The following is a 72,089-nucleotide window of genomic DNA, read 5'->3' on the forward strand; positions in this document are numbered from 1 at the left end:
AACAAACAAGACTCTTTTGAAAAAAAAAAAATTTATCCAACAAACAGAGACATCATCAAATTGCAGCCCTAACCTGGATACCACACAAAGAGACACGGCCGGGGAAGCTTTGATTCTAGAATGCCGACTACATGATAGCAATAGCAACAGATATACCAAAAGAGCAAAAAGTTACTGCTGCGACATTAGCTCGTGATAACGAGCAGTCACATTCATTTCTGATTTACATGACTTCATGCAGATAAAGCAGGCAGCTGAGTAGGTGATCTTGGATTAGTTCCTTTACGTTTCAGTATACCAAGTTTGATCAACCATGTCAATGACAACAGAGCCAAAAGACAGAAGACTCTAAACAACCAACCTGTATCCAAGGAAATCACCATGACAAACAAAATGACACCATTAACGCTGTGTTTGATTGGAGAATTTGGGAAGAAATTTAGAAAAGAAAAGGGAAAATGTAGGTAAAATATATCTATATTTCACCTAATTTCACACAATTTTCCTTTTCTCTTTCCAAATCCTTTAATTAAAAGTGAACCAGACCAAAAGCAAAACTACTCAACTAGGCACACAACTTTGAAGTGCAAAGAAAGAGAGAGAGAGAGAGAGAGAGCAGGATTTTCAAGCTTATGCACCTCTGGAATTAGTCCCCATTATAGTTTAAAGTTTGAAACAGAGCCAAATACAAAAAATTCCCTCTGTGGTTGTACCCAACAGCAAGAAAGCCTCTTGTGAGTGTGAGTGCGTGTGTGTGTATGCGAGTGTGTTCATAGGAGTGGGATTCTCTACACTAATCCTTCTTACAATAATCTAGCAATACTAGTTTAAGTAGGTAATTTAAACCCAAAACACAATCAATTATCATTTAAGTAGATGATTTAAGTGTCACGACCCAAACCCGGCCCTATGGGTTTAGCACCGTAACCGGCCAGTAATCCGAGATTACCGAAGGCCTGCTTAACAGTAATACAGTAAAACAGAGTACAGGGCCTGGCAGAAGCCAATACAGTAATTAAACAATGTCCAATGAGCTGTGACAGTCTGTATGCCAAAAAGATTTTTCATGCATTCATACATACATAAACAGTACAGTCTATACAGAATTTACAGTCACACAGTACAGGGACCTAATCCCTTGATGACAGTACAGTTAGCAACTGACGGTCTATACAGTAATCCAAACAGTATGGAGACAGACGGGGGAAACAAACAAAACACCCCAAAGCCATAGCATGGCAACTCGGAACCTCACAGTGAGGCACAAAGGCTGGCTTGACAAAACTGGAGTTACCCTGACGCTCCTAGCTCCGATCTGGTGCCTGTACACCTACATATATATATGAGCAGTGAGCTAAAGCCCAGTGAATAACATAAAGCGTAAAGGGGTTTAGAATGAATGTCCTTACAGTAATGAAAACAGTTCAATTCAATCAGTATTTCAGTTGTTCAGTACAGTAAACAGTCATATGTGGTACATCCATTAGCATAACAGTAACAGTAGGTCTTAACAGACCGAACAGTAATGATGGCCATCAGTCAGTAAACAGTAGTGGTTCCACGAGGGAACCGACAGAGATCTCTGTAACAGTAACAGTAAACAGTAGGTACTAAGGATGCCACAGTACAGTTCAGAAATAAAGGACATACATTCATTCAGTAATACCAGTTCAGTAAACAGTTCAGTTCAGTATTCAAAAGATATCAGTTGAACATATCTTTACACAATTGTTACTCACAGAGTTCTGGGCTACAGTATGCTAGAGCGTGTCTCCCCAGTTGCCAACCCTACACAGTTCACAGGTTGAACACACTAAGCTACACAGTTGGGAAATATCATAACTTAATCCCTAATTTGTCTTGGTGTGTTCTACAACGATATCCTCATCTAAATGTCTTAAACTAGGCCTAAGAATGCCTAGGATGGGATGAGGATGCAACAATACACTTAGAAAACATTCGCAAAGTTTGTTGAAACTAGGAGCCTCGCTCGAGCGAGACTTTCTCCGCTCGAGCGTAAGTCCAAAATCAAAGGCTTCGCTCGAGCGAGGAATCCTTCGCTCGAGCGGTCTGCAAAACAGTAAAACTACTGGATGCTGAGATTTTGCGCGCGATGGTCGCTCGATGGTCGCTCGAGCGGAGCCCTGGACAAAGGTGCTCGCTCGAGCGGCGAACCCTTCGCTCGAGCGAGGAAGCCAAATCTGGAATTTCCAGATCTGCCTCCCAAGCTCAAACCAAGCATTCTACCACTCCAAACTCGACCTCTTGGGCCCAAATTCTGGAAAACATAACTAAATTCAATGTATAACAAGTTTCAAAGCTCAATTTATGAATTCAAGCCCCAAAGGTGAGTCATTTAAAAACCATATTCAAACCCATTTTCAAGAATATGAAGAACATGCAAACATGCATGGATTCAAACCAAATTCAACCTTCAAAGCTTGTTCAAATGGACTCATTTCTTCAAGAACATGATGAATTCATGGAGTATGACCAAAAGATGGACATGCATGTGAGGAAACATGGACTTAGAACCTCAAAACTTCAATATATGTACATGCATGTAACAATTAAGCTTCAATTCAACAACAATGAACCAATACATGATTTAGTTCTACAATGAAGCATGAATCATGCAAGAACTAGCTCAATGGCAACAATAAGAAGGTGAGTTTCCTACCTTAGTCTTGTAGTTCAAGAAGGGAGCTCAAATATGCAATCTCCTTAACAATTTCTTCAATTAGCAAGCAAACCCAAGGTGGAAGACAAGTTCTCTCACTCTCTCCCTCTCATGGTCGGCTAAGCTCAAGAGGAATGGCTGATGGAAATGTTTTGAGTCAAGTATGCAAGGCTCTAGCATCACTAGGTAGTGTGCCACTAAGGGTGGCAATATGGTAAATAAACCAAACTCTTTAATTAGCTTATTTTAATCTAGTTTAATCATGCCTAATCAGTTTTCAGATAAATATACCATAAAATTACATTAATTATGACGGTCATAAAACATCAATCGGTTTCTAATTCGGCCGCCGATAAGGCCTTCAATTAGCAGTTTAAACATATAAGCATGAACAGATAATCATACAGTCAAACAGATAGAATGCAATTTAACTAACATATACTCAATCAATTCGGTTTCCAATTTCAGTCAGTCAGTTCAGTACTTTTAATCAGTTCAATTATCAGTCAGTTATCAGTCATTATCAGTTCCGTTTAACAGTAATCGGTGATTATCGGTAATCAATCGGTCATTAATCAGTAAACAGTATGGGGGTTGTTACAGTCTCCCCTCCTTATAAAGAGTTTAGTCCTCTAAACTCGAGTTACCTTCATTCTGGAAGAAAACAGGATTCAGTGGAAACAGTTCAGGATATCGTTTGGCCATGTCATCTTCCCTTTCCCAAGTGGCATACACGCCACCATGGTTCTGCCAGTCAACTTTCACTAACGGGATCTCTTTATTCCTCAGTTTCTTGATCCGTCGGTTTACAATCTGTATAGGCCGTTCCTCGTAAGTGTAGTCATCGCTCAACACTACGTGGGTAGGCTCTATTACATGGAACGGATCCCGGAGATAATCTCTTAACATAGAAATGTGGAAAACATTATGCATGTGTTCCATTTCAGGAGGGAGCGCAACTTGATACGCCACCAGATTGATTTTCTCAATAATCTCATACGGTCCGACATATCTCGGCGCTAATTTGCCTTTGACTCCAAAACGAGTCTGGCCTTTCATCGGTGTCACTTTCACAAAAACGTGATCACCCACTTCATATTCTCTGTCCCGTCTTCTGACATTTGCATAACTTTTCTGTCTACTCTGTGCAGTTTTCAGTCTTTGCTGTATCAGTTTCACTTTTTCAGTTGTTTCATACACAATCTCGGGCCCAAGCAACGGCCCATCTCCAACTTCTGCCCAGCAAATCGGAGATCTACATTTTCTGCCATACAACGCCTCGAAAGGCGCCATACCAATACTCGAATGGTAGCTGTTGTTGTAGGCGAATTCAACTAATGGCAGATGACTTTCCCAGTCTCCCTAAAAATCAAGGACACACATTCTCAGTAAATCCTCCAGAGTTTGAATGGTCCTTTCTGATTGGCCATCTGTCTGAGGATGATAGGCACTACTCAGCCTCAATTTAGTACCCAGTGCAGTTTGTAGGCTTTGCCAAAACCTCGATGTAAACTTCGAATCTCTGTCAGAAACAATAGACACAGGCACTCCATGCAGTCTCACAATCTCATCAATATAGATAACAGCCAATTTGTCCGCGTTATAGATTGTCTTGACAGGTAAGAAGTGAGCAGATTTGGTTAGTCTATCAACAATAACCCAAATTGAATCCATACCTTTTCTGGAGCGAGGTAACCCAACGATAAAATCCATCGTGATATGCTCCCATTTCCACTCTGGTATGGGTAAGGGTTGCAATAGTCCGGCAGGTCGTTGATGTTCAGCTTTGACCTGTTGGCAATGAAGACATTTGGATACAAAATCAACAATTTCTTTCTTCATTCCCGGCCACCAGAAATTCTGTTTCAGATCTTGGTACATTTTCGTATTCCCCGGATGGGTAGACAATTTCGAATTGTGGCCTTCTTGCAGAACTCTTCTTTTCAGTTCAGTATCATTTGGTACACACAGTCTTTCTTGAAATTTCAATACATTATTCTCAAATTTGAATCCCGGTCTCGGTTTAGATTCTCTTTCTTCGATGATCTTTTTCAAGAAGTCATCCAGTTGCTGTTTCTCTTTAATCTCCTCAATCAGCGCCGGTTGAGCAGAAATAGCAGCTAAAATTCCACCTTGTTCTCGTAAAACAATTTCGATTTCAGATTTTTCAAGGTCACAAAGCAACTCTTTCTGTCCTGTAAGCAAACAGGCTAAGTTTCCAATCGATTTCCGACTCAATGCATCGGCAACGGTATTGGCTTTTCCCGGATGGTACAATATCTGTAGGTCATAGTCTTTAATCAGTTCCAGCCATCTCCGTTGTCTCATGTTCAGTTATTTCTGTGTGAAGAAATACTTTAAGCTCTTGTGGTCGGTGTATACTTCACATGTCACCCCATACAGATAGTGACGCCAAATTTTCAGTGCAAACACCACTGCAGCAAGTTCCAGGTCATGGGTCGGGTAGTTCTTTTCATGTGGTCTCAACTGTCGGGAAGCATAAGCAATAACTCTCCCATTCTGCATTAAAACACACCCCAAACCCTTATGAGAAGCATCACTAAATACAGTATAGCCATCCGTACCTGAAGGTAAGGTAAGAACTGGTGCAGTCACTAATTGAGTTTTCAGCTCCTGGAAAGCAGATTCTCTTTGGTCAGTCCAGTCAAATGATGTCCCCTTTTGAGTTAACTGAGTCAATGGTAGGGCAATTTTGGAGAAATCTTTGACAAATCTTCTGTAATATCCAGCCAGTCCCAAAAAGCTTCGGACTTCAGTCACATTTGTCGGTCTAGGCCAGTTCACTACAGCTTCAATTTTCTGCGGATCAACAGAAATTCCATTTTTGCTAACAACATGCCCCAGAAACATAACATGGTCAAGCCAAAATTCACATTTAGACAGTTTAGCATACAGTTTCTGTTCTCTTAAGGTTTGTAGGGCAAGTCTCAGATGATGTTCATGCTGTTCTATACTTTTGGAGTAAATCAATATGTCATCGATAAATACAACAATAAAGTCATCAAGGTATGGTTTAAAAATTTTGTTCATGAGGTCCATAAAAGCAGCTGGTGCATTCGTGACTCCAAAAGGCATAACTAAAAATTCGAAATGTCCATACCTCGTTCTAAAAGCAGTTTTATCAATGTCATCTGATTTAACTTTCAACTGATGGTATCCGGATCTGAGATCAATCTTCGAAAACACTTGTGCACCCTGTAACTGATCAAATAAATCATCAATACGCGGTAATGGGTATTTATTCTTTACAGTTACCTTATTCAGTTCACGGTAGTCAATGCACAGTCTTAGTGAGCCATCTTTCTTCTTGACAAACAAAACAGGAGCACCCCATGGCGAAGTGCTAGGTCTGATGAACTTTTTGTCTAACAGTTCTTGCAATTGCACTTTCAGTTCTTTCAGTTCAGTTGGAGCCATTCGGTAAGGAGCTTTAGAAACTGGTTGTGTTCCGGGAATCACATCAACGGTAAATTCAATTTCCCTGTCAGTCAAATCTCCTGGAAGATTATCTGGAAAAACATCTGGAAATTCTCTGACTATAGGAATACAATTCACATCAGTTTTAATACTATCATCAGTAGACACAGTCAGTACAGAACACAGATATCCTTTACACCCCTTTCTAATTAATTTAACGGCTTTCACTGACGAAATCAAATACGGAGGAGGTACTACTCCACTCCCATTAAACACAAATTCAGGCAAACCAGGTGGACGGAAAACAACTTGCTTGGTCACGCAATCAATAGTGGCATGATATTTTTGTAACCAATCCATCCCCAATATTACATCAAAATGATCAATGTTCAATGGCAGTAAATCAATAAACAGATGCATATCCTCAACAATAATTTCACATGCGGGGTACATATAAGCACATGTCATGGATCCTCCTACGGGTGATGATACGGCTAGCAGATAGTTCATAGGTTCTAAGGGTCTATTCAATTTCCGCGAAAAAGCATGCGATACATAAGAATGCGTAGACCCCGAATCAATCAATACATATGCAATTTGTGTACAAATAGAGAGGATACCTGACACAACGGTTTCAGTATTTTGTACGTCTCCCGGTACTAGGGCGAACACTCGGCCCTGCCTCATGGGCTCTTTCCCGGTAGCTCTGGGGTTAGGCTTTGGTGCTACAGTTGATGCTGCTGCGCTTGGTGCGGCTTTACTACTGGCTTGTGGAGCAGGGGGCAGTCTTTAACCATGTGGCCCACCTTGCCACACCTGTAACAAGCTCCAGATATTCTGTAGCAAACCCCTTTGTGCTTTTTGCCACACTCGGAACAGGGTGGTATAAACCCACTCCCTTGACTGGGGCTAGTTGTCAACCCCGTATTCTGTTTCTTGTTGGCTGGGTTATGCTTGCCTTTCTTGAATTTGAAACCCTGCCTTTTACCATGCCATTCAGTTGTTGGTGTTTCAGATTGTTTCACTGCTGCAATGTTCGACTCGGCCATCAATGCCCGGTCGAGAACACCCACAAAAGTCGGTAGTTTCAAAACATTTATCCGGTCAAGTATTGCCACATTAAGGCCACCTTCAAATTTTCTGGCCTTCTTATATTCAGTATCCACCATGTGCGGTGCATAACGGGCAAGTTCAGTAAATTTGGTTTCATATTCGGCAACAGATGTAGTGCCCTGTTTCAGCTGTTCGAATTCAGTCACTTTTCTATCCCTGACACACTGAGGGAAGTACTTTTCAAAGAAGGACTCCTTGAACTGAGCCCAAGTCATAACAGCATTTGTATCGCGGATCAACATCCACCACCTTCTAGCTTCTTCTTGGAGGGTGAAGGTAGCTAACAATACCTTATTCGCTTCTGAGCACGGAAACACTTCAAATAGTTTCTCTGTTTCCAAAACCCAAGCTTCAGCTTTTAACGGTTCGAGGCCTCCCTGAAAGGATGGCGGTTTCATCTTGCTGAATTTATGGGTGAGAGCAATAATATCCCCATCATCCACATTCGCATTAGGTTCCGGCTGTACCGGAGGAGGAGGAGGGGGCTGTTGGTTCTGTTGTTGTTCCAGTCTAGCAGTTATCAGTTCTATCATTCTTTCCATTCTTTCCATTCTTGCCTCGGTAGACGAGGATTCGGGTTCATTTGCATTGTCCATTTCACTATAAGCAGTTATAACAGTTTTAAACATAAGCAGTCATTTGTTTAACAGTTTACCACATTAGCATGTATTCAGTCATAACATAACCACACACTTATCATGCTCATGAGATGCCCTAATAACTTTTCTAGGACACCCTATAGCTCATTTGGACACGTGTGTGCGGTATAACTCGTGGTTAAGTATCGCTCTGATACCACTCTGTCACGACCCAAACCCGGCCCTATGGGTTTAGCACCGTAACCGGCCAGTAATCCGAGATTACCGAAGGCCTGCTTAACAGTAATACAGTAAAACAGAGTACAGGGCCTGGCAGAAGCCAATACAGTAATTAAACAATGTCCAATGAGCTGTGACAGTCTGTATGCCAAAAAGATTTTTCATGCATTCATACATACATAAACAGTACAGTCTATACAGAATTTACAGTCACACAGTACAGGGACCTAATCCCTTGATGACAGTACAGTTAGCAACTGACGGTCTATACAGTAATCCAAACAGTATGGAGACAGACGGGGGAAACGAACAAAACACCCCAAAGCCATAGCATGGCAACTCGGAACCTCACAGTGAGGCACAAAGGCTGGATTGACAAAACTGGAGTTACCCTGACGCTCCTAGCTCCGATCTGGTGCCTGTACACCTACATATATATATGAGCAGTGAGCTAAAGCCCAGTGAATAACATAAAGCGTAAAGGGGTTTAGAATGAATGTCCTTACAGTAATGAAAACAGTTCAATTCAATCAGTATTTCAATTGTTCAGTACAGTAAACAGTCATATGTGGTACATCCATTAGCATAACAGTAACAGTAGGTCTTAACAGACCGAACAGTAATGATGGCCATCAGTCAGTAAACAGTAGTGGTTCCACGAGGGAACCGACAGAGATCTCTGTAACAGTAACAGTAAACAGTAGGTACTAAGGATGCCACAGTACAGTTCAGAAATAAAGGACATACATTCATTCAGTAATACCAGTTTAGTAAACAGTTCAGTTCAGTATTCAAAAGATATCAGTTGAACATATCTTTACACAATTGTTACTCACAGAGTTCTGGGCTACAGTATGCTAGAGCGTGTCTCCCCAGTTGCCAACCCTACACAGTTCACAGGTTGAACACACTAAGCTGCACAGTTGGGAAATATCATAACTTAATCTCTAATTTGTCTTGGTGTGTTCTACAACGATATCCTCATCTAAATGTCTTAAACTAGGCCTAAGAATGCCTAGGATGGGATAAGGATGCAACAATACACTTAGAAAACATTCGCAAAGTTTGCTGAAACTAGGAGCCTCGCTCGAGCGAGACTTTCTCCGCTCGAGCGTAAGTCCAAAATCAAAGGCTTCGCTCGAGCGAGGAATCCTTCGCTCGAGCGGTCTGCAAAACAGTAAAACTACTGGATGCTGAGATTTTGCGCGCGATGGTCGCTCGATGGTCGCTCGAGCGGAGCCCTGGACAAAGGTGCTCGCTCGAGCGGGGAACCCTTCGCTCGAGCGAGGAAGCCAAATCTGGAATTTCCAGATCTGCCTCCCAAGCTCAAACCAAGCATTCTACCACTCCAAACTCGACCTCTTGGGCCCAAATTCTGGAAAACATAACTAAATTCAATGTATAACAAGTTTCAAAGCTCAATTTATGAATTCAAGCCCCAAAGGTGAGTCATTTAAAAACCATATTCAAACCCATTTTCAAGAATATGAAGAACATGCAAACATGCATGGATTCAAACCAAATTCAACCTTCAAAGCTTGTTCAAATGGACTCATTTCTTCAAGAACATGATGAATTCATGGAGTATGACCAAAAGATGGACATGCATGTGAGGAAACATGGACTTAGAACCTCAAAATTTCAATATATGTACATGCATGTAACAATTAAGCTTCAATTCAACAACAATGAACCAATACATGATTTAGTTCTACAATGAAGCATGAATCATGCAAGAACTAGCTCAATGGCAACAATAAGAAGGTGAGTTTCCTACCTTAGTCTTGTAGTTCAAGAAGGGAGCTCAAATATGCAATCTCCTTAACAATTTCTTCAATTAGCAAGCAAACCCAAGGTGGAAGACAAGTTCTCTCACTCTCTCCCTCTCATGGTCGGCTAAGCTCAAGAGGAATGGCTGATGGAAATGTTTTGAGTCAAGTATGCAAGGCTCTAGCATCACTAGGTAGTGTGCCACTAAGGGTGGCAATATGGTAAATAAACCAAACTCTTTAATTAGCTTATTTTAATCTAGTTTAATCATGCCTAATCAGTTTTCAGATAAATATACCATAAAATTACATTAATTATGACGGTCATAAAACATCAATCGGTTTCTAATTCGGCCGCCGATAAGGCCTTCAATTAGCAGTTTAAACATATAAGCATGAACAGATAATCATACAGTCAAACAGATAGAATGCAATTTAACTAACATATACTCAATCAATTCGGTTTCCAATTTCAGTCAGTCAGTTCAGTACTTTTAATCAATTCAATTATCAGTCAGTTATCAGTCATTATCAGTTCCGTTTAACAGTAATCGGTGATTATCGGTAATCAATCGGTCATTAATCAGTAAACAGTATGGGGGTTGTTACATTAAGCTCAAAACACAATCATTTTTGCAAGATTATTGCAAAAAAGTATTGTATAGAATCCTATTTTGTGTTCATAAGCCACCAGCTGAAGATAGGACTTTGGAAAACATGCAGATATTAACTACTAGCAAGTCACAGTGACAAGAAAGCAAATATCATCGGCAAGCTCCAGGTTGATGCAAGAATTCTAAACAACAAAAACTCATGTCCCAATTATTTAATGCCAGATTACCAGATATACCAAACCAGTATTCATCATCAGGTGCTAAAAGGTACCTTCATAAGTTCGGAGGGTTTCTCAATAAGATAAGAATCAAATTTGGGTTAGAGATGAAAGATCTGATAGGATTTGGGTCTGGTAGGAGAATGGTTAGTTAGGCTCTTTTAAAGTTTTAATTTACATACCGTTTAGTTTATTTTTATCAATAATTTATTAATTGTATAATTAGAAAAATAATATTATCATGTTTTTACGTTAAAATTATCTTACTTAAAAAATTATGTGGTACAATTATACCAAACTTATAATACTTTCAAAGATTGCAAGTACAATTTTACCCTTTCGTTTTTTGTTGACTAGTAGAGTTTGTGTCCTATCATTTTCTGGATAAACAAACAAAACAACTTGGGACAAGAAATGAAAGATAAGGCTTACCTAGTTACCACCAATCCAACATATCATCCACTATTCCTCCACGACCAGCAACAATCATGAACTCCAAACTCAATTACATGAACAAATCTCCCAAGACAGACACCACAAATTCCTTTTGGAACTGGAAGAAGGGACCAATCAGCAATAACAGAAAGCGCAGCAAAAGGCGGTTATTGGTCACTGGATTCCTCCAAGACAACGGCTGGAAAACAGAAGCAGCGGCTGTGCTAGGCCCCGGAGGAGGCATAGGTGTCGAGTGTGGTGCCAGAGTCGGGTTCGGGTTGGTTGGAGGAGTTGGGTACGGTGGTTGGCCATGGAACCATGTGAGAATGGTTTTTGGGGTTGGGATGGGTTGTGGGTTGGGGGTCGGGTATGGGCATGGTTTTGGATTTGGGTTTAGTTTGGATTCATTAGAAGTTTATTTCTGAAAAGAAATTCTGATTCAAATAAGGGGATTGTGATTCGGATATAGTTTATCACTTCATTTTTGTGCTCATTCTTGGAAGCAAAATAAAATTTAACCTAAATTTTGTAGTTGATTCCTATGATATGATATCCCTATCTGTTTATTTAGTTTAATCAGATCTTCTGGTTATTTTTATTTAATTAGCTCTTTTGTAACAAATCCATGTGGTGTCTTACATAGATTTTATCAGTTGAAAGGAAACAACTAAACTTACTGTTTTTGTGTTGACTTTTGGGAAACAAAATGGCTCACTATGAATGATGTAAAATAACCAATAACGACATTTCAGCACTGGTTTAATTTTTGAAAACAAAAATAAAAAAATAAAATATTTGGTGAGTTATAAGAGGTAGTGGTCTACGGTGAAAGGTGGATAAAGCTTGTTGGAGCTTGTTAGAATTTACCAACCTACCATCTCCACTAGCACCCACTTCACCTACCACCTCCACTCAACTCACCTACCACACACACTCACCTACTACCCAAACTCTCTCCTATATAATAACCCACTCTGATTTGTAATACAACACATCAATCAACTGATCAATCAATAATACATCTATATTTTTTTACATGGTATCAGAGCAATAAGATTTAGGCCTATACTCCTTTCTTTCCGGCGGGCAGCCGGCCGGCAACCTTGCCTTCGCTGCCCGCGGGAGTTTTTCAACACATATCACATACACATACCTTACTCCGCTGCCACTAAACCCACCCACTGAGTCGTGACTCAGTATCTTGAATTGCGGCCCCAGCTCGTCCACACCACGTCGCGTCCTCAGAGCCCAAACTGGTTCTGCGATCTCGGTTTAAGCAATCTCATCATCACTCCGATTTCGAAATCCTCTTGACCCCCCCTCTCCGAGCCAGGCGCCGAATCGCCGGATTGGTGATTCCCTGGAAGTTTGTTGCCCTGTTTCTGAACACAGACATGGCCAATCTGGACATGAATTTTTCCAGAGACAAAATCCAGAATATAAAATCACGCTGACTAGTACCGGCCTTGTCTGTGCCAAAATTGATTTGTGAAAGAATTTACTTCTGCTGTTGTTCATCAGCTCGCTCCCGTGCTTTGCGATAAAGCTCGAGCGTGTCTGTATGGCTGAGATCAAGGCAGAGAGCTGCTTCACAATCTCGGATTGTGGAATTGCAGTCACCCATTGAGTCATGGAATGCTGCTCGGAGATAGAGTAGCTGTAGATCTGGCTTGAAAGCTATGGCATTTGTAAGCTCTGTAATGGCCCCGACGACATCCTCCTTGCCGCCGCCGACTATGGCCCTCGGGGGGCTGTTTGCTGTTCCTCTCTTGCCATGGCCCTCTTCGCCTCCACCGTTCTCCCATCGATGCGATGTTTCTCCTGCAGAACCCTCTCGAGGATCGAAGGATCTGTAACACAACAAATCTGCAACAAAACAACAACAAAAAAAAATGGTCCATTGGTCTCGAAATGGTCCATTGGTCTTGTCTCTCCTCACCACCGTCTGCAAAACCTCACCATCGGCCTCGCAATGGTCCTTGAGCTTCTCTTCCGTCGTCTCCCACGACATCCCGCCGATGCCGAACTTCCCCTGCTCCGACTCCCTTACTTTCTCTCTCTATCAGTGAGAGCTTTCTGTATCTCATATCCCCCACTATGTTTGTCCTCCACAATGGGATTTTTTAAAACCCACCCACTCACTTTCTGACTATCATGGCAACCGACCCACCTTCTCTCTCTACCGCCCACCCCCTACCTTTTTCGCATCTCTCACTCATTTTTTATTTTATTTTATTTTTTATTTTTTCTTATTTTTTTTTAATCCCCCCCACCGCCCAACCTTCTTTCATTAGCCTTATGCACATGGTCTCTTTTCTCTTTATATATATATATATATATATCTCATTCTTTTGATCATCCACATCCTCCCCCCGCCCATATTCTCTCTTTCTCTATTTTATTATTCTTCTTTTTTTTTCTTTATTTATTTTTTTAAAAAAAACAAAAAAAAAAAAAAAAAAAAAACGAAAAAAAAAAAAAAAGGAGCCGAAGAAGAACTGCTACCACACTCATTTTATTCATGTTGGGGCTCACCCCGATCACCATTTTACAACAAAAAAAAAAAAAAAAAAAAAAAAAAACAACACCCCACACCCACAGTGGGATTTTGTCTCTACTCTGCTGCAGGTCTCTTCTTCTTGCCTCCGTCTTGGCCAGCCCTTGTCGGTGTTGCCTCCGGATTTCCCACGCCACCGAGCACATTTACTCTCTGCTCCTCCACTGCCGCATATGGCGGCCCTCCAAATCGGAACATCACGGTGGCCTTCCGCTTCAGCTCCTTGTTTTCTGCCCTTAGCACGCTTATCTCTGCTCGCGCATCCTTATACATGCGTTGGAGCAGAGCCAGCTGGGAGTTTACATGCTGCACCTCATTTGTCCTACTCTGCAGCCGGTTCGACAAATTTGTGACCGCCGTCATGCTTTCCACACATGCCTTCAGAGTATACTGATTGGCCTCCACATCTGACAGCACTGCCATTCTTTGCTCCACAGACCGCATCGGAAAGTTCAACGGCGTAAACTCCGGGGCACTTGGTTGAGTTTCCAGTGCCACCGCACCAGTTCTCTCTCTCGTTGACTCGTTGAGGTCGGGAAAGAGGGTGAGCAGTCCACGGGAAGACGAGGACGAGGCCATTTTCTGGGCAAGTGTTACAGACTCTCTCTCTCAGCACAACGACGTTTTTTTTTTTCCAGAGGTTTTTCGCAGCTATTCTCTGCCTCAGCCTCAGCCTCCGTCTTATAGCCGAGGCAGCCACGCGCATCGCGCGCCTCTTGCTACCTGCCCGACAAACGGGCACGCCAACCAAGGCACTCACGTGCCTCGCCATGATGAATCCGGCACACCTTTTGATAAAGTGGGCACGCCTTTTGATGGCACGCCTTTTGATAAAATTGGGCACACCTTTTGAGGGTGCAACTTTCACCAACGGTCCGACATGACCCTATAAACTGTCCCGACATTTGATTCCGGTTAGCATCTTCAACGGTCCGACATGACCCTATAAACTGTCCCGACATTTGATTCCGGTTAGCATCTTCAACGGTCCGACATGACCCTATAAACTGTCCCGACATTTGATTCCGGTTAGCATCTTCAACGGTCCGACATGACCCTATAAACTGTCCCGACATTTGATTCCGGTTAGCATCTTCAACGGTCCGACATGACCCTATAAACTGTCCCGACATTTGATTCCGGTTAGCATCTTCAACGGTCCGACATGACCCTATAAACTGTCCCGACATTTGATTCCGGTTAGCATCTTCAACGGTCCGACATGACCCTACAGTGTCCTCTACAACGTTATGACACCGCCATCCAGTGTCCTCTACCACGTTATGACACCACCATCCAGTGTCCTCTACACCGTTATGGCACACCCATCCAGTGTCCTCTACCACGTTATGGCACCACCTTTCAGAGTCTTCACCAACGGTCTGACACGACCATACAGTGTCCCCTATCTTTTTTATTTTTATTTTTATGTATTTTCTTTTTTTTATGTATTTTCTTGTTTTGTTACTCTCTCCAAACTCAAGTTGGTTAGTTTCTATCCTCCTTGAGTTTGCGGGGGGCTGTTAGAATTTACCAACCTACCATCTCCACTAGCACCCACTTCACCTACCACCTCCACTCAACTCACCTACCACACACACTCACCTACTACCCAAACTCTCTCCTATATAATAACCCACTCTGATTTGTAATACAACACATCAATCAACTGATCAATCAATAATACATCTATATTTTTTTACAGAGCTCACTGGCGATCAACAGGAAGGTAACCACAGGTCTCTGTCAGTAGGCTGTCAGTGTCGAAGGTCAATGGTGGTGGCCGATGATGACCATAGTGGGTGGTGGCTCAAATGGTGGAAGGAAAATAAAGCGAAATTTTGTTTTGAATTAAAATGAAAAGGCATTCTTTTTGTTCTCAAAAAAAGAAAAGGCATTCTTTTCGCTTAAAAAAATTAAAAATTTTGAAATCAATTTCACTTTTTCTAAAACAAAAAACAATATAACAAACATGCAAAAAGTTACTGTTGTGACATTAGCTCGTGATAACAAGCAGCCACATTCATTTCTGATTTACATGACTTCATGCAGATAAAGCAGGCAGCTGAGTAGCAGATTTTGGATTAGTTCTTTTACTTTTCAGTATCAGAAGTTTGATCTTACTAACCTTTAACCATGTCAATGACAACAGAACCAAAAGACAGGAAAACCTCTAACTAACCAACCTGTATCCAAGGAAATCACCATGACAAACAAAATGACCCCATTAAAGTGAACCAGACCAAAAGCAAAACCACTCAACTAGGCACACAACTTAGTAAGTGCGAAGACCCGGGGGGTGACTTTGCAAGCTTATGCACCTCTGGAACAACAATCCTATCCGCCTTCTATGACAAACCTGTCAATAAGTGCCCAATGGCCCAGTTTGGTAGAGCAGTGAGAAAGTGATTATAATTTATAGTCTAACAGCTTATAGCCGTGAACATAAGTTGATTTTTGATTTATAAATTAAGCTTCTCCTCTCTCACTCAAAGAATAAGTTGATTTTTGACTTACAAAAAGCTATAAACTGTATTGTTAAGCTGAACCAAATACATCAAAATAGCTTAAATTAAGGAGTTGTTTCGAGTGTCCTAAATAAGTACACTTTTTATCTTTTTAGACTAAAAAATTGAGGTTGAAAATATGAATTTTTGGGTTAACTTTTTGACTTTTTATAGAAAAATGTATAATAAAAAATTGTAAAAATTAATTTATAGAGAAAAATTCGAATTGGGAGTTATGCAGCCGTAATTGTTGACTTTTGGTGAATAGTGTTAACTTTTTGAGTAACTTTTTGACTTTTTAGCTTTTTTACAAGTTCCCAAACTTAGCCTAAGCTAAAAGCTGAAATAAGCTGAAAATAAACCCTACCAAACAGGGTCAATATCACCTGGGATTGTGGCCTATATCAACTCCGGTATTAGTCCCCATTATGGTTTAAAGTATGAAACAGAACCAAATACAAAAAATTCCCTCTGTGGTTGTACCCAACAGCAAGAAAGCCCATGTGAGCACGAGTGAGTGCCTGTGTGTATGCGAATGTGTTCATAGGAGTGGGATTCTCTACACTAATCCTTCTTACAATAATCTTGCAATACTAGTTTAAGCGGGTAATTTAAACCCAAAACACAAACAATTATGATTTAAGTAGATTTAACTCAAAACACAATCATTCTTCATTGCAAGATTATTGCAAAAAAGTATTGTATAGAATCCTATTCTGTGTTCATAAGCCACCAGCTGAAGACAGGACTTAGGAAAACATGCAGATATCAATTACTAGCAAATCCCAGTGACAAGAAGGCAAATACCCTCAGCAAGCTCCAGATTGATGCAAGAATTCTAAACAACAAAAATTCATGTCCCGTTTATTTAATGCCAGATTGCCAGATTACCAGATATACCAAGCCTACATTCATCATCAAGTGCTAAAAAGTGCCTTCATAAAAACCAATACATATCCATAACCCGTAAGACATAACAATCTACTTTTGATCTTCTTACCACCAAACTAGTGACTCTTCAAGGCACTTGATCTAAGCATTAATACTAGTTTAACTAACACACGATGATGAAGAAAATGAGACATACAGCAACCTCATGCTCACAACTTTCTCTAGTGCAGTTGGAAGCCACAAAACACTATCTACATTCCTCATATATAAATATGCCAAACATCCATACACATTGCAAAACCCATTTGATTGATGCACCAACACTCCCATCAATTTGTCACAACTAAACTGATGTCTGCCCTAGACACATAAATTTGATCCTTTAAAAACAATGTATAAACAAAATATTACATATAAACAAAATGTACTACTAAAAACCAAAATTAATTGTTCAGACCCTAAAATTCTCCATTGCACAGAAATGAAAATAAAAATTTTCTTTTTCTTTTCACCCAAACATAACCCAATTCAATAAAAATATATACTAGGCAAATACCACAATCATCACAAATACATAAACACCATACACTAAGAACTCGTAAATTAATTATTTGTCTCTAAAATTGAACAACACTAGAATAACCACTTCACTAGACAGTTAAAACAAACAACATACTAAAATTGGTACAACAACCAGAGACCTAATCAATCTCTTGAAGCGTCGGTCCACCTGCAGAGGCGGCGGCGACATCATCGACGGTGAACTTCCCCTTCGCCTTATCGGCTGCGCGACCCCTCGCCTTCCGATCAAGCAGAGACTTCCGATCCTTATCAAGCTTGAGCTTGGTGACGACGACCTTGGAGGGGTTGACTCCGACGTTGACGGTGGAGCCGTTGACTTTCTCGCGAGTGATGCGCTCGATGTGGATGACCCATTTGCGGCGGTAGACCTGGACCACCTTGCCCTCGCGGCCCTTGTAGGTCCCCCTCACGACCTGGACCTCGTCGTCCTTCCGGACGGGGACTGATCGGACGTTGTACTTGTTCCGGAGGTCGGAGGAGAGGGGTGCGCTCATTAGCACCCGCCGCACGCCAGATGGAGCTGTGAAGTGGGCTTTTCTGCACTTGCGGCGCGAGCTCGACACTCTCGGGTTATACTTCATTTTTTATTTCGATTTGAGGACTGGATTGTAGAGGGAGAGAGAGGTGGGAGATAATGAGATGAGTATATCAGTAAGCAGAGGTGGGTGGGGTTGGGGGTGGGGGTGGGGGTGGGATGGGATGATGGGGAGGCTTTAGGGTTGGTTTTGGTGATTTGACGAAAGTGCCCTTGTCTTTTGTTTAGTTTACAAAAATGGCCTTTTTCTTTTTTAGTTTAAGGCATTATTTTATTTGGCATCTCCTATATTCGCATATTTTTTTATATTTTTATCTTTTTTTTGTTATATAGCCTCTTTATTTTTTTACTCATATTTTCATAAAAAGTTAAAAAATATACTTATTTAGATCATTCCAAACACCTTCTAAATAGAGGTCGAGGCTTCCCTTCAGTCTATAATTTGTGCCCATAAGGCTCACCACAGATCTCATTTTAATAATTTGAACTATTTATTTTATAAAATATTTTGTAGATATCATATATATATAAAAGTAGATCAATATGATAATTGTCATATTTGTCACTAAAAAAAATTGGATAATTTATTTTTATGAGTAATATCAAGCAAAATTGAGTAAGGATTAATAACATGGGTAAGGGATACAGGATCAGATGTTTTTCAATTATTTTTGTTGCGATTGTTTTTGTTTTTATTTTTTAAAAGTTCTTACTATGTTGGAGCATGTACTAAGAATTTTTTCTTTTTTTTTTCTCTTTCAGTTATGTGGCATATAACAATGTTGAATGATCATTTTGTGTTTCAGTTATCTAGCAATTGTTCCATGAAGACATGCATTGATAATGTGTCTCTAGTCTTTATCTTCTTTTTGTATGATGCCTGTCTGGGTGAATGTTGTATATATAACATAAGCTTGGCTTTGTTGAGGTTTTTGGTTTTGGTTGACTTGATCATAATTAGCCAACCACAAATTTTTAGAAACAAACTAGTACTGTATTTGATATGAACCAAGATGTAAGTGTGAATCTAACCTAACAGTAAACAGGTTTATCTCATACAATATATATAAGTATTTTGCACCGTCTTACAAGTATATTTTGGATATAGTAAGTATCGGATTGGGGGTTTCAACATCCCCACCTTAATATAGGCATGATCCCGACTCTAATACTATGTAAGACGCTCAACTCAAAGTCTCAACCTAATTGTTGAACTCTTGGATTTGTCCCTAAGCACCTCCAAGTCCAAAAAGAAATATTGTGCGTCGTCTTATAAGTGTATCCTAAATATCGTCCTCATCTGTTCTCTGATGCCACCTCCCTGACAAAATGAAGCTATATGAATTATACAGCCTCAAACTTGATCATATCAGGACAACCATTGAGATGGAACTTTGAAGACAAGCACACAAAGTCCTCTATTGTACATATTCTCACTCACTCAACCTGGCCACACTTCTTTTTTTTTCTTTTTTTTTTTTCTTTTTTCTTTTTTGTGTTACAGAAGAAAAACAAGGAAAACAAGTGCGCGCACACAAAAAAACCCTCAACTAGTATCCCCTCTCAAAGCTCTTGCTACTAAAGAACTTGACTAGATGTGGCACTACCTTTCTTTCCTCTTAAGAGTGTCAGAACCTGACCTAGACATACACCCCGTTGCAGAAGATGTAGAGTTTCGATTTCTTGACCACCTTGCTGGCATTGATTTGCTTTTCTCAGTTTTTTCCCTCCAATTTCTCAACTCCCCCTCAATCACTCTCCTCAAGGAAACTGACTCCTCTAGTTTACCGCCTTTTCGCTCTTCCTCTTCCCTTAACTCTCTGATTTTTCTATGACCCATCTCAGTTTCCATCAATATCTCCTTTTCACTTGCCTTCAAAGCCTCAATCCATGCCTGAGCTGCTGCAACCTTTCTATCAGCAATTTCTTCTGCCTTGGCTGCGCGTCCTGCCAAGTACTCATATTCAAAATTTGAAATTTGTATTGTCAAGCTTTTATGAGATGTAGAAGCTCTAGCAGTCATTGTAGTCTCAATGAGGGATTTCAAATCCTCAAGAGCCTTTGATTCTGATGTTTTAACAGCTTCGAGCTCTTGCATTGCAGAGAAAAATGTTTTCTCAGCTAAGTCAATCTCAGTCTCAGTTTTCTCAACTTCCTCCTTTATGTTTGTCACTTGTTCACCAATTAGTCTCCTCTCCTTTTTGGCAGCCTCTGCTTCTGTTTTTAATTGTTCGTGTGTGAAGTATAGATTGGATGCGATTGTTTTAGCCTGTATTTCGGCTACAGATACAGCATCAAGTCTGCTTTTTGCCCTGAGGAGCTTCGAATTGAGAGTTCGAACATTAACATCTGCTTTTTTCTCAGCTTGCTTCATTTGATATGTTTCTTCATATAGCCGCTTGAGCTCAGCTTTTATAAAATCCATGGAGGCTGCAAACTGAGAAGCCTCTTCTCGAATCGATGCCAATTCTTTCTTGGTTGCCTCCAATTCTTCCATGACTGATCTTTCATTTCTTTGAACACTTTTGCCCATTTCCTTAGCAATCTTTAGTTCATTCTCTAACATGTTTGCATCAGAAGTTGTGACAGCCAGTTTAGTTTCAAGCTCTTTCACGCGTTCAATTTCTTGGAGAAGGTTATTCATTATATCTTTCGTGCTCACCATTGCAGACGAGAATTGGGTTTCTTCCTCTTTTCTTTGAGCTTGAATGACTCCTAACTCTTTCACAGCCTCAATCCGAGCCAATTCTACCATCACTTGTTCTTCATTAACCTCCTCGATCTCTTTTTTAAGTGCTTCTCCAGAGCTTGAATACGACGACAGTCTTGAATTTGACACTTCAGTTTCCTTCTCAGCACGATTTTTCTCTTCCAAAACAGAAGCCATGTCGAGCTTGAGTTTACTCAGTTCTTGCTTTACATATTCCAATTCACTCAGCACTTCTTCATACTGATAATTCTCAACGTTCGCAACAGTCAATTCTCGCATCTGTGATTTTGCTTTGAAATTGAATTCTTTGATTCTTGAAGTCAGATCCCTCACCGCGCTCTTCACGTTGGCAAGCTCGAATTCTGCTTGGGCTTTTATGGACTCTGCAACAACTCTTCTGCTTCCATCGAACTTACCAATGTCCCTCCTTGCCTGATGAATCTCTCTTGTTCTTGAAGAGGGTCTCTGATGAATTTGCAAATAATATCAGACAGAAAGCAAACTTATCTATAAAAACATAATAATTCTAGGTACCATGAAGCTTACCCAGAATTTTATCAAGAAAGTGAAGTGTCAAGTATGAATTTAAAGTCGGTGTGTTGTGATCATATGCAGAATAAATCTTTTCTACATATTTCAGGATTAAAATTTTGGTTAGTTTTTCTGAGTATATGGCACAACTAAGCATCATATATAAAAAACATTTAAAAAAAAAAAAAAACATCTTATGAAAAGAAATCCAAATGGGTTTCAGTTTTTGAAGAATCGAATGGTTCTTACAAAATATTAAAGAAAAACAAATCAGACACACATACACAAGATATACATAGTTTGATAATGTGCCTATGTCTACGGAGGAGATAAAATAAACTATGTACAAACTCAATCACTCTAAAATAGTGAATCTGATATAGCAGTAAAAATGCAAGACGCTTCACAACTAAGATTAGGGTGTAAAACGAACCAAACTACTTGTGTTTGTTTCGTTAAAACCTCGTTCAAACACATTTCATAACTCACTAAGCTTTCAAGTCAAATTTAAACATTCTACTATCCAATATATGTGAACAACTTATTACTTGATTGAATTCAACTCATATTTGGCCTGTTAAAAGTTTGTCTAAGATTAACTTATTAAGTAAATTAGTCAAATTTGAACACGTTTTGAAATTCTCAAACTCAAACTCAAATCACCTACCACTTGACAAGTCAAGTGGCTCGGCTCAACCCATTTCACAACATTTAAGTATAAATGGTATAGAGGAGATTCAGAGTTTTCGGATTATACCTCTGAGAAATCCATTTGGGGATTCTTCTTCAGCGAAGAATTGCCTTCAAGAATTCTCTCTCCATACAAACCAATGGCCGCTTTAACTGACCCAATTCTCTTTTTTCTGTCAAGCTCTCTTCTATCCATTCCAACCAACATTAATTTCTCAGGAAAACCAATTCTGCGTTTTGTGATTAACACCCTTAGGCCATGTTTGTTTGGGCGGACTGGATTAGCATTCCCATGACTAATAGTCCTAGGGGTACAAATCCATTGGATTATGTATCCTATCTTAACTAATAGTCAAGTTTAAAATAATTAGTCCGTACTTTAATTGTTTAATCAAACATTGGATTAGTAATTTTATTGGACTATTAGTCCAATCCCAAGCTCATGTCCACCCAAACAAACATGACCTTATTGTACTAACACCCAACAAAATTGCTCCAAATTGTGGGTTTTCAAGTAACAATATCAGAAATTCAGATCAACTTTATTCAAATGAAAAATAAAAAAATAAAAAATCACTTTCTGAAAAGAGGGGTTCTTGAGAAAATGTTGCTGAACTGTAGTGTTTGGTTCTTTTGTAAGTGGAAACTGTGGTAGTGCGCATTTTAGGCCTATGTGTTCAAACAAGAGACCAATGACAAGGTGATAAAACAGAGAAACGGTAAGGGAGAGAAAGAGAGATGATTGGCAGTTATTGCCGGCTGTAGTGATTTTTATATCATTTTTTTAGGGCCTAATGTCGGTGGCATTATGTGTTTGTAATTTCTAAGAATATAAATTTTACCCTCTTCGACAAATAAAAAGAGCTGAGCGCTCAAAACATTATTCAATGGGTTTGGTTTTAATTTTTTAATTTAATTTTTAAAAAATTAAATATTTTATTTTTCGTATTATTTTATTTTTAGTGAATATTTTTTAAATTTTTAATATTTTTATTATTTTTTTAGATACACCTTACTTAGATATATTTAAATAATAAAATATTTATGAAAAATATTTTAAAAAATTAATAAATATATAAAAATATGAAAAATATACTAAATTTTCATATTTTTTTATATTTTTGATATTTAGAGAATTTTTTAAAGATTTTTTTCATAAATATTATATTTTTTAAATATATTTATGTTAGATGTGTTTAAAAATTTTAAAAATTACTTAAAATATTAAAAAAATTAGTGAAAATAAAAAGATACGTAAAACGAAAAAGTAAAAAGTAAAATTTTTTAAAAAATAAGTTAAGTGATTAGGTTTGTACAAGTATAAGCTTATTCAATTTTTATTTTTATAGAGGGTGAAGCTTATTCGATTGTGTTTTTTTTCTCTTTTTTTTCCTCTTTTTGAGATGGGCTATCCAATTGTTAAAAGAGTGGATTTTGAAGTCGATTATAAGAAGACCCATTATAGCATGACAATGAAGTCTTGGTCTGTTAAAAAAAAAAAATTAAGCAATCACGCTATGTCATGAAAGTGATTTTTTTTTTTTTTAAATAGTGTATGAAAGTGATTTTTTGTCTTACGATGTTAGTATTTGAATTAATAGACCATCACTTATCCAACTGTAATATTGAATATTTTAAAATCTTAATCTTAAATAATTCAGATGGCTTAAGAGCATAATAAATTGAGATTTTTATTGATAAATTCATTCTAAAGTTGTTATAACCCATTAGGTCCACTAAAGAATATTATAACCTAATTAGTCCCATAAACTTTTCTGGATATTCCATAAGGTCCATTTTTCTAATTTAATATAATTTCTTGGACTATTTTGCCCCTGTATATATATATATGTACAGTGTTAATACGTAATAGGTGCCTGTTTCTTCGTTCATGCAGTTTGGCAGTTTCTATTTTACGTTTTTCATCATCAATCCAATTCCGAGAGATACGTTTATGTTTTGCATGCTCGTTGCAAGGATTGGTTGTGCCAGGGTTTCATCCTTGCTGTTGGAGTCTGGTTCTGTGCTTTGCGAGTGAAGACGACGAAGAGGAGGGTGGTCGGTTGTTACATTTGCCGGATTATAACTAGTTCAAATCAGTTTTTTTCAACTTTCTGTACGATTGTAGGATTGCATGATCAAGGTTAGTATCAATTTGGTTATGAATACATGTTCAGTTTATGGTTTCATTCGTATAATGGATCAGATGCTCTGTTTTTGGATTTATATGGATTGAATGCTCTGTTTTTTCAATTATATGCATTTTACGTGGTTATGTGGAGGGGAGTTCATTCGTATTATGTGAAGATTGTTTAGTTCTCATTTGACTTCGATGCATGCGTAATGAGGCTCTGTGTGGATGATTTGATTATCAGTATATATATCAATGTGAATCTGCACATTTTGTGAATGTGGAATATGTGAAGAATGTGGATGTTCTCATTTTAAATTGATGTTTGCTTAATGAGGCTCTGTGAAGATTGTTAATATTATGTGAAGATTGTTAATGTTCTCATTTTACTTTGATGCTTGCTTAATGTTAACATCTTGTTAATATCAATGTGAATGTTTACATCATCATAAACTGATGTGAATGTTCACATCATTATACACTGATGTGAATGTTTACATCATCATACACTGATGTGAATGTTCACATCATTATATTATGTGAAGATTGTTGATGTTGTCATTGGACTTTGATGTTTGCTTAATGTTGACATCTTGTTAATAGTAATGTGAATGTTCACATCTTCATATTGTGAATTATGGATTTAGCAGTTGAAATGTACACGTAGTCATCTATTTTTTGCACAATGTGAATTTTCATATCGATTTTCATTACTGTTCATTGTTGTGTTTTTGTGTTTTTACAGGAGATGGATACCTTTATGCTATTGGTGTGTACATATGGTTGTAGTACAACTGTAATAAATGTTGCCCGCGCAATGTGTTATTCTCGTTTGGTGGAGTGTTTGTGTGAGAAATGGGATGAGTTGTCTGCTGGTTGTATTTCATTGTTCTGTAAACTACCTGGGATTAATAAGTGTCATTTGGACAATGAGGAAGAATTTCAGAACATGGTACTGCTTGCTAAATCAATGGGGGTACAACATGTAGAAGTTGTGGTTGAGTTGAAGGGTGATATTGGTCAGTCAAGTAGTTTAGGATTGCTGCGTGTGGGGGTTGAGGATGAAATTGATGCACTACAGAGATTTTGCCACCATAAGGAGAAGGTGTTGTTGTCAGCCCCTTGGGCAAATGGTATTACGCATGTAGGACAACGGTTTGTTGGAGGTGCACAAGAATTTCGTGACGTTTTATGTAAGTATGCCATCCAATGTGGGTTTAAGTTCACATACGTGAAGAACGAGACAACAAGAGTTACTGCTGTGTGTGCGATGCGGGAGGAGAAGGGGTGCTTGTGGGCTATACATTGTAGAGCACAACGAGCAAATGATTTTTTCTACATCAAGAGGTTTAGTGATGTGCATACTTGTGGTACGGATGTTCGAACATCGAAGAATCCGCGAGTTAGTTCGGATTTGGTGTCGAGTACCATATCTGAAATTGTGAAGGACAAGCTGTTGACTCGGCCGTGTAAAGTGGTGACTATTTTGAAGAGGGATTATGGGCTAGATGTGAGTTACCATGTCGTATGGTTGGGTGTGGAGAAAGCAAAGGCTGGTATCCATGGAGATCACTCGTTATCGTTTGACCAGTTGCGGTGGTATTCGGATGCTGTGATGCGATACAATCCGGGGAGTTATGTCAATATTGACTATGATGCGAGTAGTCAACAGTTTTGTCGCTTCTTTGTGTCATTCGCTGCGTGTATTTCTAGGTTCAATGCTTGTCGGCCTTTATTATTCCTGGATGGAACATTCCTCAAAGGAAAGTACAAAGGTCAGCTACTTGCGGCAACGGCGAAAGACGGGAACAATGGTTAGAAGTTTTTTTTACCTGTCTATTCATGTCAATATTCGCTCTGTGCAGCGTAGTCTGGACGAAAGAGTGATTGCTAAATTATAAGTAATGTGAACATTCACATCAGTGACATTAGTATGCACTGATGTGAATGTTCACATCTTTGTATGCTAATGACAGAAATGTTAACATCAGACTGATGTGAATGTTCACATCAGACTTATTACAGACTGATGTGAATGTTCACATCAGTGTTTACTAATGTTAGTTGATCTATTAATGAACAGTACTGTGAATGTTAACATTTTCAGTGACTCAACAATCAACAATGAATTATTAATGGTCGTTAATGTGAATGTTCACATCGTTGATGTTTACGAACCTGAATCCAAAAACAGCAATAGTAAAGAGGGCAATGTACATATGAACATTTACATGACCTGTTTCGTTTATACTATTTTTCTATTCACTTTGGAATATTGTGAACAGTTGTGTATTGGTGTTGTGTTGTAGGTCTGTTTCCTGTTGCATTTGCAATTGTTGATTCGGAGACCACGGCTAATTGGTCGTGGTTCTTGCATGAACTTGGGAAGGTTGTTGATGGGAAGCGCCATATTACTTTTATTTCGGATCGTAATCTTGGTCTGTTAGAAGCTATGCCAAAGGTGTTCCCATCGGCTCATCACGGTTATTGCTTACAACACTTGAAGAGCAATTTAAGAGACCGGATAAAAGGAATTGATAATGGATTCAGGGATCACCTAGTAAGTAGTTTGGGTGACTGTGCTTACGAGCCAACTGTGGTAGGGTTCCATGAAAAGCTTGCAAAATTAAAAGAGGAGGGTAAACAACGAGCTCATAATTTTTTCAAGGACTTAGCACCTGAGCACTGGGCAAATTCATACTTCAGGTAATAATAGTTTCCTAAGGTGTTCCATTTTTGAAGTTTAGAATGGTAGTGATGTGAATTTTCAGTTTATAATGGTGACAATCTTCGAATTGTGTTTCATCTTCAATGTAAATGATGTAAATGTTCACATCTGCTAATGATGACTGATGTCATGTTCACATCTGTTAATTTGTCAAATAGTCATGCAATGTATTACAGATTTGAATGTTAACACGTGTCATATTTTGTTGTTGTTGTTGTTAACATTCACATCTGTCTATCATTTAAGTTGACAACGTAATAAGCATATAATGTGAACATTCACATTATTAAAACCTGGTAGCAGATGTGAACATTCACATTATTATACCCTGATGTGAATGTTCACATCAGTGTATACTAATGGCAGTACTGTGAACGTTCACATCTGTCAACATTAATGGTAAGGCCTGTTAAATTCCGTATTGTACAATGTTTGTGATATACTGCGCAGGGGCATGCGTTATGGGGAGATGGCATCCAATGCGGCGGAGTCATTTAATAACTGGATTAAAGAAGCACGTAATCTTCCTATCACTCAAATGGTAGACAAAATTCGTACTCAGTTGATGCGGCAAATGTCTGCACGGCGTGACCAAGCAAACAAATGGAATGAGATTATTTGTCCGACATTCGAAACAAGGCTTATGGATTCGTTCAATGACAGCAAGTCTTGGCAAGTTAGCAAAGCCAACGAGGATGTGTTTGAAGTTCATTCGATACCATCGGTTACAGTTGATGTTGCGAGGCGTACATGTTCATGCTTCAAATGGCAAATCAACGGATTCCCGTGTGACCATGCTGTTATTGCCATTCAGAAGAGCCGCTACAATCTCAATGATTGTGTAGAACATTACTTTCATGTAGAGACATATCGTGCAGCCTATTCGGGAGCCATATTCCCTATACCATCGGTGGAGAAGCCGCCTTTTGATCCCACGGACTTTACTATATACCCGCCTACCGTGAAAAGACCACCCGGAAGGCCGAAGAAGAATAGGATCCCATCAAGGGGTGAGAAACTGAAGCAAATAAGGTGCGGGAGATGTGATAAGTTGGGGAGCCATAATCGAAAATCATGCACGGAGCCGATATAAGATGTACCTTTTTTCATTTTAACATTGTATTTTACATTGGATTCTTATATTCATTTTTGAAATAAGATTGTGTTGTGTTGGGAAACATTGGGTTGCAATAAGATTACGTTGCGTTGGCAAACATAATAATGCATTAGTGTTTGATTTGTGTTTTATTTTTTCTTTTTTAAGGTACCAATCTGACATTTATGTTGGTTGTGTTTTGGATGAATGCATGCTGTTAACATTCACATTATGTAAATGTTCACATTGTTCAACTTTCAAACATTTCTGCGGTGGGAATGTTCACATTGTTGTTACTGTTAACAGCAATGTTTACATCAATGTAACCATTCGCATCATCAACTCATAAGATGTGAATATTCATGACATCATTGTTGTCATTCGCATAATCAGAAGTTATGATGTGAATATTCACATCATCAAATTGTTAGATGTGAATATTGACTTGTGTTAAGAAATATCATAATCACACCTGTCATATTGTGTTACATGAACACTTTAAGCAATATTCACATCCATGTAGTATGGTTTAAAATAGAAGAAAGTGTACGATCATTCTGTGATGTGAACATTGACATCATGTCATGTGTATCCAAAAAAAAGAAAAAGAAAATACAATCTCAATGTGCATGACCAACGCAAAATAGGCCTGAAAATGCATATACATATATTGACTGAAAAGTATCTGTACAAGCAGTGATATAGACTTGATTTACAATTAAGCTAGTGAAACTAAATTGTTTTAAATGTGGATAACAGATTTGGGTAACAGTGATAGGTGGACACCCCCCACCTATAGGTTTTCACATTGCACTGTCTTTCTGTGGTTCAGAAAAAGGTGTACTAATGAGTCTCTTATTTGACACCATTCAAAGCGATCTAGGCTGGCAACAATGTCTTCACGATATACATGCGCCCTCATGATGTAACAAACTGCAGGCCCACAATCCACCCTGAAAATGCAAACTTCTTGTTAGATTTTGAAATTTAAGTGGGTAAAGGTTGTGGAACATGTGTAGAAATCGATTTTAGGCTTACGAATTTGATGCTTGCTGAGGACAGATGTCCACTGATATGATTGTTTTCGAAGTATTTTGGCTTGATAAATTGGTCCATAATGGTGATGACGGTCCAATGTTGTGCACCAAAGCTGTGATGTAGTCCCTCTGCCAACAATGAAATTTCATATTGGGCACCAACCAACATAGGGCATACGTCCAAGTTCAAATATTACACATCACGACAAGTATTATTTTTGTCAGCCACTTACCAGTATTTGTGCTTTGTCAATATGTGGGTCATGTATGCCTTCTCTTGGGCGTAGTGAGTTATAATGCCTCCATACATTCTCTTTCACGTCATACACAACAATTGTCCAGTGAAAGTTGTCGTGTATTGGGAAGATTAAGAATCTCTGGCCTTGATACTCCTTGATGTGTACATCAATTAGTTTATTCCTCTTGTGGGGGGGTACTGTTCAATGATTTTCTGCACACAAAGGGCATACAATGATGTACCAAGTATTTATATCAATGTTTGGTGTTAATGATTTGAATGTTCATCTGCTAATGGGGAGTTATGTTACTGATGTGAATGTTCACATTTCCTAATGGTGAGTGATACTACTGATGTGAATGTTCACATCTGTTAATGTCAGTGATATTACTGGTGTGAATGTTCCCATTTGCTAATGGTGGGTGATGTTACTGATGTGAATGTTCACATCTGTTAGTGTGAGTAATGCTACTGATGTAAATGTTTACATCTGTTAATGTCAGTGATGTTACTGATGTGAATGTTCCCATTTGCTAATGGTGGGTGATGTTACTGATGTGAATGTTCACATCTGTTAATGTGAGTAAATACTGCTGATGTGAATGTTCACATCTGTTAATGTGAGTAATACTGCTGATGCGAATGTTCACATCTGTTATTATGAGTTATATTACTGATGTGAATGTTCACATGTGTGTATCATTTAAGTTTATCAACATAATAAGCATATAATATTCAATGCGAATGATGTGAATGTTCACATCTGTCAATGTGAATCTTCTCAAAGGTCATTTTATGTTGTTGTTAACATTCACATCTGCCTATTATTTAAATTAACAATGTGAGCATGTAATGCTGAAAATAACATCCACATGTATTGAAACATAATCAAAATTAAAGTCTAGTGGTTACCAAACATGTGCTTGTAAAGATGAATGATGAATCTTCCAAACTTGGGTTGACTAGCCCTTGTAGTTCAAGTAGAATTTCACCATAAGCATCTATCACCTGCAGAACCGGAGGGGTGGCAGTACATTATTTACAGTGTCTTTACTCTATGTGTGTGTGTGTGTGTGTGTGTGTGTGTGTGTGTGTGTGTGTTTTGTACACATTTACAGTTGCCATACATTGTTGGTTATTGATTCTTCCTTGATGAGGTGTATGATGTCATCAAAATACACATGCTTAGTCTTTGAGTCCCCTCGCCACACTAGCAACCTGTGCATTGTGATTACAGAAAATGTTAATGTCAACATTGCACATTTATGAAATGATCTAATTTATTAAGTATGTATGTGAACTGAACATGATGGAAAAAAAAACAGTTGGGGATATGTAAGATCACTTACTCATCACCGCCGTTCTTGTGCAAATTTTGGACTTTTTGCTTGTTGAGTTTGTTCATGTTAGCCCAGACCTTTAGTTTGTTGTTCAAGGATAACTTCTTGGACTTTGTTGGCTGCTTTTTTGGTGGTTGCTTGTCTAAATCTTGTGCAATTTGGACTGCATGTGATTTCTGTTGGGCTCCCTCTTTCCCTTTCTTCTGACCAGGCAGGTTGGGGTATTCAAACTCGTCCAACCTATGTTCTTTCCTTACCTTCTGCTTTATGCGCTTTACCCTTGATGGGGGGCTGATAATGTGTTCCAATGCTGCAGTGGGATTGTTGTTAAGGCTGTCATGAGCCTTTTGTGCTTCAACTTGAGTGATGATGTGTACGGACTGATCGTCAAAAAGGTCTTGAAGTATTGTTTTTTCATATTCCAAGTTGATGACCAACTTTGTTAGCCGCTGAATTTCTGTATCTTTCCACTCCATGCAAGTCTTCATGTCCATGTCCACATTGGATGAGCCCGATTGGTCAAATAGTTTGGCTTCAAGGGCAGCAATCACCCTTGTCCTCAACTCCCATGATTCTTCCAACTGTTTGTATTTCGCTTCCCATTGCCGTACAAGAGCCCAAGCTTTTTGGTTTTCTTTCATGAGTACTTCCACAATGTCGGGCTCAGTTGGTTGTGCTATGATGATTCCTTTCTCAGCATTGGGGGTGCTACAGCTGGGGTTGATATAATGTCCAACATCATTCAGGTCCACTGCATCGACAGAAAATGCATCCCTGTCATCACTGCGTTGACTGTCTTTGCTTTGTTCCTCATTGCTTTCATCTTTCTTTGCTACTGCACTTGACAAAATCTCAGGTTTTGGCTCCACATTCAATTTTGTATGACGATACATCTTCGCTTCAGTTGGTGATGCCATTAGCTCGCCGCCATATACCTACATTTCGAGACAGTATGTTAATTAGATAGTTCCTCGTCTCACTATGTGAATAAGCACAATATATTTGGTTGTACTTCTACCTCATTTAAACCTAGCTTAGCCAGAGTTATGGACTTCATGTTGCTATGTAAGGCTGTGAGGTCCCATTTTACGCATCGTGGAATGGCATTGGGGTTGCGGGGTTGTAAGATTGTTGTATGCTCACACAGCCAATACTGAAACAAATAACAAATATCAGTAATTTGAATGTTCATATAAATTAACATTGATGTGAATGTTCACAGTGCACCACTAGGCCAGTAATGTGAATGTTTACATCACTTAAAACTGATGTGAATGTTCACATCTGCTAATGTGGAGTAATGTTACTGATGTGAATGTTCACATTTCCTAATGTTGAGTGATACTACTGATGTGAGTGTTCACAACTGTTAATGTGAGTGATATTACTGACCTGAATGTTCACAACTGTTAGTGTCAGTGCTATTACTGATGTGAATGTTCACATTTGCTAATGGTGGGTGATGATACTGATGTGAATGTTCACATCTGTTCATGTCAGTGTTATTACTATGTGAATGCTCACATTTTGCTAATGGTGAGTGATGTTACTGATGTGAATATTCACATCTGGTAATGTGAGTGGTACAACTGATGTGAATGTTCACATCTGTTAATGTGAATGTTTACACCAGCATCTACTAATGTGTGTTTGTACATTACTGAAACAGTAATGCGAATGTTTTCATCAATGTTGTCAACTTCCACAGCAAAGCTGAGAAATGTGAACATTCACATCAGAGTGTTCAGAGCCCGTATATGTTCATATTAAACATAGAATAAGTTGTATGAGATTTGATTTACCATTAACAACATCACACATCCGGTGACTCGTCCTGGTTTTCCACAGTTTTGGCCCAATGAACCCATCAAGGTTGCCCGGATGCTCTCAGCCCAATCATACTCGATCATCTTGTGTAATGGGTCCATGTATGAGTAGAAAACCCATCCAATTGTTTCTCCGGATGTAGAAAAGAATAGCTTGACGCATGCATACATGCAAACTAATCTTGCGACCTCCTCATCGTCATGTTTTTTTGTGCCCTTCAATGCTTTCCTCAGAATTTCTCGTATTTTGGCAGCACTTAATCGACTAACATCCTTGCACATTCGGTGTATGATGCCGGTTATTGGTTTTGCACCATAAGAGAGGTCCATCGACTTGGTGCCGCAGTCCACCCCAAAAATCAGTGATACGTCGCTTCTAAAAATCTGGTTGTTCTTATCCCCAATGTAAAACCTTCCACTAGATTGCTTGAATGTTTGTACTATACGTATAATGACATCATCATATTTCATGCAGTGGTTGAGGTCGATTTCGTTATTGATCAAGCTATCAAATAATGGCCAGAACGGTGTTTTTCTAAGGCACTTCAATTGGCCACTTGTAAATTTCGTATCCTTTAACAGTTTGACCAATCCAGTTATATTTGACCGGTAGTTCACTTTTTTCATGTTCACTTCTTCAGGAACAGCTGTTTGATCAGGCTTGGTTTTGAAACGGGATTCCCCTCGCTTTCGCTTGCCATCAACTTTATGGGGAAGACCTGTGTGTTCAAATGAGCACATGTAATTGGTTGAAACACAGAGGATGGAACCCGAAGCACCAAACAACATTCAACAACCAGCATTGACAGTAATTGGAACATTCACATCATTATACAGTGATGTGAATGTTCACATTAGTGTTTATTACTATAAGTTTACACAGTAATCAATACTAATGTGAATGTTCACATCATCCATGTTTGAAAAATAAATTCGGAAAACGACAACAGTTACTAGGCAATGTAAATGTTTACATGGGTGATCACATTATGTTATAATTTGCTAAAAATCAAAGGGGAGAACCAACAGCGCCAAACTACACCCAATAACACAAACAACTTGGGCATTGATGTCACAATGTGAATGTTTACATCATACTCCATCATAGCATTGAGTGAAGTTTGGGGGTTCTGACATTAATGTGAACATTCACATGATGTGAATGTTCATATCAGTGTGTACTACTCTAAATTTACCCAGTAATCAATAGTAATGTGAATGTTCACATCATCCATGTTTGAGAAATAAATTTCAAACACGACAACAGTTACTGGCCAATGTGAATGCTTACATAGGTGATCACATTATGTTATAATTTTTAGGGCTGAGCAAGGAATCCGTGAAATCCGTAATCCGATCCAGTCCAGTCCAATCCGATAGGTTTGGATTGGTTTTTTGAATCCGTAGTTCGGTTCCGGATTGAATAATTAAAAATCCGTAGTTCACGGATTGGTTCCGGATTGAATCCCACGGTTCCGGATTGGAACCGATCCGGACCGTATACAAATAGTCTATATTTTTATTATACATCCTCCCCCATAGTATCTTTTCTTATTCTATGTAAAATCTAAACTCAAACCTAAAATCGTATAATATCTTCTTTTATTACTTTTGTTTGTTAGTTTTAAGTTTTAATTTGCAATGGTCTAAATACTTATGGTGAAACCAGTTTTCTTATGGTTGTTTAAATTCTAGAACAGTATGTCGTTATTATAGAAAAACATGTTGCTATTATGGAACTAATATAGCGCTATGTTTATATTTTTATGAAATTCAAGTGTTATATATATATATTTGTTATTTAATTATGTGAATCCGTAGTCCTAAACCGATCCAATCCGTATTTAAATGGATTGGTTCGGATTGGTTCCATGATTTAAACGGATTGGATTGGTTCCAATTTTTTAGGAACCGTAAATAACGGATTGGTCCTGGTTTTATCCCAATCCGGTCCAATCCGGACCATGCTCACCCCTAATAATTTTCTAAAAATCAAAGAGGGGAACCAACAGCGCCAAACTACACCCAATAACACAAACAACTTGGGCATTGATGCCACAATGTGAATGTTTACATCATACTCCATCACAGTATTTAGTGAAGTTTGGGGGTTCTGACATTAATGTAAACATTCACATGATGTGAATGTTCACATCAATGTGTACTACTCTAAATTTACCCAGTAATCAATAGTAATGTGAATGTTCACATCATCCATGTGTGCAAAAACAAATCACGAAAACCATAGGGGGGAACCAACTGCACCAAACAACACCCAACAACACAAACAAGTCCAACATTGATGTCACACTGTGAATATTTACATCACATTCCATCACATTGTTGAGTGAAGTTTGGGGGTTCTGTGGACATAAAAAATGAACAATATCAACAGTGATAGTAATATGAACATTCACATCATCATACACTGATGTGAATGTTCACATCATTATACACTGATGTGAATATTCACATCAGTGTCTACTACTGTAAGTTTAGCGAGTAATCAACACTAATGTGAATGTTCACATCATATATTTTTACAAAATTAATTCCGAAAACATCTATGTTTACAAATTCAAATCCGAAAACCAGAAGGTGTATGTATACATTAATGATGACATTATGATTGAGAAGCAGAAGGTGGAATGGTATTCCTTACTTTTGTTCGTCATGGTTGGTGGGTATGGATCACACTCAGTGGATAAAATAAACTCAATGGGGCGACAAGAATCTTCGAACGACGAAGCACCCTCCTTCCGATGTGAAGCTTCGCAGTGGTGAGACGAAGAGGAATCTAGGGTTACTGGAGGCAATATCAGTATCGTTTCGTCGATTGAGTTTTTGTTTTGGAAATTTTGTGGATTGAATATTTCGAATAGGAATGGGTTTTTGCAGAATCGGTTTCACGCGAGAGAGGCGGAGAGGGTTATTTCGTCCTTTAACAATTAATGGACCTAATGGAATATTCAGAAACAGTTTGGGTTTTATGGAACAAAACAGTTATAAATAGGACTTATCAAAAAATGGCCCTAATAAATTCTATGAAAAAAAAAAAGTAGGAAATGAATCCAAAAAAAAAAAAATCCTTAATTGGGTTAATTGTATTTTTAGTCTTCAAAATATGCATTCAATATTATTTTGATCCATAATTTTTAAATTGTGTCAATTTAAGTAATGAAATATAAATTTGTTTGGTAACGTTTACGTTTTCAGTTTATATTTATAAAAATTTTATAAACTGATTTTTGTTTATTAGAAAAATATAAACTACAAACGCGTTTGGTAATTGACAAAATGTTTAAAAAAATTTAAAAATTTAAAAAAGAGTGAGAAATGGCAAGTGGTGGCAAGTGGCGGCGGAAGACGGTGGTGGAAAATGGTGACGGTGGATGGTGGGTAGCAGGTGGTAGTGGGTGGTGGTGGTGGTGGCGGGTGGTGGCAAGTGGGTGGCAGATGACAGGTGGTGGCGGGTGGGTGGTGGTGACAGGTGGTGGTGGTGACGGGTGGGTGACAGTGGTGGGTGGTAGCGAGCGGGTGGTGGGTGGCGGTGGCAGGTGGGTGACGGATGGCGGGTGGTGGTGGGTGGTGGCGGGTGGGTGATGATAACGGATGGTGGGTGGTGGGTGATAGCGACTGAGTGGTGGTGCTGGTGGTGGCGGGTGGTGGTAGTAGGTAGGTGGCAGATGGTAGATGTTGGCCGGTAGGTGGCGGGTGGTGGGTGGTAGTGAGTAGGTGGTGGTGATGGGTGGTGGGTGGTGGTGGCGGGTGGTGAGGGTGCGTGGGTGGGTGACGGCGGCAGGTGGTGGGTGGTAGCGAGTGGGTGGTGGTGGGTGGCGGCTGCTGACGGCGGGTGGCTAGTGCTGGTGGGTGGCTGGTGGTGGATGGTGGTGGCAGGTGGGTACTGAGTGGTGGTGGTGGGCGGTAGATGGTAATGGCGGGTGATAGGTGGTGGTGGTGGTGGCGAGGCGTGGGTAGTGGTGGCGAGTGGGTGGCAGGTGAGTGGTGGCTGGTGGGTGGTGGTGGCAGGTGGTAGTGGGGGGTGGGTGGTGGTGGCGGAAGACGGTGGTGGAAAATAGTGGCGGGTGGTGGCTAGTGTTGGGTGATAAAAAAAAAAAAACTCAAAACTCAAAACGGAAATACATTTTTTGAGTTTACATTTTTTGGCCAAATTTATAAACTGAGACTATTGATTTATAAATCAAAAATTTATCAAATAAATTTTTATTTGAATTTTTTAAATTTTTATAAATATAAATAAAAAACTGAAAACGTAAATATTACCCAACGACACCAAAACGTATCTTTATTTGATCATCAAAGTCTATACCATCCAAGAATAGGAACAAAATAAGAGTATTGTTTGACATTTCATCATAACACACAGGTCAGTCCCATGTGCAAGGCCATTAAGGCCGCTGTCTTTGGCCCCAAACTAATAAAGCCCCTTAAATTTTGTTATGTTCGTATTATAAAAAAATGTTTGAGATATTTAATTTATCATATTTAAAAATTATTTTTGGTGATGTGTTTAAAAAATGTCAAATTTCAATTTGTAAGTATTTTATTAAGTGAAATTTGATCTCAATGTCATATTATTAAAAATTATTCAAAAATAATAAATTAAAGATGTAACATTTATTATTATTTTCTCTATAAATTTATTGCGCAAGACCCACAAACCAACTCTCAGAATTCAGCGAAGTAGTTGAAAGACCTTCTACCAACTTTCTTTAAACACGAACATTAATTGCTCTCTAATCCAAATAAAAAAAAATAATAATAATAACAATAACAATAACAATAACAATAACGGAGCTACTAGGTAGTTCGAAAGAGATTTGGCCCGAAATGGCTCGAATCTAAAACGACACTGTTTTGGTGTTTTTTTTTTTTTCTTTTTCCCCTTTCTTTTCTCTGTTCTGAAATTGTTCTAGAAGAGGATGAACATAATGATAATGAAGAATAAGAAGAAGGTAGAAGATGGAGTTGGGGATATCAGCACCCACCAATCACCAAAAAAAAAAAAAAAAATTATACACAGATGAACACCAGATTTCATCATCATCAACACTAGATTATCTTCTTCATCTATACACCACACACATATATATCACCAATCACAAAAAACAAAAAAAAAAAAAAATTATACACAGATGAACACCAGATTTCATCATCATCATCAACACTAGATTATCTTCTTCATCTATACACACACACATATATATCACCAATCACAAAAAGAAAAATTATACACAGATCAACACTAGATTTCATCATCATCAACACACACAGATCTGTGTGTATACACAGATCTATACACACACACACACATATATATATATATATATATATATATGAGAGAGAGAGAGCCACCAACCCGCCAACCGGCACCGCCATCACTGCCTCCTTCTTCTCTTCCTCTGCCTTCTCTCTTTCTTCTCTGCTTTTCTCTTTCTCGCATCTTCTCTCTTTCTTCTCTGTTTTAGAGAAGGAAATGAAATAAAAGAAGAAAAAAAAAATTAGAGTCGTTTTGGGTATTTGAGCCAATTCGGGGCAAGAATTTTCGAGCTACCAAGTATTATCCTAAAAATAAAGCATTGATTACTCTTCTGTTTTTTTTTTTTTTTTTTTGTAAAAAATGTTAAGTAATGTTACGAATCATGAAAAAAATATCATGAATGACTCCTAATATTATTCAAAAATGTTTGACACCTCTATTTTTTGAAGACCCTCACAACCCTCTTTAGATTTCAACCATTGATGTATATGTGAGACTCGCTCATGTATGTATGGGGCTCATACCATCAATGGTGAAGATCTAAAAAGAGTTATGGGTCTTCAAAAAATAAGAGTCTCAAACATTGTTTTTTTTTTTTTTTCAACAATGCTAGGTAGCTCAAAATTTTGTGACTCAAATCACTTAAAATGACGTCGTTTTAAGTGTAAATGAGTGTAAAACGACGTCGTTTAGACATATTTAAATCATTTGAGCCACAAAATTTTAAACTACCAAACATTTTCTTTTTTGTTTTTTTTTTCGTAAAACCAAAGCAGGAATTTATAATAGTGAGAATCAAAGTAGCACAGCTGCACATCTCTATCAATCGTTAAACACAAATGTTAAAAAGTCTCTTTAAGTATTGTTTATTATTGAAAAATGTGGAAAAAGTATCTTAAAAATATATAAAAATGTCAAAAAAAAATGTATTAATTTTAGAAAGATTGACCAATAAATCTTATATTTTGAATTTATAATTCATATAATCTCTTCTTTTTTTTTTATCCATTTAGTCTTTTTAGATGTATAATGACTTATTTGCCCGTCACATTAGACTCTCACATTTGAAAAAATTATACTAAAGAGTTTGTTCAACAATGATTCATCGCACTAATTTGGGAGCACTAATTGATCACTAATGAGGTGGAAATTCAAAAAAAAAAAAAACACAAGAGCAAAACATCCCATCATGTGGGACCCACACCACTTTAGAACTATTAGTGCTCTTCTTTTTAGTGGTCTCACTCATTTTTTGAGTTTTTTAGTGTGACATCATACCTGCCACGTTAGAGTGTCACATTTGGAAAAAGTACGCTAAGGAATTTTAAATTTTTTATAGTGTCACATCATACTCACCACATTGGAGTGTCAAATGTCACGTTTGGGAAAAGTACATTAAGGATTTTTTAATTTTCTTTAGAGCGTCACATCATACTCGCCACGCTGTCACGTTTGAGAAAAGTATGCTAAGGAGTTTTTATTTTTTTTGAAGTGTCACAACATACCCGCCATGTTGTCACATTTGCAAAAGGTACACTAAGGAGTTTTTATTTTTTTGGAATAAAAGTTTTGGAGTGTCACATCATACCCGCCACGATGAAGTGTCAGACGTCATGTTTAGGAAAAGTACACCAAGAAGTTTTTAATTTTTTTAGAGTGTCACATTAATATTTGTCACATTAATAAAATGATATAGCTGTCCCCCAAAACACTACCCAAATAAAAAAGGACCACACGGAAAAAAAACTCTCCACTAATGAGACTTAACAGATTAATAGAAAAAACTTAGGACTAATTGGAGAACTTGTTTGTGAGATGAGATTTATTGATAAATATCCCAAAATAAAATTCTTATAAAATGGGGATTTTTTTTTAAAGTTCCTAGTATTAAGATTTTATAGCATAAAAGATACTCAATATTTTCATAATATCTAAGGTTTCTCAATATTGATCCAGAGAAAATTCGATCCGAAAAATTTCTTTGGACTTTCTAGAGAATTTCTCTGTGTTTTAACCAATTTTCTCTAGTTTGCTTATAATTTTCTCTATGTTTTTTATCAAACCAGAGAAAATTGAATAGCCACCATTTTCATTTTGATTAACTTTTTTTGGATTGTAAGACATTGAAACATCAACAAATCAGAAGAAAAATAAAAAAACACCATTTTCATTTTGACCAATTTTTTTGGACTGTAAGGCATTTACATAACAACAAACCAGAGAAAATTGAACAAACACCATTTTCATTTACTCATAATTTTCTCTTTGTTTTTGAACACAAACCAGAGAAAATTGAGCACCCACCATTTTCGTTTTAACTAATTTTATCTGGACTGTAAGACATTCATTTTCATTTTGATCAATTTTCTCTAGACTGTAAGACATTCAGACAACAACAATCCAGAGAAAATTAAACAATCACCATTTTATTTTAACCAAATTTCTCTAGATTGTAAGACATTCAGACAATAGACAACCAGAAAAAATTGAACAACCAAGATTTTCATTTTGACTAATTTTCTCTAGACTGTAAGACATTCAGACAATAACAAATTAGAGAAAATTGAACAAACACTATTTTTCATTTTCAAAGGAACCTCTATACCAGCAAAAGTCTATAGTTATGCTCTATGATCCATATAATGCATAAAAAGATCAAAAGCCACAACTCCTTCCTTCTCGTCAACACTTTAGCTCCCTAAATCAATACAATTTCTCTATTTCAATAAGTCTCTCTTTGCCCCCATAGATGATATCTATTAGCCTCTCAATGGATTATTCCCATCAATTCTGCCATGTCCCAATCTCTCTCTCTCTCCTTTACGTCAGAAAATGTCTCAAAAAACTTGATTGCCTTTTCTATGCAAATAATCAACCATAAAAGCATCTATTGCCATCGAAAAAACAAAAGGGAAAACGACATCTAACGTCTCCTCTTTGCATGAGACCAGAACTTCAAACTTATCCTACCCTTTCCAAATACCTATTTCAACTGTTGCTTGAACCTGTTAATGAAATCATCAACCTTCGCATCAACCTGTTAATTTTCTACAGCCTCCATGAAGACTTTACCCTCATTCACCTTCGTTGGATGGCGAGCCTCCATGATTTCGTCATTCTCGAAGTGCGCTAAAGTCAACTTGGCGCTTGCCAACTTCTGAATCTTTGCTGGAAGCTTCTCCGGTAACTCGCTAGAGGCGGGGTTGGTGTCAGACTTGGTCCTGTTCACGTGATGATGGTAGACCTAGTCTGGACTTCTTGAATCATCTTCTGAGAAATGGGTTTGTTGAGAATTTTGATAGGTCTCTGATTTGGAGGATTTTGAATCTGGGTTGGGTTTGAATTGAAGTCTTGAGATCTGTAAGTGCATTGAAGGGAATAAAGTGTGGTTTGGATTTAGAGAGAGAGATGAAATAAGGAAAAGTAGAGAGATAGAGATGAAATTTGATTTAATCAAAATTAAATTTCTCTGTGATATATGGATGTGGGGTTGAAGACCTTAAGGCATCATAAAATAATATTGTGCATTGTTTTTATTACTAAAAATGGGAGAGTTATTTTAGACTTTTCCTACTAAAATTACTTGATTTATTAATTAAAATAAAATTTTGACATCATTAAAAATTATTAAGTGACTTTTCAATCTATTAATAAAATATACTATTTGTTATGAAATTAAAACTTCAATAAATGAGATGTAATTTTTAGAATTATAAAAAATAATTTATATTTTAAACCAATTTTATGACGTGGCTTATAATTTATCCTATTAAGAATGGTGGCTTTAGAATGAGATGGTGAGTGGAATGTACTGGGAAGGAAAGGTGATGGTGAATGGCAAGACATGGGATGGAAAGAAAGGAGGCTGAGAAATAGTTAACATTGAACAAAGAATAGTAATTCTATTTTTAAATACTAATTTTTCATAGTGCATATATTTAATGAGTATCTTTTTAGTATATACATAAACAAAATAAAAAATCTCAGTATACATTTTGATTTTAAGAATACCTTGATCTTCAATTTGAAAATTTTAATTTTTCTTCCATCCATCCACTCTCTTTCACCATCGTTATCATCACTTTTAGCCATCCATCACCACCACACCGCCACTCCCTACTCCCTTCCATCCTAAACCCTCAAAAGTTAAACCTCAAAAGTAGGTATCCCAACTCCCTTCCATCCTAGACCCTCCAAGGTTAAACCTCAAAAGTAGGTAATTAGCGGCAGGCAACTTGTGAGACTGTATGGTTCATTGTGAAAAATGATTGTAAGTGGAACGAAAGACAGAGAATAGCGAAGGAAAGGTAGTGATGGCGATGAAGGATGGTTGTGATACTTTAGAATTAAAAGTTGAGTGAATGAACGTAAGGATATTTTGGTATTTTTAAGTTTTTATAATATTTCATTAGTTTCTACATCTTTTAGATAAATACTTTCTCTCTATTTTTAAAATTTCCGTTTTAACTTTTGTTATATTTTTTTTTTCTGTGAAAAAAGTTTTAATGATGGATTTAGTTAACAAGTGTGCTCAAGGTATAAGTAAAAGACAAAAAAGATTCTATTTCATAAATAAATACTTTAATTAGTCTTAAATTTTTTTCTATTGATCTGTTAAGTCTTATTAGTGAAGAGTTTCATTCTGTGTGGTCCTATTTTCAATTTTGATAGGATTTTGGTAGACAATTATACCCTTTTATTAATGTGACAGGAATGATGTGACACTCCAACGTGATGGGTATGATGTGACATTCCAAAAAAATTAAAAACTCTTTAGTGTACTTTTCTTAAATATGACATGTGACACTTCAACGTGACAGGTATGATGTGACACTTAAAAAAATTAAAAATTCTTTAGTGTACTTTTCTTAAATGTGATGACGTGACAGGTATGATATGACAACTACAAATTTCTTAGTGTACTTTTTTTAAATGTAGCAATGTGACGAGTATGGCGTGACATTCAAAAAAAAAAAAACTAAAAACTCTTTAATGTACTTTTCCTAAGGTCTATTTTGGTAATTAGGTTGAAAGCTAGTTTTTTGACATTTTGACCTTTTTTTTTTAATTTTTTATCACATCACTTATTTACTTTTTTACATATTTTTTCAAAAAAAAAAATCAAAAAACAAGCTTTTAACCTACTTTGTTTTGAGAAATAAGTTAAAAGCTAGCCTTTTTTGACTTTTTTTTTTTAAAAAAAAATTGTATAAAAATAGAGAAGTAAATGTGACCCAAAAAAGTTAAAAAATCAAAAAGTTGGTTTTTAGCCAGGTTTTCAAATCAATGTGACGACGTGACAGGTATGATGTTGTAACTAAAAACTCCTTAGTGTACTTTTTTTCAAATGTGATGATACAGTGGGTATGGTGTGATAATTTAAAAAACATTAAAAACTTTTTAATGTATTTTTTTTTCAAATGTAACATGTGACACTCTTAACACTTAAAAAAAACTATATATGATACTCTAAAAAAATTAAAAACTTCTCAGTGTATTTTTTTCAAATATGATTACGTGGCGGGTATAATGTAACACTCTTAAAAAATTAAAAACTCATTAATGTACTTTTTCTTAATGTGACACTTCAACATAATAAATATGATGTGACACTAAAAAAATTTCTTAGTATGCTTTTTTTAAATGTGACACTCAATTGTAGTGGGTAAATGAGTTATTACATATTCAAAATTACTAAATAAATTACAAGAAAAAATATAAAACTATATGAATCACAAATTCAAAATATGAGACTTATTGGTCAATCTTCTTTTTATTTTTTTAATTAATTTTATTAAATAAAAAATTATAATAATGAGATATTTATAATTTTTAAATTATAAAAAATAATTGATATTTGAAGTATATTTGTAATTTATTTTATTTTATTTTTGGTGGCCATATTATATTTATTTCTTTACTTGCATTGGTTATTGGACTTATAAACATTATGTTATTTCATTATGAAATATTTCTTGTATTGGTTGATGAACTTATGGATATGTATTGTTGAATGATGAATGTCCATCTAAAAAAATATATATATATCAAAAGTGTATAAATTGTTCTTAATTAGATTTGACGAATGGGTTGACGATTGACTTTTGTGATATTTTAATGGTTAGACGCACCAAAATTTATGCAAGTTGAATGTGATCCTGGAGTTTAGAGATTTCTCAGGACAGTAAAAATCATCAACACCGATACTGCTGCGGAGCACCTTAACTCCATCAATCTCCACCTCTTCGAAACCCAAAATCTCGAATCGAAACAAGTTCTCTGAGTTTGAATTGCGAATTACAATGCACAGATCTACAGGAGCAACTTCGATGGTGTGTAGAAGAAGAATATGACAAGAAATCGATAGTTGATTCTCACCATTGGAAGTGTGGGGAGGAGGATCACTGAATGATTGATTTCAAAACAACAATGGATGTGGAGAGATCTTCGCTCTGCAATTGCGTAGTGAACTTCCTCCTCGAAGAGAACTACTTGTTGTCTGCGTTCGAGCTTCTTCACGAGCTTCTCGACGATGGCCGTGATGCTCAGGCTATTCGCCTCAAAGATTTCTTCTCTGACCCCTCTCAGTTTCCCCCCGATCAGATCTCTCGTTTCAATTCCCTCCGAGGTTCCTCTCTCTCTCTCTAAGTGTGGTTGTTGATTGCTTTCATTGAAGATTTGTCCTGACTGTTGTAAATCTTTTATAGATGTATATTTGCTTAAATTTGGGTGAGTTTTGATCTCAAGTTGTGAAATTTACTCTAATTTGAGTAAAAGCTTTATTTGATACTAGAAGTGGTGTCATTTTATTTTAGAAAAATAAAACTGTAAACTATATGATTGAATTCAAATTCTGAAATCAGAGGGGAACAGATTTGGAAAAAAATAAAAATAAAAAACCTTGAATTTAGGGCATAACTAACCACCTAATTGCTATATACGGACACTTTGGGAAAATCGAAAAATTGAGACAAACACCAAGTTGAGCCTTCTCTTTATAATAGTATAGATAGATAGACAGATAGATCGATAGATAGATGAAACACTCCAATGGACAAAATCAGGTTGAAGTATAAATTTGAGTAAATCTTCAGTACTGACAGAGTTGTATATTTGGAAGTTACAAAAGGGTCTTGAAAATTTTGAGTAACATTTGAGTCTTCCCTTGATTAGGATAAAAACAATGGGTAAAACTCAAATTGATATTAGTTTGAGTGGAGAGGTTTTTTAAGTGATTTTTATCCAAATTTAAATTTGATATAGGTTTTGTGTTATGAATTGGAGATGCCTTAGGTTTCAAGTATACAAAGTATTAAACAAGGTTCTTACTCTGTTGTAGGTTTTGAATCCACTTAGCCCCCAGTTTTACTACAGATTTGTTTTTTCAAATTCATGGGTGTTTGTTTCAATGAAGAATTAAACAACACAGATAAGTCAATGTCTAATCCAATCCCAGCTTGCATCCACCATAGCTTTTAAAAGGATAGATGCTGGATCCTTTTTCTTCCATAATTTCTCTTGGCAATAAATTCCCTTGCTTTATGGGCTCACAGAAAGTGTTGGGAGTTCATAGCAATCTTGAAGTGTTGACAGATTCAGAAGACAGATGCAAGTAATTAAAGGAAAGGAGTATATTACAGTGCGATTGTAATGAAAGATTATCTTTAACAGGTTCATACAGGTTCTGGGAGTTGGTTCATGACCTGGAAATCTTTAGGTCCCTTAAATTAATTGAAACCTACATGAACAACAAAATGTTATCGTGTTTTGAATATGCTTAAAGCGGACATAGGATCCTTCTTAGCATAACCTTGAGTCTCATGAGGGAAAGCTTGTTTTTATCACGTTTGTGGACACGTATATGAACAAGTCTGTTACAATCATTTTAATGGTTTAATTTAATGCTGCCTTATGGGTTAGAAATTAGGAATTGCTAGACATTTCTTTGATGCAAGCATGGATTAGGGAGTATTATTTTGATGTTAAATTTAGTAGATATATAGGACAAGTGTGATGAACTATTTTACACGGACTCTTCAAAATAAATCAAATACCTGTGTCGGACACCCTACACTCGGATAAGGATATGAGATATGTGTCGGATACTTTTTAACGGATATTTCTTATATAATTGTATATAACACTATTATTATATGTACATATTGTTATATAATTACTATAAATATCTTTTTAACACCGTAAGTTATATGTAGCACCATTTTCTCTTCACATACTTGATTAAAAATATAAAAATATGATAATTTTTTGCCGAGTCCGCATACCCTTAAATTTATGATTTGATGAGCCTGATCTCTAAATACATACCCGCACCCAACACCCATACCCGAGTCCATGTAACATAGGTGATGAACACTCTCCTACAACCTTTCATTGCAAAATTGTAGGGAAGCGGTGCAGGGATTTATTTAGGTTGCATATTATTTCATTTATGCCTTTGAAGGTTGTTGAAACTAAGGAGTTTCAGCATTTTAATGGTGCATGAGGGTTGATTTTATGGTTACATTAAGCAAGAGAATGCAAAGTTTTGGGCTACTATGGGTTTTGAACAGGACTGTCAAGGTTACTTTAGTCTTGCAATTTGTGATGCCAAGAGTGAATTGGCTTGGGCTTCAAAATAGGATCTCTAAGAATACAACAAAGGTTAATAAGGTCTGGTCTTATGTCTTGGAGGTGTAAGAAGATCATAAATGTAATAATGAAAAAGACAAGTTGAAGAACATGCGAGGAATCACTCAATCACACTCGGATTTTTTTGGACATTTTGGGTTTACAATTACTAAAAATTCTTCGAAGCACTTGAAGATTTTGACTTGTATAATCAATATTGTTAAAACCTATCACTTACTTCACCCAAACCTATCACCTACTTCACCCACTTAAACCTACTCCACTAAACCTAACCCACTACACCACTACCACCTCACCTACTCCACTAAACCTAACCCACTACACCACTACCACCTCCACTTCACCTACTCCTTACCTACTACACACTCACCCTCTTCTATATATAGGAATCATGAATCATTGTAATAACATCAATATATATCAATTAATAATACAATCATTTCTCTTTATACATTAAATTTCTACATGGTATCAGAGCAAGGTTAACAACCTAGTCATTCTGCTTCACCGGCGGGCGGCAGTCTCGCCTTGGCCGCCCGCCGGACCTCAACACATACCTCCTCTCCTTTCACCTTGGTCTCACCTTTCCGATGCTCTAGTCTATACCATTGAGGTGCCAAAGGGCTATCTGGTGGAACCCTTGTAGGCACTTCATTCATGTCGAAAGTCACTTTCGCTATAATATCATCACCACCTTCATCGGCGTCATCCAAGTCGGCAACGGCAGCTTCGAAAGCGTCCTCTTCACAATCATCCCTCTCTACTACCCTTTACTGGGTACACTCTGGGCACAGTACCATGCCTGACCGATTCAGGCCCTTGACCAAGGAAGCCCCAAGCCCACTTGTTAGGTGGCCTTGGTTCATAGCTCTTGCTTTCCTTTTGTATGCCTGGAGAACAGTCTTGTGGGAGTTGTCCAACTGGAAAAAGGTTTTATCAAGTATTACCCAGTTCGTGGGATACCTCTTAAAACTTGCACTGGCCCTTATTTTCCATTTCATTGGTGATCCAGTAACTTCTCTGATCAGAGGAATAGAAACTACACTTTACACCATTCGAGCTTTCTACTCAGCAGTGATAGCATATACTCCTATTCCAGAGCTGACTCTGATCATCGTGCTGGTGTCTTCCGTAATTGCCATTGCTGAAGCTTCTGTTCCAGACTCTGTAGACAGCCAACCATACCTTCTTACAGTAGCTGGCTTAATCAGTTTTGCAGCCGTGAGAGACTTCATCTCCGAGCTGTCCTTCTGGACGCTCCTATTGGGATTGTTTGGTTTTGCTCGGTTTGTTAAGAAGAGGGATTATGTTTCTCCTGTGACAGCTACTCCGAATCCAGATGTTCTCATCTGTACACTGATGTTTTCCATCGCTGAAACAAAGTTTGGGACGTAAATTTTGCTGTACCACTTGGCATATACCACTCCACTTCCTTTTCCTCTCATCTTCTCCGATGCTCAGATTCTCCAACCCATATTTTTTCCTTTTTTCTTTCCACACACTCCTGTTCCCCACTCAACTTTCTTTTTCTTTTTTTTTATTTTATTATTTTACTCCATCTTTTGAAAAGAAAACGAAACACAAATTGATTCTTTTTCTTATGTATATATATATATTTCTTTTTCTTCTTTCCACCGCCCAACTTTTCCTTGAACCTCAACTTTTTATCTTTTCTTTTAAAAAAAAAAAAAAATATATATATATATATATATTCATTCCCTCTCATTTTTTCTGCTGAGTCTTGTAGCTTCCAGCCATTCGGATTTGCACAATACACCCATATTTTATTCATCTCAGGGATCAACCCCGATCACAATTTTACACACACACACAAAAAAAAAAAAAAAAAACAAAACAAAACAAAACAAAACAAAACAAAACAAACAAACAAACACCCACCCACAGTGGGATTTTTCTTCTCTACTCTGCCGCCGGTCTTTTCTTCTTGCCTCCGTCCTGGGCGGCCCTTGCCGGTGCTGCCTCCGTGTTTCCCACTCCACTGGGCACGATCACTACTCCCTGCTCCTCCACTGCAGCATATGGCGGCCCTCCAAATCGGAACATCACGGTGGCCTTCCGCTTCAGCTCCTTGTTTTCTGTCTTTAGCACACTTATCTCTGCTCGCGCATCCTTATACATGCGTTGGAGCAGAGCCAGCTGGGAGTTTAACTGTTGCACCTCATTTGTCCTGCTCTGCAGCCGGTGCGACAAGTTTGTGACCGCAGTCATGGTTTCCACACATGACTTCAGAGTATACTGATTGGCCTCAATATCAGTTTGCACCGCCATTTTTTGCTCCACCGACCGCATCGGAAAGTTCAACGGAGCAAAACCAGAGGTGTTTGGTTGAGGTTCACTGGCCACCGCACTAGTTATTTCTCTTGTGGACTCGTTCAGTTCTGGAAAGAGCGTGAGCAGACCACGGGAAGAGGAGGCCATGTTCTGGGTAGCTGGACGGGAAGAAGAGGCCATGTTGCTGAGTGTTTCAGAGACGGGTTGGTTACAGAGTATTACAGAGTTTCTCTCTCAGCAAAGGAAGAGTTTTTTCAGAGGATTTTCAGAAGTTTTTTGTCTGCCTCAGCCTCAGCATCAACCTTGGTTAAATAGCGAGGCAGCCACGCGTATCGCGCGCCCTTGACGCCAGACGACAAACGGGCGCGCCAGCCAAGGCACTCACGTGCCTCGCCATCATGTCCGGCACATCTTTTTATGACTTAGGCTCGCCTTTTGATGGCACGCCTTTTTATGAATTGGGCACGCCTTTTGATGGCACGCCTTTTGAAAGATTGGGCACACCTTTTGAGGGTGCAACTTTTATCATGGGTCCGACAAGACTCTGTAAACTGTCCCGACATTGATTCCGGTTAGCTCCTTCATGGGTCCGACAAGACTCTGTAAACTGTCCCGACATTGATTCCGGTTAGCTCCTTTATGGGTCCGACAAGACTCTGTAAACTGTCCCGACATTGATTCCGGTTAGTTTCTACAAGGGTCCAGCAAGACTCCGTAAACTGTCACAACAACTATCACAACATTGTCTGCTACAACGGTCCGACATGACTCCATAAACTGTCTTCTACATCGGTCTGACACCGCCATCCGGTGTCCTCTACACCGTTATGATACCACCATACAGTGTCCTCTACAACGTTATGACACCCCCATACAGTGTCCTCTACAACGTTATGACACCACCATACAGTGTCCTCTACAACGTTATGACACCACCATACAGTGTCTTCACCATCGGTCTGACACGACCATACAGTGTCTCCTATCCTCTTTTCTTTTATGTATTCGTCTATTTTCTTGTTTTGTTACTCTCTCCAAACTCAAGTTGGCTAGTTCCTATCCCCCTTGAGTTTGCGGGGGCTGTTAAAACCTATCACTTACTTCACCCAAACCTATCACCTACTTCACCCACTTAAACCTACTCCACTAAACCTAACCCACTACACCACTACCACCTCACCTACTCCACTAAACCTAACCCACTACACCACTACCACCTCCACTTCACCTACTCCTTACCTACTACACACTCACCCTCTTCTATATATAGGAATCATGAATCATTGTAATAACATCAATATATATCAATTAATAATACAATCATTTCTCTTTATACATTAAATTTCTACAAATATAAACCAAATAAAGTTTTCCAATAAATACCTAAGTTCGCAACTTGACCCAAATTATGACCTATGGACCACTACTATAGCTTATGTCTAGTAAAACTGAAAATATCTGAAGTACCCTGGACCCCTAGAGCATAAGAAAATATACATAAAATTATAGAATATTAATATATTAAGCTTTTGGAACAACTGCCCTCCCTAAAATCAGAATAGCTGGGTTAGAGTTGAATTTTTCTAATTGGTGATATGATCGACATATAGATGCTGAATAGCTTCCACTCTTTCTTCAATCATTGGTTTCTCAGTGGTTACTAGTTACTGCTGATGGTGTAATGTTTTCTTTTCTGGAATAGTTGTCTTGCTTTAGGTCAGAATTGATGTTTGGGATGTGGTGTGCCTGAATTACTGTCTGAGAAGAGTATATGTTTTTTTTATCCTGAACTTACACACAACTGATGGTCCTTTTTTTGCTACTCATTTATGGGAACTAGTTGCGGACCCCCAGAGTTTGCTAGAAGAAAAAGAAGCACTAGAAGAAAAATTGGCACTGAGTGAGTATGCGCTTCGTTTGGCTCAAGAGGATACTTTGAAACTGAAGGCTGATTTGCAGAAGAAAACTGAATTGACACCAGATGAATTAACTGGCAAGTCTTCAACTCTGCTTCACATCCAAGGGAGTGTGCTTTTTTACATTTAAGAATGTTTTACAGCACATTTTTCGGTTTAGTGTTGAATGCAAATAATGTGTTTTATATTGTGGGCCCTTGCATATAAAAATTTATCCATGGTTCATTGTTTTCAAAATAATTGGAACACCTGGGATAAAATTGAGTTCCTTCATATCTCCTCTTGTTTTTTGCTCTGCGTATGCAATATTCTCCTATAACTGTGTTGGCTATTAATCATCCATGGTAAAATAGAGTTTTTAGAAGTGAACATATTAAAGAACTCATATCTGTACACCTTTGCTTGTTCCCTTCTTCAACATCTTTATGATTTTTTCCGTTTAAATTAAAATTGCACAGTAAATAATGAGATCTTATTAGTTTTTCCTGGTTTACAATGGTGCTTTGTAGGTTTCATTATGGTTTTTATATTCTATCATCAAATAGGCCACAATGTTTTCTCCAGTTTTGTGAATTTAATCTATCTTAATTGCATTTTTCAGGGACAAATGCCAATGTTTCTGCAAATAATGGGGCAGATTCTCAACAAGGAAAGAGAGAGACTTCCTTTTCTGACATGGGCCCTTTGAAGGACAATGAACGTCAAGATCTCAACTGTGCTGTAAAGGAGTATTTGCTTTTAGCGGGATACCGTCTTACTGCAATGACATTTTATGAAGAGGTATGCAAATTGCAGCTTCTTTTTTTATTTTATTTTATTTTTTTAAATCTCTCATGTTTTTATATATGACTTTGGACTGTAAAAGATGGTGGCTGCTGTTGATTGGCCAATCAATGGACATAAAAGACAAAAATGTAACACAAAAATTTAACTAAGTACCTATAAAAAAATAAGTGTACTTGAATAAATTTATGTGTATTCTTTGATTCTTCCATGAGTAAAGAATATTATGAAATAGATACTTTATAATGTTGCATATGTAGTTGGCTTGTCCAGGAAAGTGGTTCCTAACCTTAACAACCTCTTGTGTTGATCAACGGGGGTTTGTTTCAGCTTTTGAAATACTGGTTTAACTAATCTGATGTAAAGTAATCAATTTTTCATTTCGTATTTGGTCTCTTATGTTGTGGTGATGTATATTTGTGGTATCTCTGGAAAATATATTTCCAATAGATTGTAGGTTCTGGCTCAGCACACGAACATTGTTTTAACTTTTCATATCTTTAACTGCAGGTTACTGACCAGAACCTAGATGTTTGGGAGACCTCATCTGCATGCGTATCAGATGCGCTCCGTCATTACTATTACCAGTACCTCTCATCTACTGCAGAGGCTGCCGAGGTACTTCCAAAACACAAATGGGGTAGGCAAGTTGTTTTTTGTGTATTCTCAAAGGAATTGCAGATGAATTAGTAACCCTTTATAGATCATCTGACATTAGTTTCCTTTGGAACCAAATCAATGAGTGATCAGCTTTTATGAAGTAAATGTTTCAGCGGGCCTCTTTAGTCAAGGCTAGGATGCTTTCATACCCAACCAGTTTCAATGATTCATAATCACTATTCACCAAAGTTTTCTTTTCCTTTCTTTTCTTTCTTTCTTTTTTTTTTTTAATTATTTATTTATTTCTTTTTTTTTTTTTTATAAATAATAATTTGAATCTTGCTTCTTGTTGCTGAACTGCAACATATATGAGACAGCTTACCCATGCTGCAGGAAAAAATTGCGATGCTTCGAGCAAATGAGTCTTTGCTAAAAGAAAATGATAAGCTCAAAAAAGAAAAAGTGTCTTTGCTGAAAAACAAAGATTTGGCTGATGGTCAAGTTATGGTGTTGACAAGATCCTTGGAAGCTCTGCAGAAGGATTTGAAAGACAAGGAAATTCTGGTAGTTCTCTCTGATTAAGTGTATCTTCTGTAGCCTGTCAATAATATATTTGTGGGAATTATAGCTGTTGTTATGATTTTCAGGTTCAAGATCTGAAACAGTCATTGGAACGCCAAAGAAAGGAACTCAATGACTGCAGAGCTGAAATCACTTCACTAAAAATGCACATTGAAGGTTCTCGATCTGGATGGAATTTGGTAGCTGGTGAAATTGAACATGCGCAATCAGAGTCCTTAGAAAGCTACAGGGAAGAAATAAAATTGCTGCAGAAGGAAATAGAAAGCTTAAAGGCTGGAAAATTTATTGTGACAGAATCTGTGGAATCTATTGATCATGAAACAAAGTTTATAGAGACAAAAGATGTAGTTGTTGATTTCCATGAAAATAGTGCTGTAGCACCTCCAGTTGACATGACATCTGGAGTTCTAGAAACTGTGGGTGCTCAATTACTTGCAAATCAAACCTCTGATGACACCAATGATAAATCCGATACAGCACCAAGAGAGACATTAGTAAGTTCTTCAAATGATAATAATGGTGCTATTGAGAGTGCTGAGCATGTCTCCAAACACAATGGTGAACCAGTACCAGAAGATAATGGGCTACTTCTAAAATCAGACAGTCCAGGTACTGAACCAGTTCCTGAAAAGATGGTAAGTTACTAGCATTCATGCTTTAGAGCCTGTTAGTATTGCCATAAGGGGACAACTTATTATAATCCATCTCTGAAATATAATTAAACTTTTTCCAGGGATTGGAAACCATTCAGATCCTATCGGATGCATTGCCTAAAATTGTTCCTTATGTTCTAATCAACCATCGTGAGGTTTGGTAGTGAATATTTTGTTCTTTTCATTTCTGTCCTTGTCTGCTTTTGTTTTCGTTATCTAAAGTGAATGTTATCTTATATTTATCACCCTTACTTTTTCCTTTAGGAGCTTCTTCCTCTGATAATGTGTGCTATCGAGCGCCATCCAGACAGCAGTACACGAGATTCTTTGACCCACACATTGTTTAACTTAATTAAACGACCAGATGAACAACAGAGACGAATTATTATGGATGTAAGCTTGTGTATTAAGTGCTACATTTTATTTGTAAGATATCTTTGTGATTTAAACATGATGCTGAATCTTTTTCCTCCGTTCAGGCCTGTGTTACCCTTGCTAAGAATGTGGGAGAAATGAGAACAGAGACAGAATTGCTTCCCCAGTGTTGGGAGCAAGTGAGTTTAAATCATGAATTTGCAAGGACTCTTAGTCTAGTTGTATTTATCCTTTGTCTTTGTGATGGATTTGATCTTTCTGGTTTTGTGGAATACAGATTAATCACATGTATGAGGAGCGCAGATTGCTTGTTGCTCAATCATGTGGAGAGCTTGCAGAATTTGTCCGGCCTGAGATTCGTGATTCACTCATCTTGTCTATTGTGCAACAACTGATAGAGGATTCTGCAACTGTTGTCCGTGAGGCTGCTGCTCATAATCTAGCTTTGCTGCTTCCACTCTTCCCAAATGTGGACAAATATTTCAAGGTCAGCCTCACTAAATATGCTTCGAGGCAATCATGGAGAAGAAATCTGACTTGACAGAATTGCCTACAATGTAAGCTACGTGGTCTAGGGAATGGAGCATTTTCCCCTGATCATAATATGATGACTTACAAGAAAAGAAAAAAAGAAAAAAGAAAGAAAAACGAAAAGAAAAAAAGAAAAAGAAAAGTATCTCCAATTCGTGTTTCTTTTTTGTTGGCAGGTTGAGGATATGATGTTTCAGTTGGTCTGCGATCCCTCTGGTGCTGTTGTAGAAACTACAATCAAAGAATTGGTCCCTGCTTTAATAACTTGGGGAAACAAATTGGACCATGTGTTACGAGTTTTACTCTCTCACATCTTAAGCTCTGCTCAGGTTTATGATTATTTCTACATTTAGTTCCTCAGTCATTGCCTATAACTATCTCAAAACATCATTCCTAATACACTTTTTTTTTTCTTTTTTATTTTATCAGAGATGTCCACCTCTTTCAGGCGTTGAAGGTTCTGTTGAATCACACCTCCATGTTCTTGGTGAAAGGGAGCGCTGGAATGTTGATGTCTTATTACGGTTGCTGGCAGAGTTGCTTCCATTTGTTCATCAGAAAGCCATTGAGACATGTCCATTTCCAAGCAATTCAGAACATGCAGGGATATTGTTTTCTACCTCCTTGCTTGATCGGTATGCAGGGTAAGCTCTGTTTGACCCAATTTTTTTGTCTACTTTTTCTACTTCCATGGGGGACAGAACTTTTTTATTTTGGATAATATCCTGACAACTTTCAAAAAGCTAGCTACTTCCATATTGTTTCTGATAGATTTGATGGCTGGTCAGGGGAAGTGTGGAATGGCCTGCATTTGAATGGCTGCACATTGACTGCTTTCCCAATTTGATTCAACTTGCCTCTCTTTTACCTCAAAAGGAAGATAATCTAAGAAATCGAATCACAAAGGTACTTTTATCTGCTTTTGCATTTATTCCTTGAGTGCTTGTGGTTTTATCGGGTCTCTATGATTATGCATGATGTTAGTGCTCTTCGAATAGTTTCTGACCTAGATATTGGTAATGCAGCTTTTGTTGGCTGTATCTGAACTTTTTGGAGATGATTATCTGACACACATTATGCTGCCAGTATTCTTGGTAGCAGTTGGTGATAATGCTGATTTCAAATTTTTCCCTTCCACAATCCAGTCAAGAATCAGAGGTGGTCAAATTTGAATTATTCATTATTGTTATTTATCACAGAACTATATTTTATTATTTATTTATTTTTACATCATTGGACCATTGTTGATCCTTGTTGCTACAGGATTGAGACCGAGAACTGGTGTAGCTGAGAGACTTGCTACTCTGTGTGTCTTACCACTTCTATTGGCGGGGGTGTTAGGATCTCCAAGCAAACAAGAACAATTGACAGAGTACTTGAGAAATCTGTTAGTTCAAAGTGCAGTGCAGGAGGGTCAGCCAATGAAGCACCATGCTGAGATTGTAAACTCTGTCCGCTTCCTCTGGTTGGTATTTTGTGAAATCATTTTGGTATTATTGAGATTATGGTTAGTTTTGAATTTCATTATTTGACTTTCAACTTTTACATAATGCAGCACATATGAAGCACATCATCATATGATTTTCAATATCTTGTGGGAAATGGTTGTGTGCTCCAATATAAATATGAAAATCAGTGCCACCAATCTGTTGAAAGTTATTGTAAGTGTATTCAATTTCCTGGAGTAGTTATCTCCAACCTCTTCTACTATTGTGTGTGACTCTCTGTTATCTTTCTAATGATAGGTACCATATATTGATGCTAAAGTGGCTTCCACTCATGTTGTGCCTGCTCTTGTCACTCTTGGCTCTGACCAAAACTTGAACGTAAAATATGCAAGCATTGACGCATTTGGAACTGTGGCACAGCATTTTAAAAATGACATGGTATATATATTTTGGTGTTGATCTGATATTGACATTTTAATAAAGCAGATTCAAGGAATCTGGCTGATCAAATTTTATACTTGCTAGATCGTTGACAAAATACGTGTTCAAATGGATGCTTTTCTTGAAGATGGATCACATGAAGCTACAGTTGCTGTGGTCCGTGCATTGGTGGTGGCTGTCCCACATACAACAGATAGACTTAGAGATTATATCCTCAACCCTTTTTCCTTGGGGAATTACTGTCAGTGCTTGAAAGAATTCAGAATATTTCCGGCCTTCCTATCTAGTCATTATATATATATCATTTGTTCCTCGTGTTATTCAATATATTACAATCTTTATTTTCCTTGACTTGATATACATCTATTATCAAAGATTTTCCAACTTACAACCACACCACCTCCATCAAGTGATGTGATGCGTCGCCGTGAGAGAGCTAATGCATTTTGTGAATCCATCCGTGCTCTAGATGCTACAGGTTTGCTCCTTTCAAGATCAGAAACATTTCTTTTTTCGTTTCAACCTGTGTGAGTTCAATGCTTCTTGTGGAGTACAGTGTCATGTTTATTTCTTTCTAGTGGAGATATCCACAGCCAGTAATCAATATAGTACTAATTTTCCGAGGCAGAGGAGGCCTGATGGATTAACATGGGTGTATACTAGTCCCAACATTTCCCATCTCACCATGCAGCCATATTTTTGTTTCCAACAGCTCTGATTATTAACAAGTGTTGATGTTTCAGAGTATAATTAGCCCCAATTATTTTTTGTCAAAAAAAAAAAAATAAAGGAAGGAAAAATGATCCCTGAATTATATAACTGCATGTAGAAGTATGGATTTCCTGCGTGTAAGAATGGTATGGATTTCTCATTCCTTCAAACTTTCATCTGGTGCTAATTCTCAGCTCTGATTGCTGCAGATCTTCCAGCAACTAGTGTTAGGGATTTGCTCCTACCGGCAATACAGAATTTGTTGAAAGACACTGATGCCCTCGATCCAGCACATAAAGAAGCACTCGAAATCATAATGAAGGAAAGAGCAGGTGGAACTTTTGAGGCTATTAGTAAGGTGATGGGTGCTCATCTCGGGCTTGCCTCATCTGTGACCAGTTTCTTTGGCGAAAGTGGGCTATTGGGCAAGAAGGAAACTGGAGACCCACCACCGGTGGAGCCTGTTGAAAGCCCAAAGCCTGTCCCACAACCCGCTGTTGAGGACACAAGATTTAGGCGAATTATGAGGGGAGGTTTCACAGACATGCTCAGAGGCAAAACTAACGAGCAATGAGGAAACTCGCTCAGGCCAATGAAATTAAACCCTTTTTTTTTTCTTTACAAAAATCATTGGCGAAGTGGAAGCTGAAAGATTGTTTTGTTTTTATATTCTTCCATGCCAAGAACATTTTTTCTCCATATACACAACTTGGAAAATTTTGTATTTGATTGACAAGTGGAATAAATGTTTGTCTTTACTTTCATGGTCTCTTATCAAATGAAAGGATTGTCCTACTGTTGAGTGTTTTTTGATTGCTTTCTCACAAAATCCAAGTAATTTGCAGGTTGCTTATCTTGTTGCATGCTTTCTGGCGATGCGGGATTGCATGGTTTGGCGTCTGCAGCAAGCCCATTAATTGTCAATTGTAAGTTTAGATAAAGAAAAAAGTTTGGTAGCTCAAATTTGTGTGGCCTGAATGGCTCGAATATATCTAAACGACGTTGTTTTATCCCCCCAAAACGACGTCGTTTCGAGACATTCGAGCCATTTGGGCCATGAAAATTCGGGCTACCAAGCATTGTTGTTAGATAAATTCGTTATCGTGATGCATATATAGCCCACTTCAGCTAGGTATATAAATTTGTTCTCATCATGTATAGCCTCTAATGCAGGAAGATTGCGGGTTTTGTCTCATCAGGAAGTGTTTAAGTGGCGTGGAAGTTAATGGTATGCTTGATTGTGCTTTTTGAACGTTCATACTAGTTTTCTTGTTGCTCATAAGAGTGATGTCTCCCATGGATTTGAGATTGTATACGGTTCAAAGATAATAATAAAAAAAAGGAGTAAATAATAAAAAAGTATTGTAGTCATTGTCTAAATTGAGGTTAATCCAAAGACTTTTTATGTGTGTGTTGAGTTGTAGCATGGAATTTGAACTACTGAGCCTTGTCTCACTGTTTTTTTTTTATTAATTTATTTCTTTTATGTTTCCTAATGAGTATGTATTAGACGATATAATTATGTTATCACCGTTCAATTTTATTATTATAATTTTAAATTAGATTTTGATGTATATGTTAATGAATCGTTAATAAAGAACCATTCTTGTTAGAGATAATATCATATGTTTCTAGAGTATATAAAGCTTTACGAATAAATATATTGATGAATATACTTGATAAACTCAAAATAGCATGTTGAAATGCACTGGTAGTAAAAATTAATATGCATTTTAGCAGAAGTGATATGAATTTTTATTCTTTCTTTTGGAAGGAAAATTGCTAACAACTCCATGAGCATGAATCAGATGGCATATTAGCAGAAAGAAGAGGAATTGCAATTTTGAGGTATGTGTTGGATTTTCTTATATAGTTAACGGCTCATTTTGATGTAATTCTCTCGCTATATTATAAATAATCTTCTATGAATAATAAAAAATTTCAAACTACAAAATCATATGTAATGAGTAAAATGCCATGCCTAAGTTGCAGGGTGTAGCCCTGTTGACCATTTTGTTTTCTCATTGGGGGCACTAAAAAGGATTGAAACATTTGTGATAAGACAAACATCAAATGTGAATACAAGGACAATTCTACAAACATGAAATGTGAACAAAAATACAATTCTACATAGAAATGACAGCTAATTCTACTTAGAAATGAAGGTAGATCTTTCTCCCAACTTGACATAGAGAGTCATTGCTGGAACCACACAAAATGACATATTTTTGTTTTACATGTTTTTCTTATTGCCATTTTTTAGGTCCTGTTTGATAAACACAATTCGGTACTTAAAGCTGAAACTATCCCTGTGGTGCAGTTTATGTGGTCTATTTATAGTTTGTTTTATTTTTTTTTAAGGAGTCTTTGGTACAAATTTTGCTTATAACTTGTAAGATAAAAATAACATTTTTTTGAAGGAATAGGAAAAGTAGTTATATTAAAATAAAATAAACAACATACAAGATTAAAATAAAAACAAGAAGACCTTAAAGGGAGATGTTTTTGAGTTTCTATTTTTTGATTATCTGGTTTTAGTTTGCAAAAAGTTACACCACACAAGTCTAATTTTTAAACACATAATAACTTGTCACTTAAATATGAAAATTGACCAAAAATAAATCTTAATTTTAAATTAGGGAGCCTTGTATTAAAAATAGTGAAAATATATATTTATATTAATTAAGACTTTCAAATTTGAAGATCTAGTACTCTAGTATTTTAGTATTGGAAGTTCGGAGCTAAAATTTTTCATTTTAATTTGATCAAACAACCCCCAAGTTAGTAGTAGCATAGTTCGTAAATGAAAGATCATAGCATAGTTTGTAAATAAAAGATAAATAACATCAATCAACCGGGACTAAACAAATCTCTTTTCGTGGGGCGGGGGTAAACCACAATATCATCCCATTTACTATCTCTATCTCAATTTTTTTGTTCAATTTAGAAAATGATAACTTAAAAATAGTATATTTTTGTATAAATTTTTTTAATTTTTTTGCACAAAAAATACTTAATGAAATCGTTCAAATGGTGAAAAAAATTGAAAATTTTAGTACAATGATAAATTATTTTTAAGTTTTTGTTTTTGTGTCAACTGGACAATTTGGAATGGCTCTAGTAGCAATTTTCCTATCACATCCCTGGCATCATTAAGCATTAGTTGGTGACTTTTGTAACATGATATTTAGATTTATTATAGTGGTAGTAGCATCACTAATCTCAAAAATGGTAGTTGCTCTCAATGTTTATGGAGAATTGATTGAACAAAAAGAGGCATTCTTACGTCTATATGTGCTTGTTGCAAAGGTAAGTGGATACACTACGGTATATTGGCCACTACGTACCCACTTTGCTTTGCAATCATCAAGCCTCGAAAGGGTTCTAAGTACATAATAAATAACAATTAGTGTAAGTTTGAAATTTTTTTTTAGTGATAAACTTCACAAAATTTAATAATTTAAGTCTTAAATTTTTTCATCAAACTATAATTATAATATTTTAAAAAAATACCACTGAATTGTAATTTTAAGGGTGATTTGAGATGTCCTAAATAAGTGTATTTTTTGACTTTTTATAAAATATGAATTGAGTTTAAAATGATATAGTAAAAATGTGATGTGATTTAAATAAAATGACATAATTTAAATAATATAATAATTTTTTGACTTTTTATAATTTTTAATTTATGTCAAACAATGCCTTTGGCTTATTTTGAGAAGATGGTAAAAAGTGACTTTTTGGCTTTTAACCAAGCTTTTGGCTTTTTTAGACAAATGATTTGGGAAGTTGGTAAAAAGTGACTTTTAAATTTTTTGGTTAATGTTTGTTTATGATGTCAAATTATAATAAAATGACCAAATTACCCCCATTTATTTAAAATATTTACAACTTCACATATGTAACACATTTTGACCTATGAAGGTAAAATTATAATTTCACCGTTGATTAAAAATTAACTTTTCAAATGAAAAAAAAAAACAAAAAAATTAACTTTTAATTTTTATTACTAATTAAAAAAATAACTACAAATCATGTTGTCAAAATAGGCATTAATATCTTACCCATCCCCTCTCGTAGTATTGGTTTATTGAGAGTTGTGCTTATCAGAATGATGCCCATCCACTCAGCTTGTTGGTAACTGTGCTATCAGAACGAGTTTAAGTCATAATAACTTGGTCCTAAATTGTGTGCCGTTTTGGGAAGAGCACAAAAACGTGTTGTTGCGGAAAAAAGCTGAGCCAACTAAAAAAGCAATTGTTACATTTGGGATGTGATAAAAATGTTGCCGTGTCAAATTACGTAAATACCCTCTAAGTTTACAAATTGTGTAAAGAAAAATATTTGAGAGCTTTAAATTGAGAGTTCTAAAAGAGTTCTAGAGAGCGAGTCTCACTTACTGATGTGATGTTTTAGCCTTAAGTTTTTTTTTTTTGAATTTTCACCTCATTAGTGGTCAATTAGTGTTCCCAAATTAGTGGGATGAATCATTGTTATTGTGTAAAATTTCAAAGTTTGGCAAGAGTATTTTGGTCATTTTACTTTGATTTGACACCATAAATAAATATTAACAAAAAAAGTCAAAACTCAATTTTTTACTAATTTCTCAAATCATTTTCTAAAAAAGCCAAAAAGCTTAGTAAAAAATCAAAAGTCAACTTTTTATCAACTTCTTAAAACACTTGTATACAATTTTTATATGAATATTATTTTTATTTTTATTTTTAAAGGGATAATTAAATGGTCTCTAGTTTAATTGTGGTAAGAATTTTGAAACTCTTGGGAAGATTAAAAAAACACACACTAAACAATAGCTACAATATTACTACTTTAGTATATTTTATTATGAACTTTGAAAATGGACACACAACTCATTAATTTTTGGAGATTCTTTAAAAAATAAATAAATTAGAACTCGATTATGTTTTTATACTGTGTAACTATCAAATCCATAAGTCTTCGAAGTATAGAATATTAAGAGATTAATAACTTACAAGTAATGAACATAGGTAACCAGTTGGATTGTCTCATATGTATCCGAATCTTAAAAGATAGATTAATGGTTCTTAATTATACTCATGCTTGAGTTCATCATATTTAAGCATGATAATTATTATGGATTAAATTTTTTTCAAGTTTAAATTTGAACTTGATCGAACTTGTGAGGCTTGTAGGATTCATCACGAGTTCCATTTTAATAATTTAAACTATCTATTTTGTAAGATTTTTAGTATATATTAGGGAGATTTATTAGAAATTTTTTTTTCAAGTGTTTGTATTTCAATAAGTCTATTAGATATTCTTGTATTCCAATAAGTCCTATTATTTGAACATTTAATCTACTAAATCTTAATTCTCATATTTAAAGTATTTTATGAACATTTTTACCCTTACAAATATTTTTTGAACAGTTAGCAATTTGGTAATGTGAACATTCATATTTTACAATGTGAATATTCACATTGGCGTGTTAACATTTACATTGACGGTGTGAATATTCACATCACGGAACATTCATACTGTAAATGTGAATATTATTAGGGGTATTTTGGTAACTATGTCACTCATAGGACTTATTAGAATATAAAAAAATAATGTGAACTAAGCCTCCGTTTGGAAAGTGGGTTGGCTTTTTAGCTTTTTGGCTTTTTTGGCTATTTTAGCCTAGGCTAAAAAGTTTGGTTTGGGAAGGGCTTTTTGGCTTTTTGACTTTTTTTGTGAGAGAAGAATGTAATGATTATGGGTTGGATGTGATATTTTGTTTTTTGTGGCTAAAATAGCCTATTTTGTCTTTTGTGGCTAAAATAGTCAAAAAAGCCTCGTTTAGCTCTTGCCAAACGGAGCCTAAATAGAATATAAGTAGGTAAAAAGAGATTTATGAAAAAGTGTACTCATATATTATTTATAAAAAAAAAAAATTAAATCGATTTAATAATTATAATTTTTATTTTTATTTTATCACGTTTATTTTTAAAAAATAAACTATAAGTATCTTTTTGAAATTAAATTATTTATTTTCTTGAAAGACAAACATACAGTAACAAAGATTATTAGCAAGGGCAAAAAACTAAAAGAAAAGTAGGGATTGGATCACGAACAAATAAATAAATAAAAAACCTTAAAAAAAAAGAAGAAGAAGAAGAAAGAGGTGCTTAAGTGAATATTGTTTGAGATTTAGATCCTTATTGGATTATGCAAATCCTCATTTGAGAGATTGTTTGAGATGTTCTGAATAAGTGTATTTTTTATATTTTTAGGTTAAAAAATTGAGAAAAAAAATATGAATATTTAGGTTAAAATTTTGACTTTTTTTATGAAAAAATGTGTATTAAAAAATTGTATAAATAAGTGTGTAGGAGAAGATAGAGTAGGAGGCCGTACGGAATGGCAGTGGTGACCGGCTGGGTGAGTAGATGAGAAAATATTGTCTCCTTTTCTGGCTTTAATTGGATGGTGTTGTTTGGTCCATGGGGGCCCACCACGGGTCCCGTTTTTCTAATCGGAACCGTTCAATGTGTAGAACTCGCCGAGTACTATATGTTTATGAAAAATCACGTGGATTAGATATCGATAGCTATCTGATCGTGTTAGTTTTTTTTGTTAAATGCTAATTATAACACCATCCGTTTTTATACAAAACTGATTTGATCATGTAATTAGCGATATCCGATAGACGTGATTTTTTATAGGCATATAGTACTAGATGAGTTCTACATATTTAACGGTTCAGATTATCAAAATAGGACCCATGGTGGGCCCCCACGGGCCCAACTTTACCATCCAATTTAGTGAATATTTTACTATAAATTTTTTTCCCCGGTCACTGGCTCCATCATCACGTCAGTACCAATCTTGGGGCTTTTTTTTTTATTTGTATTAATATTTGTATATTATTTTTTAAATATTTTTTTGGGGTGAATAGTGATAACTTTTTAACTGTTTAGATAATTTTTTTTAAACTTCTTTTACTTTTTCAAGGGTTGCCAAACCAGCCATGAGAAAGTAGGCCATTTGTTGAAGAGGTAATTTCATTATTATTAGCGCTTTATAAATTATTTTAAATTTTTTAATTTTAATTTTTTTTATTATAATAATAATTTTAAATAAAATTGTTAGGAAAGATATTATTAATTTTAGGATACCTCACCTCACAGGGTTGGTTTGGCAAGGGCTTATTGGGCTTTTTTGGCTCAATGAGCCATAAAAGACAGAATAGGCTCATGAGCCACAACAGACAAAACATCCCATCCAACCCCATAATCATTACACTCTTCTCTCACAAAAAAAATCAAAAAAGCCAAAAAGCCAAAAGCCTTTCCCAAACTAAGCTTTTGAGCCCAGGCTCATATAGTAAAAAAAGTCAAAAAGCCAACCCACTTCCCAAACGGAGGCACAATTAAATCTACACACTCACTATATCATAAATTAGGGTTTACCCCCATCACCACTCATCCATCTTCTCCAAATCCCACCTTCAAAACCTACTAACCCTCAAAACATTGAAAATCCTTTGGCGACAATATTCCGGCAGTAACGGTGACAACTATTTGATTACCCACACTTATCCGGCAATGACAATGAGTAAAAGTTTTTATGGTAATCACAACTCTATAAGACGACAGGAGTACAACAATAAAAGCTTAGAGGAGGTTCATAACTTTGATGTTATTCTTAACTCAGAGGAGATTGGCCTTGTAAGGGTAAGTTTCTTGAAAAAAAATAGAAAAAAAAGTAAAATCTATTCGTCATTTTTTCAGGATTAAACTCTCAAACATATGACCGAAATTCGAGCACGAAGGCCCGAACATTGTTTATTTGTTCGGGAACTGGTAACCGAACATTTATTATTTGTTCGGAAACAGGTAACCGAACATTATTCATAAGTGCAGACCTGTTTTACTGAGAAAACTAAATCAATTATTATAATTTTTTCTGTAAGAGAAGAAATTATTATGAGAAAATGAAGAAAATATTATTATTATTATTATATATATATACACATACAAAGATAGAGAGAGAGAGAACATAGCAATTGTGACAATGGTGGATGAGAAAGTAGAGACAGTAATTACATCGCATTTTCTTCTTTTTCTTCGCGGGCTTTGTTAGGATTTTTTTGGAAGTGAAGTGTTTTTGGGGTGTGAGGGTGTGCATTCAATGGGTGACATATTTTTACAAAGATAATTTTGATATTATTTGAAGAGAAAAAAAAATTTAAAGATTTTAAAATTTATAAATGAGTTTAAAATAATTCATGAGATACTAATAGTACCATTGTTTCACTTCAATATAGGTTTGGAAAAACATTTTTAAATTAATGACAAATTTTACAAATATTAAAAAATAAAGTATAATTTTTTTTAATAAATATGTAATTAATTTTTTAAAATTCAACCGACATGGAATTTTCCTTTTTTCAAACGTTAATTATTACATCAACGAATAATTTGGTCAATCAGATGTCAGTCCCAGTCTCCTCCTGGAATTTTTTGGCTGGTCTCATACGTTTCAATCCCCAAATGAAAAAGAAAAAAAAAGGAAAAAGGAAAAAAGAAAAAAACTCTAGAAAGTGCAACAACATTTAGGGATTGTTTAGGACGACTTAAATAAGTATATTTTTTGTCTTTTTATGAAAAAATATGTAAAAAAATAGAGAGGTAATGTGATGGAAAAAAATAAAAAGATAGATTATTTTTAAGTTGCCAAACTTAGTCTTATTTTAGTGCATGAAACGTTTTCTTATTCTTATATTTTATGTAATATTTAAAGAGTTGATTTTCCTTCAATTTAGATCTGGATTATAGAGTGTCGTTACATGTCTCATTTTGCCTCCGTTTGGCAAGAAAAAGCCCAGGCTTTTTTGGCTAAAATAGTCACAAAAAATAAAATAGGCTATTTTAGCGACAAAAAACAAAACATCAAATCCAACACATAATCATTACAATCCTCTCTCACAAAAAAAGTCAAAAAAGCCCTTCCCAAACCAGGCTAAAATAGCCCAGGCTAAAAAAGCCAAAAAGCCAAAAAGCCAACCCACTTCCCAAACGGAGGCTTTATTGATTCAAATTGTTCATTTTATTTTTTGATATATTTTAATAAATATATTTGTTATGTATTTTTTAATAACAAACAACATATGTGAGGGATCTAATATTAATATACACAAATTCTTTGCAAAATAAAAATATTTGAAATGAAACTCTTAGGTCCGTTTATTTTCAGAGATAAAATGGATGGGATTGATAGTGAGAGAATTAATAGTGAGGGGATTGTTAGTGAGGAGTTGAGGGGATTGATAGTGAGGGAATTGATAGTGAGAAATTGTTAAATTATTTTTATATAAAATAATAAAACAAATAAAAAAATATAAAAATTAAACATTAATATTTTTAAAAAAATTTCCAATATATAAAAAATAAAAAAATAAAAAAATTTCTAATCCCCTCACTATTTTTTTAATACCATCTCTACCTCCTCACTATGAATCCCCCTTCCAAGGGTATTAATAATACCATGGTATTAGTAGTTCCAACGCCATCTCTCAAAATAAATAAAATATTAGTAATATCAAAATATTAATAGTCTCAATTTCTTTCTTATAACCCCAAATAAACGGACCTTAGTGAATTCTACTGTCAATGTAGACAACACGCTTCACTCTCATATTAAAATTCAAGTCTTATTATTATAAAGTTTCTCTTTTCTTATTTTCCTTTTAAATGATTGTATAAAAAAATAAAAATACTAATGCATCCGAGAACCCCACCAATCAAAAAGACGAGTGTGAAAAATTATTTGTTAACCTAAATCTAGGTCCAGTTTAATTGGCATGTTTTCTTTTAAGTTTTTGACTGCTTTTATATTAGGAATCTAATTTAAGAGAGCATTTTAGTGGACTCATTGTAAGTCGAATCTTAATAATTTAAATTATTCATTTTTTAGTACTAGTTGAAAAGAATATTTATGTAAAAAATCAAAATGATTGGATTTCGATAGTTTATATATTTGAATTATATTTGTCTTTAAAAAATGGATAGTTATTCTTGAAATTATATTTGCAGTCTATTTTTTAAAAAATAAATGTAATTCAAACATATAACTATTGAAATTTAATTATCTTAATTTTTTACATGAATATTATTTTCAACGAGTAGTAAAAAATAAATAATTTAAATTATCGAGATTGGCTTTACAATAGACTCACTAAATCCAAAGAGTAATGTTTTAGTGATATCAAAATTTCTATCAAATATTTTATCAGATATCTCACATGGGATAAGTCTCACAGATTCACATTTATGTAAAACATTTAGTAGAAACTTTATGACTTCTAGCATTTTCCAAATCTAAAGAAAAGATAAGCCAAACTCTTTATTTGAATTGAATCATCATAATATTCTCAATTCAAACGGAAAACTCGGCTTGAATTTCGGATTCAAAATCACCGCTTGCGCCTGGTTTGAGAACTTTCATTTTATTAGGTTTTAAAAGTCAAAAAATTATTTAAAAAATTTTAATTATTAAAAGTCACAAAAAAATCAATCATATACCTTAGTTATTCATACTTTTTTTTATAACATTTTAAGAAATTATTTTTAAATACTGTAACCTTTTTTTTATCTCATAAAAAACCTTAAAAAAACAAAAAATTACTAAGAAAATTAAATCCTAAACGTGACCTAACTATTAGTCTATACAGTTATAATACTCCCTATATGGGAGATTATTGAGTGGTGTTTTGAAAAGTTGGTAAAAAATTAACGTTTTGATTTTTTTGACTTTTTGGTAGCTTTTTTGGTTAAAAAAAACTGTTTTTTTTTTGTGATTTTTTTTAATATAAAAAGTTAAAAAATTAAAAAATTGACTTTTTACAAAGTTTTCAAATTGCCCCTGAATCCTAAAAGGGGAGTGGAATACAAAATAGAGGACAAAGGAGGCGTTCGGACTATTGGGTTATATTGAAAATTTGATAAGAATTTTTCTTCATACTCCTTACTTAATCCAAATATGAATATGATACATAATCTCAAGAGAATGGTAATACTAATCTCATTTAATACAATCTATCCAAACAAACATAGCCTAATTGATTTTGAGGGTCTAAATAAAAAAAAAAAAAAATTATTTAGGGTTCATTTGGGAAGGGCTAATTTGGCTATTTTATCCACAAAAGACAAAATAGGTTATTTTAGTCACAAAAAACAAAACATCACATCTAACCCATAATCATTACACTCTTTTCTCACAAAAAATCCAAAAAAGTCAAAAAGTTAAAAAATTATTCCCAAACCAAACTTTTTAACCCAGACTAAAATAGTAAAAAAAATTAAAAAGCCAAAAAGTCAACCCACTTTCCAAACCAACTCTCAGTTGATATGAACAATTCAACTTTTAATTCTTTCCAAATAAATCATTTATATAAAAAATCAAATACTAACATACATACATCAGTATAACTAAATAATTTCCCTCCTATCACACTCTAATTGATTTTAAAAAATTATTATTGTGACCAAAAAGAAATGATTTGAAAGGATGAAAGAAAAACAGAAGACATGTATTTAATAGCAGGAGAAAGGAAAATTTTTGGGTTGGTTTGGGAAGTGAGTTGATTTTTTAGTTTTTTTTTTTTGTTATTTTTGCCTGAGTTAAAAGGGAACAGGGGTCCCTGCTGTGCTCAAAGCACAACAGTGATTGTGGTGCCTCTGTTTGAGATGTATTATGGTCTTATTTTTATGATCTAAACCGTCATATTGTAGGGTTTGTTGAGTACTTCATGCCTACTAAAAATCATATTAATCAGATATCAATAACTATATGATCAAATCGCATATTGTTTATGCTATTTCTCAAAAGAAAAACTTATTATTTATTTTTTTGGTTATCGATCATATAGTTGTTGATATCCGATTAATATGATTTTTGATAGGCATGAAGTACTTAACAAATCCTACAAAATAAACGGTTTGGATCATAAAAATAAGGCTATAATACACCACAAACGGAGGCACCACAGTCACTGTTGTGTTTTGAGCACAACAGTGACCCCTTTTCCGTTAAAAAAGCTTAGTTTGGGAAGAACTTTTTGGTTTTTTAATTTTTTTGACTTTTTTTGTGAGAGAAGAGTGTAACGATTATGGATTGAATGCGATATTTTTTTTTGTGACTAAAATAGCTTATTTTATCTTTGTGGCTAAAATAGCCAAAAAAACCTAATTTAACTCTTTCCAAGCGGTGCTTTTGTATACTAAAATAGTACTACATGGTATTACTTTTCACTAATTATAAATATATATATCCACTATTATTTTTCAAACACTTAAAATAAATATAATAGACTTTATTATCAAAACCAATCATAATAATAAAATATGTCACACTTACCTGCATACAAAAATTTCATAGAGAGTAAGGCCAAGTTTGGCTACAAAGAAAAAAGTGCACTTATTTCATCTTTTTATCTTTTTTGGGTCACAACAATCAACATCTCCTCTCTACTTTTTCTACACATAATACAAAAAAAAATTAAAAAGTACACTTCTTTAGTCTTTCCAAACTAAGCCTAAGACATAGACATCGGTTACAGAAATTTCATTAAATTAATGAGACCCTCGTGGGCCCCACCAGAAAAGCAAACACGCGTCAAGAAGACTCAGGTCAAGTCTCTATAAATTATGCACCCATTTCATTTCATCCCATCCTATCCCATAGTACCCATTTCTCTGTTTTTCTCTAATATTGTTTTTGTGGTGGTGGTGGTGAGAAGATGAAGAAACTCTGTTATGTTGTGGTGGTAGTGATGGTGATATTGATGGCAGTGCTTTTAGGAGAAGCGCCCGTGGCGGAGGCGGTGACTTGCAGCCCCCTGGAGCTGAGCCCATGTGTGGGGGCGATCACATCATCGCAGCCACCGTCAAGGACTTGCTGTGACAAGGTGAGGGAGCAGAGGCCATGCCTTTGTGGATACCTCAAGGACCCTAATCTCAGGCAGTATGTCAACTCTCCCAATTCTAGAAGGGTTGCTAGCACTTGTGGTGTTCCTATACCCACTTGCTAAGATGGACAAAATTAGAGAGTTCAATGGTGTGTATGAAAGTGAAAAGAGTACTACTGGGTTATGCATGTTTACTACTACTATTAGAAATAATGTCATGCAATATGTTTGTACCTAGTGGAAATGGTTGTGCTAGAATCGCTGTCATGTTTTGTGTATTTTCTGTTTGTGTGTTCTTGTTGCTAGTTGTATTGTGTGTATCCTTCAAATGATAAATTATGAAAAAACAAGGAAAAAAGAATTAACTTTTTCTATTTTCTGTCTGGTGGTCCGCTAATTAAATTTGTGTAATGTATTTATCTATTGTACCGTATTCTACTATGGAGTTGTTTAGTATGGTTTACTGAGATTGTTTATATATATTTTTTAATTTTAAAAATGTGACTTCAGTTTCTGTTTATAACTTATAGGCAAAACCATAATACTCCTCTCTTTGTTTGGGAAAGGCCTTTCTAGAGAGGGAAGATTCTTGTAAGGGATGATCATATCCGAGAGGCATTCTGTTTTTAAATCTGACTTTTTTTTTTTTTTTTTTCCCTTCAAAATACTCACAATCGTTTATGCTTCCAAATTAGTAAAACAGTGAAATTTAATAGCAGATAAGGGTTGCTAGCACCTGTGGTGTGTGTGCCTATACATGAAAATGAAAGAGTATTACACTTACAACTGGGAAGACTGTCATGCAACAACCTTTGTCCCTAGTGGTTTGTCCTTGAGAGAGAGCTCTGGGCTCTAAACGTTTGAAATTTGTAAAACAGTGAAATTTATAAAAAGACAAAAAATTACTATCTTATTTAAATCACATCATCTTATTTAAGTCATATCACTTGTCTAACACATCACTTCAAACTCAACTCATATTTTATAAAAAGTCAAAAATATACTTATTTAATTTTTTTAAACTAGGCCTTAATAGCTGTGCTGCGCCTATACATGAGAATGAAAGAGTACTACACTAACCTACAACTGGGCACACTGTCATGCAACAACCTTTGTCCCTAGTGGTTTGTCCTTGATAGAGCGCTGGATTCTAAACCCATCTTTAGTGGTGTAAAAATAAAAAAAAAAAAAAATTAAAATCAAAATATCACATCACATAAAATTCACCACAAACTAAAATTTTCGATCTTTTATCTTATCCTATAATCACTTTCATATTTTTGTATACTCTCTCTCCGTCTCTCTCCAGATCAAGAGATTTTGTGGTAATGTAAAACTACTAATCCTATTATTTTAAATTAGACAGCCACTACATGTACTTGTTCCAAAATTATTACATAATTTTTACTCTCACTGTGTCTTTGTTGCTGGATGCATATTGTAGCATAGTGCTATGGGATTATTTGGGACGGCTTATTGAGGGTGTTTAGAAAATTGAATAAACAATAAATAACCATGACAATTTTTTAGGTCATAAATTAGTCTCTATTGCTAATATATATTTCAATATGTAAACAAATTATGTTTGTATTGTATTAATCTATCTCAAATCTAACCAAAAAAAAATCTATCTAGTCTCCCTTGATACTCTTCTCTTTGTTGGGGAAAAAGGTTACTTATGGAGGAAATATTTTTGCAAGTGGTGATCACACTTTGAGGGTGTTAGCAAAAATTTGGTTCAAGCCTAATTGAGAGTGATTAATCAACAGATTTAAACGAATTTTCAAATAAACATAAAAAAGATCAAATTTTGTGGTTGAGTTTTATATCTTAAACAGATAAGGACTTTCCTAGGTAATTAAATAAAGAAGTAATAGTGCAAAACAGAATATGTTTTAATTTGAATAAATTGTCATTTGTCACTAGTTACAAGAACTTAAACAAGAACAAAAAATTGAATAAATACAACAATCAACATAAAGAAGAGAAATGGGGGTGGGAAAACTATCACTTAATCTGCTCCTAAAAATGGCTAACTTAAACTGTTCATAAATAATTCTTCACGATTTGTGAGTGGTTGATGATGATAGATTGATGCCTCTTTATATCTCTCTTGGTCTATTTATAGGTTCAGTCACATGAGAGAAAGAGATAACTTAAGTCCACGATTTCCTCAATATTATCCATATCTCATATTTGATAGGAATCATATTGCAAATTTGGTAATTGATTTGATCTTGGCTCATTGATCTCAACAACTAACTTTCAAATTGCTACAATTGTTAGCCTTTGGCTCTTCATTTAACATGTCATCATGCCACATACTTAACACATCTGTTATGCCACATTACCTGCCTGTCGACAAAAATAATAACAATAAAAACAAATGTGGTCAAGGTTATTCTTTGA

At 36.1% G+C, this 72,089-nt stretch overlaps 3 protein-coding genes, 2 long non-coding RNA genes and 1 pseudogene across 6 annotated transcripts; 3 read left to right on the forward strand and 3 right to left on the reverse strand.

Moving 5' to 3' along the window:
- Positions 1–17,741: 17,741 nt before the first annotated feature.
- LOC145824404 (large ribosomal subunit protein uL24z pseudogene) lies at positions 17,742–18,203 on the reverse strand (annotated as a pseudogene).
- Positions 18,204–19,185: 982 nt separating this feature from the next.
- LOC114287154 (protein PLASTID MOVEMENT IMPAIRED 2) lies at positions 19,186–22,866 on the reverse strand. Its single transcript, XM_082867397.1, has 3 exons — positions 22,554–22,866; positions 22,156–22,339; positions 19,186–21,332 (listed from the first exon to the last, which is right to left on the reverse strand). The coding sequence occupies exons 2-3, from the start codon at positions 22,294–22,296 to the stop codon at positions 19,761–19,763; spliced, it is 1,713 nt and encodes a 570-aa protein (XP_082723523.1). The 5' UTR covers positions 22,297–22,339; positions 22,554–22,866; the 3' UTR covers positions 19,186–19,760.
- A 5,931-nt stretch (positions 22,867–28,797) lies between these two features.
- LOC145789858 (uncharacterized) lies at positions 28,798–29,508 on the reverse strand. Its single transcript, XR_014328286.1, has 3 exons — positions 29,314–29,508; positions 29,082–29,209; positions 28,798–28,996 (listed from the first exon to the last, which is right to left on the reverse strand). It is a non-coding gene; the product is annotated as an uncharacterized LOC145789858 (long non-coding RNA).
- A 14,189-nt stretch (positions 29,509–43,697) lies between these two features.
- LOC114287153 (uncharacterized) lies at positions 43,698–57,510 on the forward strand. 2 transcript variants are annotated; one of them, XM_028230433.2, is made up of 20 exons: positions 43,698–44,393; positions 50,547–50,699; positions 51,224–51,402; positions 51,916–52,023; positions 52,399–52,569; positions 52,653–53,222; positions 53,321–53,395; positions 53,505–53,633; positions 53,720–53,794; positions 53,893–54,102; positions 54,323–54,475; positions 54,576–54,790; positions 54,935–55,052; positions 55,172–55,304; positions 55,410–55,611; positions 55,702–55,807; positions 55,892–56,032; positions 56,120–56,243; positions 56,397–56,513; positions 56,956–57,510. In XM_028230433.2, the coding sequence occupies exons 1-20, from the start codon at positions 44,174–44,176 to the stop codon at positions 57,318–57,320; spliced, it is 3,564 nt and encodes a 1,187-aa protein (XP_028086234.2). In that variant the 5' UTR covers positions 43,698–44,173; the 3' UTR covers positions 57,321–57,510. The 2 variants fall into 2 exon arrangements, with proteins under 2 accessions (XP_028086234.2, XP_082723524.1); XM_082867398.1 differs by having other exon boundaries at positions 44,263–44,393; positions 51,916–52,045.
- LOC145789859 (uncharacterized) lies at positions 46,931–47,936 on the forward strand. The gene has a single exon (XM_082867399.1). The coding sequence runs from the start codon at positions 47,072–47,074 to the stop codon at positions 47,807–47,809; it is 738 nt and encodes a 245-aa protein (XP_082723525.1). The 5' UTR covers positions 46,931–47,071; the 3' UTR covers positions 47,810–47,936.
- Positions 57,511–57,898: 388 nt separating the features above from the next.
- LOC145789860 (uncharacterized) lies at positions 57,899–58,703 on the forward strand. Its single transcript, XR_014328287.1, has 2 exons — positions 57,899–57,974; positions 58,521–58,703. It is a non-coding gene; the product is annotated as an uncharacterized LOC145789860 (long non-coding RNA).
- Positions 58,704–72,089: the final 13,386 nt, after the last annotated feature.

The sequence above is a fragment of the Camellia sinensis genome, chromosome 4 (genome assembly GCF_055761805.1).
Source record: "Camellia sinensis isolate YWXY chromosome 4, ASM5576180v1, whole genome shotgun sequence".
Taxonomy (NCBI): domain Eukaryota; kingdom Viridiplantae; phylum Streptophyta; class Magnoliopsida; order Ericales; family Theaceae; genus Camellia; species Camellia sinensis.

Excerpts from the sequence above, each read along its gene's own strand:
- LOC114287153 (XM_028230433.2), top strand. The coding sequence starts at position 44,174 with ATGATTGATTTCAAAACAACAATGGATGTGGAGAGATCTTCGCTCTGC. Across the intron at positions 50,700-51,223 it reads GACACCAGATGAATTAACTG|GGACAAATGCCAATGTTTCT; the intron begins GCAAGTCTTCAA and ends TGCATTTTTCAG. Across the intron at positions 54,476-54,575 it reads ACATCTTAAGCTCTGCTCAG|AGATGTCCACCTCTTTCAGG; the intron begins GTTTATGATTAT and ends TTATTTTATCAG.
- LOC145789859 (XM_082867399.1), top strand. The coding sequence starts at position 47,072 with ATGTCGAAAGTCACTTTCGCTATAATATCATCACCACCTTCATCGGCG.
- LOC114287154 (XM_082867397.1), bottom strand. The coding sequence starts at position 22,296 with ATGTTGGTTGGAATGGATAGAAGAGAGCTTGACAGAAAAAAGAGAATT. Across the intron at positions 21,333-22,155 it reads CCCAAATGGATTTCTCAGAG|AGACCCTCTTCAAGAACAAG; the intron begins GTATAATCCGAA and ends CAAATTCATCAG.